The 72,089-nt window shown below is 38.6% G+C and overlaps 1 protein-coding gene, 1 non-coding gene and 1 pseudogene across 4 annotated transcripts; all 3 read right to left on the bottom strand.

The window, feature by feature from the left end:
• Positions 1 to 22,129: 22,129 nt before the first annotated feature.
• LOC149834524 (polygalacturonase QRT3 pseudogene) lies at positions 22,130 to 24,547 on the bottom strand (annotated as a pseudogene).
• A 16,992-nt stretch (positions 24,548 to 41,539) lies between these two features.
• On the bottom strand, positions 41,540 to 56,708 carry LOC149834523 (putative cyclin-B3-1). 3 transcript variants are annotated; one of them, XM_090010167.1, is made up of 15 exons: positions 56,666 to 56,708; positions 56,529 to 56,586; positions 56,364 to 56,421; positions 56,188 to 56,278; positions 55,939 to 55,980; positions 55,776 to 55,808; positions 55,622 to 55,673; positions 43,570 to 43,872; positions 43,374 to 43,463; positions 42,740 to 42,991; positions 42,584 to 42,643; positions 42,379 to 42,477; positions 42,116 to 42,294; positions 41,888 to 42,038; positions 41,540 to 41,813 (listed from the first exon to the last, which is right to left on the bottom strand). In XM_090010167.1, exons 1-14 carry the CDS (start codon positions 56,704 to 56,706, stop codon positions 41,900 to 41,902), a joined length of 1,497 nt encoding a protein of 498 aa, XP_089866293.1. In that variant the 5' UTR covers positions 56,707 to 56,708; the 3' UTR covers positions 41,540 to 41,813; positions 41,888 to 41,899. The 3 variants fall into 3 exon arrangements, with proteins under 3 accessions (XP_089866293.1, XP_089866295.1, XP_089866294.1); XM_090010169.1 differs by having other exon boundaries at positions 42,740 to 42,985; XM_090010168.1 differs by having other exon boundaries at positions 56,188 to 56,275.
• Positions 56,709 to 68,385: 11,677 nt separating this feature from the next.
• Positions 68,386 to 68,519, bottom strand: LOC149834522 (small nucleolar RNA ACA64). Its single transcript, XR_016432928.1, has one exon. It is a non-coding gene; the product is annotated as a small nucleolar RNA ACA64 (small nucleolar RNA).
• Positions 68,520 to 72,089: the final 3,570 nt, after the last annotated feature.

Genomic DNA, 72,089 nt, shown 5'->3' with positions numbered 1-72,089 from the left:
GATTCATGATGATTCTGTTTACTCCCATGTTAGCAGCTTGGTAGAAGTGTTGTACATCGAACATATTATGTTGTGAAGGCAAATCTGCTAAATACCCAAAATTGTTGACCTTCTGTATATCACTACCTTTGTTTCTGGGCCATTGCCAAGACTTAGCTTTAATTCTGGAATCAGTCAGAACCTTGCATTTTCAAACATGAGGTGAATGTTATTTGCCAAGGAATCTGATCATACTCTGCTAAACCAATTTGTTCACCTTCGGATCCAAGGTAAGATTTCTTGTCACCATGTTCTGATATCATTGGCTTTCGTTCTGTTTTCTTATATTAATATTGAACAGTTGTTATATATAACCTGAAACCTCATCCTACGAGGTCCTTATTTCTTCAAAACAAGGGATAGTCCTAAATGTCTTTCTTCCTCTTTTAAAGCTTCATTAATCTCTGCCAAATCTTTTTCTTTATCAATTTTTCAAGCTTCGTTGATTCTTTTGATTTTTTATCAAGCCTTTTATTAATTTTTTGCCAAAATTTTATTCTTTTCTCATTCATGATAAGGGATAATCCTGAAACCATTCATAGGAGCAACAAATGCTACCTGTGAGAATTCTGTTATAAAGATAATTCCCATAAAATTTTCTTGATTCTCCTCTTTAGTCAAATCTTCCATAAATTTCTATCTTTTCTCGCCAGTTCTTCGCAAATCTTATTTTTTCCCCAGTCAAGATAAGGGGGCAATACTAAAAACCGGACCATATACAACTAACTATGATGGTATATTTTAATCCACAAGTTGAATCCTTTCTTTTTAAATTGAGATCTTTAGGTTGAATTCCTATAGAATCAAAAGCCCATAGGTTGAACCTCTGTCAAACCAATATGGCTCACAGATTAAATCCCTCTTTAACCAAAATTCCTTCTCAAACCAGTCGATCTTTAGGTTGAACTCCTACTGATCAGCGAGCTTTAGGTTGAAGTCCTACTGATTCGCAGTCCTTAGGTTGAAATCCTTTAGGACCATTTCTTCCATCGATCTTTAGGCTGAACTCCTACTCATCAGCGAGCTTTAGGTTGAAGTCCTACTGATTCGCAATCCTTAGGTTGAAATCCTTTAAGACCATTTCTTCCATCGATCTTTAGGCTGAACTCCTACTCATCAGCGAGCTTTAGGTTGAAGTCCTACTGATTCGCAGTCCTTAGGTTGAAATCCTTTAAGACCATTCCTTCCATCGATCTTTAGGTTGAACTCCTACTGATCAGCGAGTTTTAGGTTGAAATCCTACTGATTCACAGTCCTTAGGTTGAAATTCTTTAGGACCTTTTCAGCTGATCTTTAGGCTGAACTCCTACTGATCAGCAAGCTTCAGGTTGAAGTCCTACTGATTCGCAGTCCTTAGGTTGAAATTCTTTAGGACCATTTCTTCCATCGATCTTTAGGTTGAACTCCTACTGATCAGCGAGCTTTAGGTTGAAATTCTACTGATTCGCAGTTCTTAGGTTGAAATCCTTTAGGACCATTTCTTCCATCGATCTTTAGGCTGAACTCCTACTAATCAGCGAGCTTTATGTTGAAGTCCTACTGATTCGCAGTCCTTAGGTTGAAATCTTTAGGACCTTTTCTGCCGATCTTTAGGCTGAACTCCTACTGATCAGCGAGCTTTAGGTTGAAGTCCTACTGATTCGCAGTCCTTAGGTTGAAATCCTTCAGGACCATTTCTTTCATCGATCTTTAGGTGAACTCCTACTGATCAGCGAGCTTTAGGTTGAAATCCTTCTGATTTGCAGTCCTTAGGTTGAAATCCTTTAGGACTATTCCTTCCATCGATCTTTAGGCTAAACTCCTACTGATCAGCGAGCTTTAGGTTGAAGTCTTACTGATTCGCAGTCCTTAGGTTGAAATCCTTTAGGATCATTCCTTCCATCGATCTTTAGGCTGAACTTCTACTGATCAGCGATCTTTAGGTTTAAATCCTACTGATTTGCAGTCCTTAGGTTGAAATTCTTTAGGACCTTTTCTGCCGATCTTTAGGATGAACTCCTACTGATCAGCGAGCTTTAGGTTGAAGTCATACTGATTCACAGTCCTTAGGTTGAAATCCTTTAGGACCATTTCTTCCATTGATCTTTAGGCTGAACTCCTACTAATCACGAGCTTTAGGTTGAAATCCTACTGATTCGCAGTCCTTATGTTGAAATCCTTTAGGACCATTCCTTCCATCGATATTTAGGCTGAACTCGTACTCATCAGCGAGCTTTAATCCCATTGATTCGCAGTCCTTAGGTTGAAATATTTTAGGACCATTTCTTCTATCGATCGTTAGGCTGAACTCCTACTGATCAGTGAGCTTTAGGTTGAAATCCTTCTGATTCGCAGTCCTTAGGTTGAAATCCTTTAGGACCATTACTTCCATTGATCTTTAGGCTAAACTCCTACTGATCAGCGAGCTTTTGGTTGAAGTCCTACTGATTCGCAGTCCTCAGGTTGAAATCCTTTAGGACCATTTTTTTCATCGATCTTTAGGCAGAACTCCAACTGATCAGCGAGCTTTATGTTGAAATCCTACTTATTCGCGGTCCTTAGGTTGAAATCCTGTAGGACCATTTCTTCCATCGATCTTTAGGCTGAACTCCTACTGATCAGCGAGCTTTAGGTTGAAGTCCTTCTGATTCGCAGTCCTTAGGTTGAAATCCTTTAGGACCATTCCTTTCATCGATCTTTAGGCTGAACTCCTACTGATCAGCGAGCTTTAGGTTGAAATCCTATTGATTCGCAGTCCTTAGGTTGAAATCCTTTAGGACCTTTTCTGCCAATCTTTGGGCTGAACTCCTACTGATCAGCGAGCTTTAGGTTGGAGTCCTACTGATTCGCAGTCCTTAGGTTGAAATCCTTTTGGACTATTTCTTCCATCGATCTTTAGGCTAAACTCCTACTGATCAACGAGCTTTAGGTTGAAATCCTACTGATTCACAATCCTTAGGTTGAAATCCTTTAGGACCATTCCTTCCATCGATCTTTAGGCTGAATTTCTACTGATCAGCGAGCTTTAATCCTACTGATTCGCAGTCCTTAGGTTGAAATCCTTTAGGACCATTTCTTCCATCGATCTTTAGGTTGAACTCCTACTGATCAGCGAGCTTTAGGTTGAAATCCTACTTATTCGCAGTCCTTTGGTTGAAATCTTTTAGGGTCATTCCTTCCATCGATCTTTAGGCTGAACTCCTACTGATCAGCGAGCTTTAATCCTACTGATTCGCAGCCCTTAGGTTGAAATCCTTTAGGACCTTTTCTTCTGATCTTTAGGCTGAACTCCTACTGATCAACGAACTTTAGGTTGAAATCCTACTGACTCGCAGTCCTTAGGTTGAAATCAATTAGGACCTTTTCTTCCAATCTTTAGATTGAACTCCTACTGATCAGCGAACTTTAGGTTAAAATCCTACTGATTCGATGTCCTTAAGTTGAAATCCTTTAGGACCTTTTCCATCGATTATTAGGCTGAACTCCTACCGATCAGCAAGCTTTAGGTCGAACCCCTACTGATCCGCGATCTTTGAGGTTGAATTCCTACTAATTCGCAGTTCTCATTTTGAATCCCCTTTAGACCATTCATAAGTCGATCTGTAGGTTGAATTCCTACTAATTTATATTTTTCTGCGGTTCTTAGGTTGAATTTCTATCGAACCAAATTCGCCTTTCAAAAAGTAAATCTGTAGGTTGAATTCCTACCGATCTATATTCTTTGGCGGTTCTTAGGTCGAATTCCTACTGAACCAAAATTCATTTTTTTCCAAAATTTCATTATGTAGGTTGAATTCCTACCGATCTATATTCTTTTGCGGTTCTTAGGTTGAACTCCTATTAAACCAAAATTCGTTTTTCCAAATTTTAATTTGTAGGTTGAAATCCTACTAATCCATATTCTTTTTATGATTCTTAGGTTGAATTCCTATCAAACCGCATTCATTTTTCAAAAAGTAAATCTATAGTTTGAATTCTTGTTGATCAGTTCTTAGGTTAAATTCCTATTTAACCAAATTCATTTTTCAAAATTTCGGTTTGTAGGTTGAATTCCTACCAAATCAAATATTCTTTTACAGTTCTTAAGTTAAATTCCTATTAAACCAAACTCATTCTTCAAAAATTCAGTCTAATGATAAATTCTTATTAGTCAAAAAAAAACTTTTGCAAATTCTTAGGTTGAATTCCTATTAAATTAACTTCATTTTTCAAAAATTCCATCTGTAGGATGAATCCCTACGGATCCAATATTCTTTATGGCTCTTAGGTTAAGTCCCTGTTGAGCCAACGTTGTGTGATAAACCCCAATATTTTCATGTTATTTCTTCCAAAAATTTCAGTTAAATGATGTATCAAAATCTATATTGAGTGATTATTTCACAAAGAATTCTCGAAAACTTTGCCAATTTGCTAAAATGGGTGTTGATTCCAATATTTTATTACACAAAAGAATCACCTCAGATTACCTCTAATATTTCTTTACAAAAGGGTGAAACTTTTTGCGAAAAGAGGTAAAATTCAAATCTTTTCCTGTTGGTTAACCAAAAGGATGTAAGAAAAGGCCTCGGTATGATCAGTAAAAGAAATCTTCAAATGATGTTGAAAGCCAAAAGCGAATTGATATTAATCATGGCTATGGCTCATGTTTAAAGACGGCTATCTGGCAATCAGGCAGGGGAAATATCTCGAGCTATAAAAAGAATTCACTCAATCCATGTCTTCTCATTCATTTAAAGTTGTAATCAAATATCCGCAAAAGGGATCTCTCAATTGTCGTCAAGATGAAGACGAATATGCGAGTTAGACCCCCGGGGCCAAAGAAGATTTGGATCATCTCCGAGAAGAAGGAGTTTGTGAAGGATCCTTCCAGGGAAAGTTCAGATCATCGTCGAGATGAAGGCGAGTGCGATGAACCTACCGACAAACCCTAAAAGATATTTGATTTCTGCTATCATCTAAAACCCCTTTTGAGCCAATACCTTCAATATAATACCTGAGACAAGAAGAAGGATCAGAACATCTCCAAGATGAAGGAGTTTGTGACGCATCCTTCCCTGAAGAAGAGAGAAAAGTCAGGACACATCCAAATGAAGGATGATGTTAAAAACCCGAGAAAGTTCAGTGACTCAAAAAGAGTGCAAAAGGATCATCATGGGAAAACACTCAGATATCAAACTGCCAAAGTTGCCAGAAGTCATCTTTTCTCATGTAAAATTCTTTTATCAAAATCTCTTCATTACTTGCTTTTATGAAATTAAGAATATTTCTTCTCTTCTCATATCAGGGAAATGGATAGCTTCCTTGAAGAAAATCATCAGCGCTAAAAATTTTGAATTTGACTCTTAGAACTAAGAAGTTAACCTCATTGGAGGAAATACTCTAGGTAAAAGAGAGAATATCTTTGCACATAAGTGCACATTTTCAAGTGTTTGAATCAGCTATAATTTTATCTTATTGGCAAAAAATTTCAGCTATTCCAAGAATGAAATAAACATTCAATATCCATTTTCATGCATCCTAGCGTTGTTTGTATCTTTCAGAATAGTTGTCTCATTTAGTTGAAGTGTCTCTTCCCGTCCCATCACGGTTTTCTTATTGAGAAATCCGTATGGTAGATTCTCACTCAGGTTAAGGGTCAAACCTGAATTTTCTGCGAGAGGTGATTGATTTCAAAAGCTATTTCAGTCTCAGCAATGTGACGCCCCATTTTGTCCCCTTTTTAAAGCTTTAGGGAACCCTATTTTCCTCCTTTCGCAAAACCCCTTTCGGATTTGTTCGTCCAAACTCCGAAGGTCCCATTATGGCTTCTCCATTTGAGAAATCCATATGGTAGATTTTCACCTTTCAGGTTAAGGGTTAAGCCTGAACCTCGCTTTGTGAGGTATCTTCCTTTTCAGGTTTTGGTTAAACCTGAGTCTCGTTCCAACGAGATCCCTTGTCGTGACGAGGTGTTTTCCTTTCAGTCCCATCATGGCTCTTCCCATCAAGGAACTCATGCTTCACATATCCATCCAAAAAGGGATCCTACTTAAGTTGCATTTTATGAGGCATTTTCCAAAAAATGTCCCATCGAGGTCCTCATGTATTTCTTTTTAATAAATTTTTGATATATCTTCGTCCCATCCAGGTTAAGGGCTAAACCTGAATCATTCCAAAAAGAGTATCTTGTCTCACCCATGAGACCTGATCAAAATTCTGATTTTTTACTATTTCAGGATTATCACCCAAAGTCCCATCACGATTTCCTTATTTTCTACTCAATCATATCATTTCCGAGGATTTCGTCTCCCCAAAACCATTCAGGATAAGGTTTTAAGTTTGAGAAGTCATATTTTCAAAATAATACTTCCACACCCAGTTCAGATCTGCTGACTGGGGCATTTTCAAAATTTGGAGTGTTGTCTTTGCCACTAAGCTCGGCTTTCAACCGGCTTAGTAGCAAAGAGGGGCATCTGTGAACACTCCAAATTTTTCAAAGGTTTATAAAATAACCTTTTTGCCCCTGACTCCATCTTCTGAGAAAACCAAAGCTAAATTTCAGCCATTCTTTAGGTTTTCTAGATTAAATTTCATATTGATACATTCAAAATCAATCATGGATCCGAACCCAGTGTTTTAAACCCAAATCTGAGCCTCATTGTCCGATTTTTAAATGAAAATTACAAAAATACCCAAAATGGTTTTGAATGACTCAGAGCAGTTCATCTGGCATCCTCTTGGATCCACGACCCTATATTTCTCAGTTCAAGGTTGTAAACCACAAATATTTCCAAAAAAATCCAGATATAAACCCATTTTTTGAAGAAATTTTCTCAAAATAGCTTTTAATTCTTAGAAAAAATTCCTTTTGTAAATATTTTTGCAAAAACACAAAAATTAGTTTTAATCTTTGTCTTCTCATAAAACTTTTAGAACTTTATTCTAAAAAAATGCAAAAAAATGGAAAAATAACACAAAAACCAAAAAAATTGGGAAAACTACGAGAAAAGCAAATGATTTTGAGCCTTTTTTAAATCAAATTTTTGCTAAAAACCTCGGGAGCCCTTTTGTTGTAAAAACTTGAAAATCGAAGGGGGGTCCTTTGCAAAACTCTCTTTTAGGGTTTGAAAACCCTTCGTAAGCAAGGAAAGGGCGAAAGAGAGCCGCCCCTTTCACTCTCGCCTCTCTCTCTCTCTCTCTCTCTCTCTCTCTCTCTCTCTCTCTCTCTCTCTCTCTCTCTCTCTCTCTCTCTCTCTCCTCCATTGCCAACCGAATACCTCTCGAACCTTCTCTTCCTCCTTAAAAGGGCACGCAGGAAGCCCCATTCGCTTATCTGTTATCACCCTTCCCCATCGCATCTCTGATCTGATCCTCATCCCTCTTTCTCTGATTCTCATCTACCTCAATCGAAGGAGTTCAGTCGGCTTCAGCCTTCCTAAGTTGAATCCCAGCGATAAAGGCATGATCTGGTCCCCATTGGCCTCCTCTCTCTTCAAGCTTTGAAGTTCCACAACAACAAGCAAGATCTATTGAGGAAAACCTACCCCATCAGAACTATGGTAAGTACCTTTCCCCTTTCTCTTTTCATTTTCTCTAATTTATTTTTTATTTTTCTGATTTCAGTCCCCATTAACGCACCCTTGAGGGAGTGGGATTGCTTATAGCAATAGTGATCCCTCTCCTGTGCAATAATAAACGGAATGATATCGTTCCCACACCTTATATTCTTTTTCTTTTTTTCTTTTTTTTACTTTTGAATTCCTTTCATCCTTTCAATTTTCGACTTGCATCAAAGTTCTGTTTATATGATTTATTATCCTCATGCTACAGCACCAAATGATATCTGCAACATTGCTTTTTTTTATTATTTCTCTGATTTATCCTTATGTTATTTTATCTGATTTGTTGGCTTCCTTCTGTTTGTTATAGCCTGAATCGGCTGGTAAAGATTTGTCATCAAAAGCATGTCTATCATTTGATTTGATATTTTTGTCAATTTCATCTCTGTTAACCCCTTTTACTAATCGACATGCAGTAGAGTTGCCATTTTTATTAGATGTGGTTGTTGATAAGAAGCATTCATAATCGAGTAGATTGTTGCCCTCTATGTTCTGGTCTCTGTGATTCCACTCAGAGAGTTTGTTTTTTTTTTATATACCTCTTATAGTACCAGCAATACCAGTTTTTAGAAGTCCGCTCTGGCAACGGTTGCCTCTCGGATGGTTCAATCCTCTTGGTGCCACCAATAGTTCAATAAAAATACGATAGAATGATTGGAAATTGTTTTTTTTTTTAGCTATTTCGAATTTGGAAGGTCGTTTACGGTGGTAGGAGGTTGTTAAAGTCATTCATGTATCAGGTCTTAAGATGACTTTTGTAAGCTAGCAGGATAGCCATTGCAGGATATGAATGGGTTTGGGTCGTCAATGGAACCTGAAGAAAGAAACCACTATCGCTTAAAAACCTGTCAAGGAGAAGCAGCTCGACTTGATGCGTCTCGCAAGATGGTTGTTCATTCTGGGGAAAATATCACTTATACACGAGCATAGATATTCATTTTTAGAGCAGAACTCCTAAAAAAAATCTAAAAAAGAAAGAAAAAAAAAAGAAAAACAAGGACAAATAGAGCATTGGATGTATGTTCATGCATTTCTTTCCCTTTTTTTATCTTTTCTCTCTTTTCATCCATTTTTGAAGATTTGTGGTCGTTTGCCAATTCTTCTCTGGATAAAATGCATGTAGCAGATGTTATTGTTAGTTTGCTTCGTGTGTCATGACCAATGTTTCCTAACATCTCTGGTTGTCCCCAAAGCTGGAATGTTCCCTGTGGAAAGCATACAGGATCCTCAACAAAAAAAAAAAGAGCATCATCGGTCGAGTACTGAATTGTTGGGTAATTTTGCAAAGGTTTGCTGAAAAATGCTTGTTTATGTTCAGTTATTAGAGATCTGTGTGAGCTGATATTATCAATTTTTTTTTTTTAGATTCATGATGATTCTGTTTACTCCCATGTTAGCAGCTTGGTAGAAGTGTTGTACATCGAACATATTATGTTGTGAAGGCAAATATGCTAAATACCCAAAATTGTTGACCTTTTGTATATCACTACCTTTGTTTCTGGGTCATTGCCAAGACTTAGCTTTAATTCTCGGATCAGTCAGAACCTTGCATTTTCAAACATGAGGTGAATGTTATTTTCCAAGGAATCTGATCATACTCTGCTAAACCAATTTGTTCACCTTCGGATCCAAGGTAAGATTTCTTGTCACCATATTCTGATATCATTGGCTTTCGTTCTGTTTTCTTATATTAATATTGAACAGTTGTTATATATAAGTTGTTGTATCTATTTCTGTGTGACTAAGCATTCATACCTTCAAAACCAAAAACCCTTGTTCCGCTGTTTTAAAGTCAGATTCACAGTCAATTGGCCATGAGCCATGATTGAATAGTATTATTTCTACTACAGCTATACTCCTAGCCTCACTGCATTTCAGAACTTACAGGAGTTTCTAGGGTGACTTCATCGTTATGTTCATGACATGGACAATGAACGTTTAACTTCAGGATTTCTTGGATCACACCACTATTATCATATCATTTCCAACCTATTTAACCTTCACTGTCTACCATATGTTCACTGCACTTGCATCCCGGATTAGCACTATCGTTGCACCTCACCATGTCACCCAACATCACAGCCCTGTCACCTGTAGCATCTCACAAGATTTTGTCGTCTTCATAGCCTACCCCTTTAGAATCTTCACCAATACCTTGCTGCACAACATCACATTTAAAACTTTCATAACATTTGTTGTCCAACACTTCGCTGCACAGCATCACATCTTAAAATTGTCATAACACTTGCTATTCAACACTTGCTCCATTGCACATGTTATTCATGTTTTACATTCTCCAGCCACCTATTGTTTATCATAATATTTGATATCATTCCCTGCAACCTGCCTTGTCCACCACAGCTTTTCATATTCTCATAACACCATCAGTCCACCCACTTGCCTAATGTTTAAATGCCTTTTCATAAATTGTGCATGCCATGGTAGTTGCATTTTGTAATATTGATACCTATACTGTCATTCGTTTGCTGTGTCTACCATCTGACATTTATAGTTATTACTTCACAGGTTTACAACATGTGTTTGTTATGGCTTGTCACCTGAGCATTCATAGCAGCAACAGACACTGCTATGGTCCTCGGTTACCTATAGCAGTGTCCAACATTGATGGTGACTGTTCTTTTGGGGTACCCCCAATAATGTTCAACATTGTTATGGTTCTCCACCATGATGTGGCTTCCATTTTGGCGTCTACACCAATGTTTTAACCCTGCTATGTTTTCACAGTGGTTCACAATGAACCACTGTGTCCCCTTTTCTTTTATGATAGTCCAACAATGAACTGCCATAATTGTTGTGTTTTCACAGTGGTTCACAATGAACCATTGTGTCCCCTTTTCTCTATGGTAGTTCATCAAGAACTACCATGGCCGCCATGTTTCACAGTGGTTCATATTAAACCACTGTGTCTCTTCCTTTCTATGGCGGTTCATCAAGAACTATCACCTTCATGATGGTTCACCTTGGACCATCCTAGCTTCTGCTTTCATCCCTTGCATATACCCTCTAAACATATAGGTTTTCGTCTGCCTATGGTATTATCTATATATATATATATATATATATATATATATATATATATATATATATATATATACATGTATACTTTCTCATAATATGCCATGTGCATCTTTCATTTAGCATGAGTACAACATCTTAACTTAGAATTAACCATCTACATTTTGCATTCATAGCCTATATTTCCAGCCTTCGATAGAATGAATGAGCATTGTAAATGCCATAAGTTGCTTGTTTTCATGCTTTTTACCTTTATTTTACAAAATCTCACAATGGTGAAACACTAATGTCACGTGCACCATTTCGTAAGAGGTAACTAATCCTAAGTTGATGATTTACATCAATGGCCATAGTTAGGATGTAAACAAAACTTAGTATTTTTATTTTTTACAAAATAACACTGGATCCACACTAGATCCTTTTCAAAATTCATCACATTTTCTTTAAATATTTTCCTCTTTTATCAGAGTTTAGTTTAAAATTAATTCAATACGTATATCAATGGCCATAGTTAAGGTATATTGAGAGTTAATTTCATTCTAAACTCTATAAAAGCACCAAAATATGTATGATTCTTCATTTGAATTTAGATATGATTATTATATAATACATTCAATGACCATAGTCAGGAGTGTATTATATCATTAATCTTATTTACATTCGTTTAAAGCATGAAATATGATTTTTCGAATCCAATTTCAAAATTGTTTGAATTCATCCATCATTTAGAATAGCCAAATATTTTTCTGAAAACCCTGATTTCAAGGCCATAGTGTTGCTATCAGGGGTATTTTGGTTATTTTGACCCCAATTTCGAATTTTCAAATCTCATCTTTATTATTTATTTAGTTTTATTTCATATTTCATTAAGTTTATATCAGGAAATCATGGAAAAAGGCTTATATCTAGCAAAATCCAACAATTTCTAGATATTACTGGATAAACCTAGAAAAGCCAACATATCTTCACTAACAAGTTTTCTAGTTTTGCAGGGACATTGAAGACTTTACTTTTATGCATTTAAATTCAATTAGTGATGTAAATTATAATTAATTTTGGAATAAGAATTTCAATTCTTGCATAGAATAGGATGCATTGCATATAGTTTTAAATTTTGATATATAACTGTCATGTGTGCCAATTCATGCACACTTTTTTATAAATCCACTATGGTCTACACGAATGGCATGTGCACTAGCTCTTATGGAGTTGACAAACTCGGTGGAATTTGTATTTATGGCCATAGTCAGAATACGAATGAGACCCAGATTTGTAATCTTCGTATTAGCCACATTCAGCCTACACTCTTAGGCTAACTTCAAAATGCACTGCATTTCTCAAAAATACAAAAGGATTTTCTCAATTCCTCAAAATCAAGTCTTTCAAATCCATATTCATTCATTTTATTCATTTGCAAATTTCAATTCTCATTCAGAGAAATCGATTTTCTCAAAATTTTCCAAGTCTTATTCAAAAATTGATTTTCTCAAAACATTGGGTTTTCAAAGGATATTTCAAGTGTTTTTTAAAGTTCAAAATTTGATTTTCCAAGTTATATATTCAATTTCAAAGTTTAAAAAAATCAAGTTTTCCAAAGTTACTTGAAATTCCTCAGAAATTCATTTTCACAAAACACTTGGATTCTTCATAAATCGATTTTCATTTTCCTCAGAAATATTCTTTCACCATGATTCGTGATTTTCCAAGTGACATCTTTTCCAAGAATTTTCCAATTATTTCAAACTTAGAAGCAAACATCATGTTTTCAAATCTGCATTTTTCAGATAATTCATAGCACATGCCTGATTCTTTGTGCATTTAGGAAATAGAACACGATTTAGACAAGTTGAACAAAGCTAAGCACACTTTTGATCATTGGTTCAATTACCCCTGGTAAAGGCGTCAGGAACGGTTGAACCTCGTACCGACAGGCGAGTCCCATTCTTCGAAATTATCTCGCATTTTAAAACGGAGGCGAGTTATTTTCAAAATCTTTTTCAAAGGTCAGTTTGACTTGCAAAAGTAAAAATTTTGCGATGATAACAAGTACGCATTTCCATATCCATTTTTTAAGATATTTTATAATCGATTTGCAGATATTAATTCCTACATTGTGGCAATCGGAAAAGCATTGGGTCTTATACGTGTTGGATGTACGAGAACAAAAATTATGGCTATACAACTCCTTCGACTATGACATTAATGTAGACCATGACATTGTGCATTTGGTAAGTTTCTATCTTTAAGATTATCGTATCTTGTACCATGACCCAGAATTTACTTGCTTTTACATAAACCACAGATTGGATTTTTCAAAGACATGTTGGGTGTCGACATTGACCCATGGAGGCTTCATGTTGCAGAGGATGCTCCTTTACAAAATAATGGCGTCGATTGTGGCATCTTTGTAATGAAGTATATTGAAGCAATATACTATGGACGAGCAACAGAATTCACCATTGTATGATGTACACTTAAACATTATTTATTAACCTATATTATTGATTAGTACATTTTTATATTATTCAGATTTTCAGTTTTTTTTTTCAGGATGATATACCTGGATTCCGCAAAGAACTATGCGAGGAATTGAAGGACTTTCTAGTTGAGGATGATACAAAAACCCATACTGCAAGATTACCTAGAAAGCTACAAAGGACGTGAGGCCCCTAGGAGTAAGAGGAAGTCATTTTAAACATCTACATGTTCTCAAGGATAATGTGAAGATGGTTACGTTCTACTGTTGAGAGAGAGAGAGCAATTTTTGGTTCAACTTTCAATTTTGAAATATTTTGTGTACAGACATTTGTAACAAATTTTGTAAGATTGTGTACAAAATTCACATTGATCTATAAACCAAAATCATGAACCTGGCACACGTGTGTTGAACACGCAAATCGCCACCTCAAGCGCCCAAATCGTAACAATATAAATTCCGCAACAATTTAAGATATTATATCGATTTTTGTGAGATATTGTTTTGTTTGTTAAGATCGATTTGTAATATATTATGCTGAATTGTCGTATATAGATTTGTAAGATATTATGTGTTTTCTAATATCGATTTGTGAGATATTGTTTGGTTGTTAATAATGATTTGTAATATATTATGCTCAATTGTTGTATATCGATGTGTAAAATATTATGTGTTTTCTAGTGTCGATTTTTATGATATTTGTAATATAATTTCTATTATAGAATTACAAAGAATTATAATATTACAACACAAAATTATCGTTTAGCGTTTTGTAGCTTGCAAATGCCACTGATTTATTTTTACGAGTTATGTTCCTATCGCAATTTACATAATGATTGATAAAAGTCAAATGATTTGCATAAACATTGATCGTGCAATTTTACCGCGATTTGTACTCATGCACAGTGTAATTTTTATTCAGATATGGCTAACATAGACATCATTATGTAAATCGTTATACTATTGTGATTTACACAATGATATTTGTCTTTTAGACAATGAGATTTGTCTAATTGAATGACACGTATCATCATGATTTACATAATGTCGTATGAAGGCTACGTGATATCGCGATTTGCTTTTACAGGCTATGTCTATGTCAACGATATTTCCTAATCGCTTTTACAGGCTATGTTTATGTCAACGAAGGACGAACATTACAAACCTTTGTTCGCCGCATACATCGCTAATCCCTTTTGCGATTTTCATTCATGTAGGGTGAGCATCACAATGATTTATGAACAATACACGTCTTTAATCGCTTATTAGATTTTCATTGATGAAGGGCGAATATTACAAGTCTTTATACATCGCATACATTGCTAAACCCTTTTGTGATTTGTAAGATATTATGTGTTTTTGAGTATCGATCTATGAGATATTGTTTTGCTTGTTAATATCGATTTGTAAGCTATTATGTTGAATTTCCGTATATCGATTTTTAGTATATTGTGCTCAATTACTGTATATTGATGTGTAAAATATTGTGTGTTTTCTAGTGTCGATTTTTATGATATTTGGAGTATTATTTCGATTGTAGAATTACAACACAGAATTATAACATTATAACACAAAATTATCTATCTAGAACAAAGAATTATAGAATTACAACAAAGAATTATCGATTTACAACAAAGAATTATAGAACTACAAAAAAGAATTATAAAATGCTAAACATTACAACAATTTGTAAGATATGAAAGTTAAATGCTACAACTATTTTGAAGTTGAAGAATCCACACGTGATTCCTGTGTTGCATTGCTCGCTTTTGAATTGAATAGAGCTTGTCATGAAATAGAACAATATCAGACACTACATTAAGTTCAACAAAAAATGCTAACATCCTCTCAAAATTGTTATATACCAAAAGACTTGTCATACTCATGCCATTGTTCCACTCAAACAGGTCGGGTGGATTGCAGGTTACAACATTGTAGTGCACGTCTGTATGGTATTGTTGCATGTTGGAAATTACACAAGTTAGATATTGATAGGTTGCACGTAATATAATTTATATGGAAAGCATTATACTGTATTACATACCTAATCATGCGAAGGGCTTGGTTGCTTGGGGGTTAGTTGTTTCTTAGACATTTTTTTGCCAACCAATTCCAGTGCAACCTTTGTCCTCTGACGACTGCGATGAGAGGCAAGTTTCCTTTTGATACCCTTCGCTAGGTGAATATTCCCATCATAATCTATAATGTTTACTCTTGACTTGTCGAAGATGATGCTTACGCTTCAGCCCAACTTCTCACAAGGGTCAGGTGAAGCGTAATTTTCACCTACGTTGTTCGATCTCGTTTTCTTAAATTGGTATTCATGAGCTACAAGAAACTCATGGTAAATTAACTGCACTTTTTCAAGTAATTCCCTTGACATGTTTCTCATACATACATAGGCTTCTTCGCTTTTCGATGTCAAATCTGCAACATGCATAAGTGACGTACATAGTTGTTGGTAATGGAAGGTTATCTGGCATTTTTCATCAACACTAGATGGACTGACATTATTTGTCTCTAGCAGTTCAAACTTTGCTTATCCTGTCCATCTTTGCATTATATATGACTCAGGTATTTCTTGTATCTTCTCTTGATTAAGTGTCTTTAATACATAACAACATAAAATACCTTTGAATTCAAATATTTTGCACGTACATTCAATTGTTCTATTATCAACATTGTACGTAACATGTGCTTCTTGCCTTTTTGAATACTTTTGTCATCCCATATAACATGGTATTTATGCACACTCTCATATTGCATACGTCCTTCTATATTGCAATTCATGACCTGTATAACATCCTTCTTAGAACATTCAAATACAGTTAGTGTATACAGATCTGCAGATCAAGTCAATATTTTTATGCCCAAAGTTACAGGGCAGGTGTTGAAGCATTTCACATCTTGTTCAAGCTCATTCTGTCTAAGACCGTCTATAAATAATTCATATTGTTCCATGAAAAGAAACATTTTTAAACATGAATACAATATTTTTTCAGTGTAGCATGCATAGATTCAGCTCTTTGTGTGCTTATCATACCTGCACAAAAGTATTATTTTTCATATGCCAATGTTCACTTCTCTTTGTCTGCATATAAATGTTGTAACCACACACAGTCTTCAAGGTCGTACATCTAAAGCATTTGCTCTCAATCAGACATAAGGGTGACCTCGTCTATGCTCTCAAGTAGGGGTGGCAAAACCTGACACGACCTGCCAACCTGACCCACCAACCCGCCTCTTAGGCGGGTTCGAGTTGGGCAAAAACGAACTCGTTTAATAAACGAGTCGACCCGCCTAACCTATTTATTAAATGGGTCGGGTTCGTGTTAGGGGTATGCCAACCCGCCAACCCGACTAACTCGTTTAATAAACGGGTTAGGCGGGCGGGTCAACCCCCTAACCCGACCCACCAACCCGCCCGCCAACCTGACCCGCTAACCCGCTAACCTACCAACCGGTCTACCTGACCCAACCAGTTTATTAAGCGGGTTGGTGGGTCGTGTCGGGTTACCCGTTTAATAAACGGGTCAGGTTCGTGTTTGCCACAGCTGACCATGGGTCAGGTTCGGGTTGAGGTATGCTGACCCGCCAACCCGACCCAATTGCCACCCCTACTCTCAAGTACACAACATATAAACTTTTTATCAAACCCTGTCTTCTGATTAAAAATGTGTCATATGTTCTTTGTTGTATTTTGAAAGATATGCCACAAACATAGGCGATGATGTGCATATGGCCATACATGAGACACTGCAGCTGCAATTGCATGAGCATCATCTGTAAGTACATCTCCAGGGTGTTTCCCATTCATTGCCTGTGTAAATACTTTGAACAATCACTCAAAGGTTTCCTTGGTATGGTCATACAAAAAAGCGTCACCTAATATGCAACTCTGTAAGTGATGGTTCACTCTGACAAACTGCGCAAATGGCCAGTATTTCCCATTAATCTTCATTGTCGTATAAAAGCAAGCACATCATTGAAGCATTCATAATCCACTTTTGACTTTGAATCTGCCCAAAACATATTCACAGCATACCCATCTTCATCCAGTTGCATTGCACTAAAGAAACTAGGGTCAATGTTTGATTTTTTTTGTAGGCAATCAACCAAAAAACATATTGCTCCATTCTTCATGTTTTCTGACCTCTTCCTTCTCCAGTGGTTTCTTAGATCCATAGGTGTGAATGGTATATTCTCGCGACCACCATCTACGTGCACGCAGAAATTATATGCCTTTCTTGGTGCAATGCCTGCAATTGCAGCATGCGCTTTAGTTACTTTACGATGTGACCTTAACATAGGAGTCATAAATGAAGTGGCTAATTCATAGTTATGATTATTGATTAAAGTACAAACTACATATTTCTCATTTGAAAGTCTTCTTAACACCATTCTCGTTGGATAGCCGCATCTTGAATCTGGCATGCTCCTTGTTGGATTTCCACTTGACTTCTTTCAACTTTGCTTTGAACAAACATATGTCTTTCTCACCACGACACCCTGTGCATTTTTTGCCCAAGAATACCTTCTAACAATGAAGCCAATTTTTAAGGCATAATCATTGTAAAATTTGTATGCAACTTCCTCATTATTAAACTACATTCTCTCTACGGGAACAGAGTCAAGTGTACTATCATGTAGACTTGAGGTGCCAGTACCTTTGTCAAGTGCAGTGTCATGATCGTCTACCTCATTATTGAATTGCAATTCGTCTGCTAGAATATTCAAGTCAAGATTGAATCCAATGTATGCACTCTTCTTATCATGTGCATCATTAGTGCACATATTCAATTCTTCAGGTGCGTCGACAGTACGGATGTCTGTTGCTCCATGACTTCCCAATGATTGTGATATGTCATCTTTACTACAACTAATTGATATGCTCAACACTGTCATGTGCAAAATATCAATTTGTGTTAGCCAGCGCATACGTTTACTACGATTTATTCAAGATGCATATAACAATGACTACCGATTAGTTAAGCATAATAGCCTATAAATCAATATTAACAAACAACACCATATCTAACAAATCAATACTCGAAAACACATAATATCTTACAAATTGATATACAACAATTCAGCATAATATATTACAAATCAATAGTAACAAACAAAACAATATCTCATAAATCGACAGTAGAAAGCATATAATATCTTACAAATCGATATACGACAATTCAGCATAATATATTACAAATCGATATTAATAAACAAAATAATATCTCACAAATCGATTATAGAAAATACATAATATCTTACAAATCGATATACAACAATTCAGCATAATATATTACAAATCAATATTAACAAACAAAATAATATCTCACAAATCGATAATAGAAAACACATTATATCTTATAAATCGATATATGGCAATTCAGCATAATATATTACAAATCGATATTAACAGACAAAACAATGTCTCACAAATTGTTACTAGAAAACACATAATAGCTTATAAATCGATGTACGGCAATTCAGTATAATATTACAAATCGATATCAACAAACAAAATAATATTTTATAAATCGACACTAGAAAACACATAATATCTTACAAATCGATATACGACAATTCAGCATAATATATTACAAACAAAACAATATCTCATAAATCGATATACATGTTACTACAACAGTAATTTGTGTTACATTGCATATACTAAGTGAATGGACGATACTGGATGGGGTAGAGGCCCTTGCTCGCATCTGTAACTAAGCATTCTTGTGAACAGGTCTTAGCATCTTACAAATGTCTTCAAGTTTCCAACCGTTGAAACGATAAAATTTACCTGGAATAACAAAACAATGCCTTAATGACACTTACGATGACATACGTTCTTTAACAATAGCACGATGACATGGAAAGGTACTCACGACGCTTTAATGACACTTGTTGGAATGTTTATGCTTCATTGCTTTTTTCCATATTGCCTAACGAAAATGAAGAAGAAGAGAAGACTGTAAAAAGAGATGGCCGACAAATCCCCCTTGACGCCCACCAATGATCGAACCAGCCGTTCGATTTATAGTTATCTCCACGAGGTAGGAACGAACCAGGAAAAGTTTTTTATCTAACAAGTGCATTTCTTTGCTTCTCCCTCTCCTCATCCTGCTCCTCCTCCTCCTTCTTTTGTCTTTGTTTTTAGCTTGTGCTGCAACAAAGGCAGAACATGCAAATGTATATACAGGGAGTGGGACATTTTCGTCCAATGCATATCTATCTTATGGGAGGACATTTCCATCAAAAGCATATCTACCTTTTTTATATGTTATTTTATTATAAAGTCATCATGGGTAACATTGGCATATGAATTATCGCGGGTCTCAAGATATTCCTCGGTACACACAGGAACACGCGAATTTGTGTTTCGGTGAGAACAAACACCACCCTCCCATATAACACCGACACGGGGAGATTCATGCATGAAAACTTATGGGGTTTTTTTTTCAAGTTCATTGATTGGGCACACATATACAAATATCCATATGGTTCACAGCCCAAGTACAGGACACGTTTGTCTGCATCGTTAGTTTGTTAAAGAGGAGAGCCATTAAAAGCTGGGTTTAAGCTTTATTTCTAGTTACAATAGTTAAAGAAGAGATGAACGAGAAAAGGAGGTGGAGGAGGAGGAAATGGAAGATGATGATGATGATGGTGATTAGAGCTGCACACAATCTGAGTTAGAACTGTTTGAACTTGGCCCGTTAAAAAAAAATCATAAGACCGACCCAACCCAGCCTGACCCAAGGCCCATTAGGGCCCAACTGGTGATTCAATCCCTCACTGGCCAGAAGCCCAACCTCCTCTTGCCGAGTTCAGGTCGGACCAGGTTTTATTGAGGCATGATCCAGTGTTCGGGACCAAACACTTTATAACCGGTATCCATCAAGTGCGGCACTTTAAACTAGAGTAAATGGGGAAGGGTGGGTTGGGCTTGATATTTATTAGGCTTTGTGGCAGCCCAAGCCCAGCCCAGCCCATCTCAGGTCACCATTTTCCAACACTAGCCTTCGTACTTGAACTGACTTATTACTAATTCGCTATTGGACTGAATAACTTGGATTCCTTGGGACATGGTGTTGTGGAAGCATGATCACGTTCTCACCTGTTTTCTAGGTCACATCGGTTCAATGCACCGCCACCATATGACTTTTTCAAGTGTGACTAGTTTATTATTTTTTCCAGTATTTAGCCTCTTACTTTTTTTAATAAACCAAGGAAAAACCCTCTCATCACCGACAGCACATTGACTGACCTCCTATTGGTAAAACCCTTAAAGGTTTCCCCCCGGGTACACTACACCCTACTTCAACCTTGTGGCAAGAGATGTCACCTGCGGGTTTTCAACTTGTGATGTCCTGTCAACTTGATAACATTCACAAGTCACCGCCTACCGGATGAATCTCTGCTCTACAGTTGTTATGCCAAACATAATAACTAAACCGGTCTTCTAATTGGATGATCCTAAACAAGTTTAGAGACCCACAAATAATGAGCCACTCTCAACCATTCACTGAAATAGGTAGCTATGGGTTGGTCAACCAAGTTCGGTTGAGTTTGGTGACAATAGGAAACAACCACTCTTAGTTAATTGCATGAGATTACTCCATTATCATGCACTTTTGTAGCCGTACAACTAAACCAGTGCTCTTCCATTTTTCTAAAGATAGTTAGTTAACCGCTACTTACCCACAAAGTAAAAGCCTATTAATTATGCATATTGTGTAGGCAATGGTAAAGAAAGTCTGATAAAGGGAATGAATAAAAAGAAGAGCCATTGAAGACCAACCAACCGATTCTTGTGTGTAATAAGTATTGGTCATTACGCATCTGATCACCTAAGCTTTTTTATTAGTTGAGCAGAGTGGGCACCACCATATAAAGCTCAAAAGTAGGGCTGGTCAACGAGCCTAACAAATTCAACAAAGGCTGTTCAAGCTCAGCTTGTTCTTATTTTGAGTCAAGCCAAGCTCAAGCTCAAGCTCATGGTAAACCTGAGGTAAGCAAGCTAAGTTTTAGCCAGCTTATTTAGAAAAAAATACATTTTTTTCTGAGCTGAAAATAATAGAATTCGGACTTCTAAACCTACTGATTTAAAAGTTCAAACTGACTTATGTACAAACAAATACATTTTTCAAGGCTGTAAGCAATGGGATTTTTTTTATTATTATCAAGCTGGGAGATTAAGGCTCCCCACCTTTACCTACAGTAGACAAAACCTACTGTGGTTAAACATCAAATTAGCATTCCCATTTGGGTGGTTTATCTTTCCACAATACATGGTCCCCTACTTTTGAAACTAGATCCATGACTGAACAAATCTTGGGTTCAGGTCCCCTGCATCGATAAACACTCTATGATACAAAATATAGCATGTCCATATGAGCTGACGAGCTGAACACTTGCCGTTAATTCGTATTTGGCTTGCAGGGCTTATTTCGGGAGTTCAAACAAGCTCTTTATTAGCCGAAAATGAGCCGAGCTGAGAGTTCTGCCCTACTCAAAATAATGGTTTAGTTAAAATACAAAAAGGAAAAAGAAAAGAAAAACTGTTAATATTCACATCAATTACATTGCAAATCGGTTGATTCGTAGAACCCTTGTTATTTAAAAATAAATAAATTACATGAGGATGACATTGGATGGTAATTAACACATATGACAACAAATATTCAAACACACAATGTGCCTTTTTAAACCCTTTCTTCCCCTGTCTGCCGGCATCAACTTTTTGCCTTAACCATCAACCTATGTCCTGGATCGACTTCGTATTGCAGTACATGGCATTGAATGGAAATTAACACATATGACATATAATAAATATTCAAACACAAATGGGCATTTTTAAACCCTTTCTTCCCCTGTCTGCTGGCATCGACTTTTTGCCTTCACCATCAACCTGTGTCCTTTCAAGGATTGACTTAGTAATGCAGTACATGAGTGGCCTTTTCATTTGAGCTCATGCTACTTCTTGATCGTGAAACTCTCACTGATTATAGATAGGCAATGTGTTTTGGTCAACTGACATATATACAGTGGCTGATACTAGGCTGTCAGATTCTACCACAACAGTATTTCTTGAAATGTTTCTAACAGCATGTTTTGGAAATGTGCCAACAGTGAAAAATGTGTACTGTACATGTCTTATGAGATTTGGAAACACAAGAACACTTGAGAAATCAATGGTCCATGTGCTAGTTCCATTCCCATCAACCATTCCCTTAGCAATTGTAGACCTCACATTCATGCCTTTAGCGTTGTTCCTATCTATCACCACTTGATTAATTGTAGTAAAAGCACTCTTGGACTGATCCAGTTGCACTATATCTTGTGTGCCTCCACCAGAAAACATGTTATCAACTATATTGAGCCCATTGATGATACCATTTACAGACTTCAACAGAACGAAAGCACCACCTAGAAAGAAAGAATTGGAGATGTGAAGTTGCACTGGATCTTCAGCGATGATTCCAGTGTAATCTAGATAGCAATTCACGATGCGTGTCTGCGTTAGACCGGGTGTCCGTAGGTAAATTCCAGTTCCACCCCAACCAGTTGCCTTGTTGTAGCAATGAACCCCTGTGAGAGTGTTAGCTTGGCCAGAGACTAAGATTCCAATTTCAGCTGAGAATATAACAACATCAGTAACAGCATTGTCATTGCCCATAAGATTGATCCCTACACCGGAAAAGTTCTTCTCGTTTGGGTCGCCGCCAGCCGTAATATGCTGGCCAATGAAGGAATTGTGTATGTAGGTCTCATGGCCGCCCTTAACTAGTATACCATCAGTCATGAAATGTGATACATAACAATTGTCTATGGTAGTCCTTAATGAGTCAATAACTGAGATCCCACCACCCCTATAGTTTGCGTCCAACATCAAGTCTTTGAATGTGATATATTCGTATTCATGTGATGGTGAAGATGGTTGTAACTCTATAAGATATCCATCAGTAGGAAAATCATCTGAAGCTCTTAATGATCCAGCATGAACCTAAGTATCAAAGACAAACAATGATGAATTAGTAAATCATTTCAAATTATAAAATAGTCATACGTACCAAAAACTTTGGAAAGAAAGGGGAAAGCTCCCAAGTTGGCTTTTTATTATGTACTTAAGTAAAAGGTTGAACTCAACCGAAAAGCATATGAAAAAAGTGATTAATTTTAAAGAACATCAAGGTGGGTGATCGTTTTATCTTACGGACTAGTAAAGGGAAAATCGTAGTTAATGTATAAGTGGCTTTCTATAAAAAAAAAATGTTAGTGAATTAGTTTTTTCTTTTTTTATTGCAATTTGAACGTGAGAACCCTCTGTTGTGATAGTGTGACTTTACCATCCAGCTATTTCATTCAATCCCCAATTGATTCATATTTTAATCAATCTAAGACCATGAAAGAATCTTAAAACAGAGATCTATCCAAACATAATTGAATGCTTGTTGTGAAAAAATTTCACACCACAAATGTAAAAAAGAAAGGAAAACCGTTATTTGGAAGAGCACCAAGGTGGTTAATTGTCACAAAGGCACAAATACAATATTCCAATAGAACACAAAATGGGTTATAATATCCTCAATAAAAAAAGGAACACAAAATGGGTTATGATATTCCATTAAAAAAATTTGTTTGAGAGTATTTCATTAAAAGTTGAGAAGAAAGATTGGAATAGGTGTGTGATTGGAATATAAATAATCCATTCATTTTCCTCTGTTGAGGGAAAAAAATGAAACAAGAAAATATGAAACTAATGATCGATCGATTCCAAGAAAATACATGGTGGTTCGCTCTTGTAAGCAAACATATAAACCAAGAAAAGACTAATTACCAGGACGTTTCCACCACCACTGGCAGGAAATCTAAGGGGCCGGCTTATCAGATAAGCACCACCATCAAGGTGAACCTCTGAGCCACCAAGATCAGCAATCCCATCCATCAGAACACTGCCATTTGTCGGCTGAAATGCATCGGAGATCGCTTTTGTTAATGCATCCGTGCTATCTGTCTTACCTGTTGGGTCCGCATCGTAGGCAGTTACGTGATAGATCCGCGGAGACGGTGTCTTCTGCAAATTAATTTGATAGATTCTTTTGTCAGACAATATTACAATATATTTTCTGTAAAGCATGTTTGGGTGAGAGTAGTAGACCTCCGCCAACAAAAGAAAGAAAGACAAGAAGGAAACAAAAATGTCTGCGAGCATCACCGGTGGTAACACAGGCGAAGGCGAGACTTCAACCAAGTTCCGGTGAAGAAGCCAAGGCTTGAGAAAGTGTGATTCCTTGAGGCGCGAACGATCGGACTCGCCGGAAAGCCCATCCACCCTCCATTCTTGCCCAGATTCCAGAAGCACAAGTGAGCTTGCCAAGGCCACCAAGGCAACAAACACATATCTTATGGCCATCTTGAGCCTATTTCACTGGGCCACAGCCAGGAGAAGGGAGGGGGAGTTTCTCTTATAAGACGTGAGACGTGCACATATATGTATCTTTTGCTCATACAAGAGGGTACAAAGATTGTGTACTTGTTAAATATTGACACGCTAAAGAAACTTCAAGGAGGGAAAACAGAAGAGAAACTAAACAAAAAAATTTGTTTAATATCAAAATTTCTCATTTTCCTTTTTCACTATGCAAGAACTTTGCATGTGATATTATGAAAGTGGTCATCGATATGAACACCACCGATTGATATTGTTTGTATGTTTGGTGAAAGGACACATGACACGCCATTTTTTGTAGTTTTTGTTAAGAATAGCACGCAAGGGGGCACGACACTGTTGTCATTCATTATGTCATTTTGGAGAAAATTTATGGGTAAGGGGGTATCATTGATTCATTCAAATGGGGGATGGTGTGTTTTGGGGAGAAGGTATAAGTGAAGGATTTAAGTCATTGGGGTTCGAGTAAAAGGAAGGAATTTATTGCCTTGGTGGCTCTCTTTACCTGCTCCTTTAAGAAAAGGACATCCAATTTGTGTTAGTTTTTCTTAATTTTTGACTAAAAATTCTTTGCTTTTCTGCCACCTCTTTTTTGAGACCCCTTTCTCTACCCTCATCAGCAGAACGTATTAGACATCTGATGTCAATTTTTGTTACTTTTACTCAAATGACAAATATGCCTTTTTCTTTTTCTTTTTCTTTTGCTTTTGATACATTAGTAGAGATCTCAATGGTTTCTGTGGCGATGTAAATGGTTCAGGTTCAGATATAGGATTGAATCCTAGTCCATTTAGTCAGTTTGGTAAGCTTAGTAACATCCAAATGCTAATGGGACTCGGGTCCATTTAGTCAGCTTTGGTAAGCTAAGTAACATCCAAATGCTAATCAGACTTTATTTATTTGTAGCATTTTTCGTGTTTTGTACCGTCATGTTTTTCACTTTTTGCATCTGTCTTGGGGGCGTGACACCCCATATCCATGTAAATATCTCAACCCGAGCTAAACTTTTTTTTAGAAGAAAGAAAAACATTTCATTCATGCATAAGCTTCAATAACAGTTGTATAAAGTGAAGCCCAAGGAGTTTGGTGCAGTGGAGGAGACCTTGACCACTGGGTGAGTGGTCAGGGTTCCATTCTCATGAGTGTCAGCCACTTGCAATAATGAGGGCAAGGGTAAGTCTTTGCTCAACCTAAGCTAGACAACTCCACGATGGCAAGGGGTGTGCAATGAGTTTACACAGATTTCGATTAGCAGGCTTAACCAGCGCGACCAGGTCTCTGATTTTTTATGGTGATTTTCTTGTCCTTCATGGAAAAAAACTATACAAAGCGAAGAGTGACAAGGAGTTAACCAGAAATGCAGCAATCGTATCAGATTTCCAGCTAAACAATGGCCATAGATATTTAAGGTCTTCAAAACACCAAACCTATACCTGTCATAAGAAGACCTGAAATTACAGATGATGGGGTGGTTCGCCTATGTTGCCAGCGGGGTGGTTGTGAGGTTGATAAGATGAAGGCACCGGATCAAACCCCATTGGCGCACGGGGGTGTCCATAGCTTTTAGAGGAGGTGGGCCGCATAAAGGAGGTTGATTGTGGTGTCCCCTCCCAGTGTTTTTTTCTTGGCTTCGGTGAGGGTTTTTCATCACCAAAAAAATTATCATCAGAGTTTCTCAAGTTCCAACTTAAAGTCCAGCAAGTTCCAACCTGATTATATATATATACACACTAATTGGATCCAGTTTGGTATAAGCTCTAAGCATTCGAATCCAAAACTGACTTTGAACCTGATTATATCCGACCCATTTAACAATAACAGTAGGTAAAGCTGGACCCCACAACAACTGTATTTGTGTCATCTAGGAAACCAGTTGGGGTCTTGACTGCAAAACAGCATCGTTGGTGTTAAGGTTGACCAACTTGATTTGGAATGAAGGGATGGAATCAAGTAAGTTGGTCGAAGTAGGGCTAGCATTGCCTGGGTCTGCAGGGACTACGTTTGGCATCCTTTCTATTCTTGAACAAAGCATTTATTTTTTACCTAGCTAGACCTCAACCTACATTCACCAAAGTTGAATGGGGGTTAGGTCCAACTCAACTAATTAAGGCAATCAAGTCCAATGTGAATCACAAATCCCACGTAATTCTAGACCTGGCTAGGCCAGTGAACAATATTGCCCTAAATTCTTCTAGAACATTTTGTAAAACTAGGGGGGGAACATCGATCGGTCCAGCTCGAATTAGCCCTTGTCAGGTTCGGGTTCTTTGGGAGACTTATCTGGATTCAGGTCATGTTGGGTCAGGCCCTTCAAAACCTGAATGTTATTAGGTCGGGCCAGGCTTCATCGAAGTGACTCTTTGTCCCTACCTAGAACCCGGCCTACTTATTAATTGGTCGGGTTAGGTATGACATCTTTGGAGCTTCGGGTTGATGTGGCAGCCCAAATTCGGCCCATCTCAGGTTGCGTTGCTGATTACCAATTGGGTACCCCAGCCCGGGATCCACTCCTATATCAATCGAGTAGGGTGCCCTAAGGGGGCGTTTCATTAGCAGCCAGTGGAGGTCAAGGACACCATGTTCTGTCCTGTATCAATATCTGTACGTGTCAGAGTTGTGTCATCATGTGATAACATATCCAACTCGGGCTACCCATGGCACTTCCTCTAAATGGTGTCACTGTGACATAAGAGTGTAATAAAGACCCTAGAGCAATTCTGGGCACATTGACTCGGCCCAGACATGCTCAGTGGAGCAAGCTGAGCACAGTAGGGGGTCTTTAAAGGTAAGTTCGCCGATCATATCCTGGGGTCAAGGGATAATCCCATGGAGTTTTATGGTAGGGCAGGCAGAACCAGCGCGGCTAGGTCTATAATGTTGTGGGTGGTTTCTCTGTGTAAATATCAACAACAAAAAAAGTCCACTGATCATATAAACCCAAAACCATGCCCTGATCTTGGGGTTGGTGCAACTCGCTGTCACAAACAGGTATGTGGCCAAGCCAACCTAAGCCTGAGCTAAGTCATAATGGAGCTCTGGTCTCCTATAATTTGGTTCACATGCTCAACAGAGCTCTAGCAGAAATTAAAGAGATTACATGTAGCTGGGTTTCATTGTCATATTTGGCAATAGCTAGGGATGTCAACGGGTCGGATTAGGATGAAAAATGATAAAACCTAATCGGATACAAAGAGTTAAAAGTGAATTCAGATCGGACTTGCTTAAAACCCAATATTCAAACTTAATTGGGTTTGGGTTTTAGTCAGATTCAGATTTAATCAGATTTGGATTGAGTTTCAATGAAAAACTCAATACGGTGCCAGAATCCAAATTCTAATTAATATTCACACTTGATTGGGTTTGGGTTATATCTGGATTTGGCTACCGAATCCGACTAATCGAATTCGAATTTGGATTCGGATAGGATGTCACATCAGACCCATTGACATCCCTAGCAATAACAGACGAGCTTTATCTTTGTCACTGACATGTGCAAGTGTAAACAAAGAGAGGCCATGGTTTCAAATCGCTTTGCAATGTACTTCATACCTTCAGGCCAAGAAAGGCAGCTAATTTACCAACAGGCAGAGGCGTAGCTAGGGGGGGGGGGCAGGACTGGGCTGTAGCCCAGTCCTGCGTCCCGAAACAGTTAATTTTTTTTTTTTTTAAAAGCCCAGTCCTAGCCCAGCCCTGATTCCATATGAAATAGATTTTTATCCATTTTTTAGCCCAGCCCTGACTGCAGCAAATAGTTTGATTTGTCCATATGAAATAGATTTTTATTAATAATTGTAGCCATTTTTTATTTTATCTTAAAAAAAATTTTCGGGGGCGCTGCCCCCGAACCCCCGACTATCACACAATTTTTTTTTTCTACACCCCTGTTTGCCCCCCCCCTCGCATGAATCCTAGCTACGCCCTAGCCAACAGGGCTCGGCTTGTGTGGTAGGAACAGCTGATGCACATCACCTTGTGTTGGGACATTACAAGTTCAAATCTCAATGGTATCTTTGTATGACTGGTAGAGTCAGACTAAACCCAGCTTGCCTTTCAAAAAAAAGTAGCTAATTTCGTATTTTTCACGTACATGTGTGCATTATTTTGGTAGGGTCCGATTTATGAAGATACATTGAAAGTGTTCATTTTTTTTTCAGAGGAAAATAACAGAGTACATGGTCACCAATGAAGAGGTCTCATTAGACACCTAATATCTAAAAAAACAGAGAAATCAATTGGGATAAATGGGCCAAGTCTAGACCCAAGAGGTTTGGCGTAGTGGGATAGGGCCTAGACCGTTTGACGAGAAGTCTAGCTTCACATCTCATGTGCGCCAAAAGCTAGGTGACTCCCTGGTGTTGAGGGGTAAGTCATCAGAGTTATACGCCGACATGAAGAGAGACCATTAGTATGGCAGTCGGACCCAACACAGCTAGATCTCTGTGCCTGGAGTGGTTTCTCCTAATTAAAATAAAATAAAATGGGCCAAGTCTGGGCCACCCGAACCATGAGATATGTGAGGATGGTCTTTCCAAGATTTTTGCAAAAACTGTTTCACTATCGTATTAGAGCTGAATATAAATTCCTGTATACAAAAAGCATCAAAACGATATAGATTTCTGTTGTTGTTTTTTCATAATTTGTCGGTGCATCTTTAAGAAGTCATGAAGCTCCACTTTCCAAAAAGGTTAAGCAAAGCATCCAGAGATTCAGAGTTCAGAAGAGAAGTTGGATCACAATCCAACTCTCCAGACCTGATCCGGGCATCGCTACCCAAGGCGATCCACACTCTTGCAGGACGTTTCTTGTCCTAATGGATCCTCCATTTAGTCGATGTGCGATGTGCTCCTTCTTTTATTGTTTCAATTCCATTGCGTCTTCGTGGAATCGTATTTTTGGATATTGTATCGGCAATATTTATTTCGTGTAATCTTTTTTTTTTAGGAGCAGGATTCTACGGATCCGGATAGTTTTGGTACCATGTAGAATTGTTTTGTAGTGCTAGAGGGTGTATGGGGAACATGGGTAGTTTTTATTTTTCGCATTTGCATTTTCTAATGTGTTTTGGGTGCAGGATCCAATTCGTTGCACGATCTGAATCCCGATCTTGATCCATCTCAATGGAGCCCTAGTTGGCGCCACTTTGTGGTGGACCAATTTGGGCCCCGTTCAAATTCAGCTTTGACTATTCCAAGTCAAAAATAATTGTTGGACATTTTTAATGCTCGTGACCAAAAATAAGCTAGTCAGATTCAAATTTTGAGGCAAGGCTTGGGAAGGCCACACCTCCTTTATGGTGGCTCTTTCCCAAGCTCCAAGGCTTTTATGAAGGGGAGGTCAACCAAGGTGGGAGGGGGCTTCTTCATTTTCGAAATTGGCTGGTGGCTGGTTCTAGAGAGAGGAAAAAACGTGTTTTGGTGGCTGAAAATTCGGTAAAGAGATTCATTGGAGTGTAGAAGAAATCATTATTCTTGGTTGTGAAGGTGGTCTCATCTAGACCGACCTTGTGGTTGAGCAACATCCTTGGTGGTGTTGGCTAATGGTTTGAGTTGTGGATCGAAGGCTTTTTTTCTGGTGTCAGCTGCTTCCCAGCGACATCTGTTGCTACATTCACCCGTTTATCATATTTTCTGGTTCTCTTGACTTTCTTGGCATATTTTCTATTCATATGTATCTTGTTCATCACTTGCATGATGTTGTAAGTCCAGTAAGATACTTGTCAGTCTTGAATACATGTTTAGTATATTTTTATGTTAAGAAGTGATTGTTGTCTCAAAGTATTTTCTCGGATTTTCTGTCAAAACTCAGATTCCTGAATCCCGAGTTATCAGAAATGTCTCCAAAGAAATGACCGTATTGGGCTCAATACTGGTGGGTTTCCAATGTTCTTTAGATTTTCGAAAATCTAAGACATTTTTCTATAACTTTGTAGTTGGGTCTATTTCGTGAATCGGCCGTTTGAGCCCCTGAAAAGTATTGTCAAAGTCTTAGACTAACAGGAAACCACTGTCACCAGTTTGGTTCATAGCACTCCTAGTGGTGTTCTGTACTTTTTCTTTATCTGGAGATTCCCTATATGAAAATTCGTTTTCTTTAATTCTGTGGAAAGCTAGAATCTAGATCCACAATTTTCATGTTTTGAGTTTTAACTAAATCTTTGTTTAAGTACCTCAAAAATATCAATATTTGTTGTTGACGAATAGTGGAAAATTTAGTTCTTTTATCAATAACCCATATCATTTTCCAGAATTCAAAAATTTGTAGAGCCTTGTAGAAAACTCAGAAAATTCTAAATTTTAGTTTGTTGCAAAGGTCCGGATTTGAACTTCGATTTCCCAATTAGGAGTTTTCGCAAACTCTACTGTTTGCATAGTCAAAAACCCTGTTGAATAGACTGTCTATAGAATCTGAAAGTCTGTCATAACCTTGTTCGTCAGTCTCAGATTTGAGTCCGTAGAACAAACACCGCTAATCCGAATCCAGTGATTTCAGGTTTGTTAGAAAGTTGTAAGAGTCACACATAACTTTTATTTGGGCCACATCTGTCGAAACAGAGTGAACAGCTCCCGAAAAACTTATTTTCTTGAGTCCTATTCGGTCTCATTTTCGTAAAAAGCTTTTGCGCGTGTTAAGATCCATTTGGATCTTAGATCGTGGATCAATGCGTACCGAGTCTACATCATGTTATTGCATTATTTTGGTATCAGAGCAAGAGTTGACAAATTTTTCAATCCGACACGATTCTCGGTGTTATGGGGAATCCAAATTTTTTTTTTAGGAACCATTCACCATGGCAGGTCAAATGGGCGATCGAGGTCAAAATAGCTTTAATAGAGGAAACAATGAACATGATCATCATTATGAGGTGCGAGATTTGCAAAGACAACTCACTGAGGCTAATCATCGAGTTAAAGATTTAACTCATCAAATGGACAAAAATGCTAGAGTTAATGAACGGCAAGTTGAGCGGAGTCTACATAGTTTTCGAGAAAAACATGAGACTCGTTCATATGATTCTGATGATGACCTTGAGTCACACTGACAAAGTCCAAAGAGAAGAGATAACTTATAGCCCAAGAGATCTCATTGGGATTCGGGATTGCGTTTTGATATCCCAGAATTCAAGGGAACTGAAACTCCTAAAGAATTCCTAGATTGGATCAGCGAAGTTCACGAATTTCTTGAATTTAAGGAAGTTGTTGAGGATCAACATATGGGATTAATCTCCCTCAAATTAAAGGGTCGCGTTGCAGCCTGGTGGTGACAGCTCAAGCAAATGCACAAACATCAAGGTCGTGCCCCTATTGAGCATTGAGAGCACATGGAGCAGAAACTTCGTGCTTAATTCCTTCTTTTAAACTATCACCGAGAACTTTATCAGAAATACCAAAGCCTTAAGCAAGGAACTTGTTTGGTGGACCAATACACCAAAAAATTTTATGATATCGTTGCACGGAACGACATCCGTGAAAGTGAAGAACAACTTGTATCGAAGTACATTGAAGGATTGAACTTCCAATTACAAGATATGTTCAACTTTGTGGAGTGATAGACTGTGTCTGAAACACATCAAAAGATACTTCAATGGAAAAGGTCTATCTAGAGGAAGACCTTAGCTAGGCCTGGTCCTGTGACTAGACCAACAGCGTGGGTCCCAGCGATCCTCACTGTAAAGGCTATCCCACCCTACCATCATCCTAATGTGTCAAACCCACCTAGGGTTACGAGCCAAAATGGTTCGATAGGAAATCATGTGAGGACGCCTAGTTCAAGTACCCTCATCAAGTGTTATACTTATGGAAAACATGGTCACAAGTCCATTGAATGCCGTGGCAAAGCCTTATTTGTTGAAGGAATTCATGAAGAAGATGATGCTCAATTCAATTCCGAGTTTGATCCCATTTATGATCCTGAGATTAAATCTTTTGAAGAAGAACTAGAAGAGGAATTCGTGTATGAGGATGTGTTGTTGCCTGATAGAGGCGAAGCACTCATCACTAGGCAGATTTGTTTAGCCTTGAGACAAGAAATGAATGATCGATGGCTAAGAACTCACATCTTTTAGTCCGCGTGTACCATCAATGGGAAAGTATGCTGGTTTATTATAGCTTCTGGTTGTTGTGAGAACGTGATTTTGGTCAAAGTCATGACCAAGTTAGGATTGAGTTGTAAGACTCATTTTCGTCCCTATTAGATGTCTTGGCTCCAAAAGAGCGTTGATGTCCATGTCGACTGGCAATGCTTAGCCAAATTCTCTATTGAAAACATTTATTTTGATCAAGTCTGGTGTGATGTGTTCCCCATGGATGCTAGTCATATCATTCTCGGAAGACCGTGGCGGTATGATCGCTCTTTTATTCATAATGGTCGATCTAACTCATACTCGTTCACCTTCGAATGACGAAAGATTAATTTAAAGTCGTCCAAGGATTTATCATATTTGTCTTCATCATCTTCATCTACTTTATCATCTTGTACTCCTTATACCACCCAAGTTTCCCACCCTACTTCATCCAAACCTGCTTCTTCGAAAGTCAAGCTTTTAAGTGCTTTTATTGCCAAACATGAGCTCCAAGAGGCTCTAAGTCAATCTAACATGTGTTATTTTCTGTTCTTAGTTGATTATGATTCATCGCATGGTGAGTCAAAGTCTGAAACCCTAGATTCTAGAGTCACACCCCTATTAGAGGAGTTTCGTGAAGTCTTTCCTAACAAATTACCAGATGGATTACCCTCTCTACGGGAAGTCCAACATCATATCGATTTACAACCTGGTGCGGTATTAACACATGCCCCACATTATCGCTTGAGTCCTACGGAGTATGAAGAACTTCGTAGACAGATTGAAGAATTCCTGACTAAGGGTCACATTCGTGAAAGTCCTAGTCCATGTGTGATTCTTGCTCTTCTTGTGCCAAAGAAGACTAGAACATGGCGGATGTGCATTGATAGTCGAGCTATCAATAAAATAGCCATCAAGTATAGGTTCTCCATTCCAAGATTGAACGATCTGTTGGATCAACTGACTGGTTCAAAAATATTTTCTAAGTTAGATCTGCGTAGCAAATATCATCAGATACGAGTTAGGTGTGGCGATGAATGGAAAACCGCATTCAAAACTTGTGATGGTCTTTATGAATAGATTGTAATGTCATTTGGTCTATCCAATGCTCCATCTACCTTAATGAGAATCATGAATCAAACTTTTTGACCTTACATCGGCAAATTTCTGGTCGTTTATTTTGATGACATTCTCATATATAGTTGAACTGCGCCTGAGCATCTTGAATACTTACATTTAGTGTTTGATATTCTAAAAAATGAACAATTTTATGCCTCTATAGATAAGTGTATCTTCTGGGCCACTGAAGTTTTGTTCCTCGGTTATATGGTCTCGACGACGAATATATTTGTTAATCCTTTAAAGGTTAATTTAATTCAAGATTGGCTTGTGCCAAACTCCATTACTGTTGTTTGTAGTTTTCATGGGTTAGCTTCCTTCTATAAGAAATTCATTTCGCATTTTAGTAGTATCGTTTCTCCATTGACTGATTGTATCAAAGGAAAGATATTTCAATGGAATCCTGAAGCTCAACAATTATTTGAGTGTTTGAAGTCCTATCTTTGTTCAACGTCCGTGTTAGTTTTACCTAATTTTGAACTTGCTTTCGAATTGTCATGTGACGTATCTGGAGTAGAAATCGGTGCTGTGTTGAGTTAGGAAGGTAAGTTTGTTGCTTACTTTAGTGAGAAGCTGAATGAAGCCAAACTAAAATATAGCACATACGATAATGAATTATATGCTATTGTTAGAGCATTAATGCACTCGAGGCATTATTTGGTGCATCGAGAATTTATTCTCCATACTGATCATGGGGCTCTCAAATACATCAACGGTCAGCATAAGTTAAATGCTCGTAGAGTCAAATGGGTAGAGTACCTGCAAGAATTCACATTTGTTCTGAAACATAAGGTAGGAAAGGATAATGTTGTTGTTGATGCTTTAAGCAGAAAAAACATTCTTCTGTCTTCTATGAAGTTATTTGTTTGGGGTTTTGAGGAACATCATTATATGAGTCGGATAATTATTTCTTGAAAGTTATTAATGAAGTGAACAGCCAACCTCATGACAATTTCTCTCTGGTTGATCAATTTTTATCTAAGGGCAAATTGTTTTGTATCCTTGACTGTTCCCTGAAACAACGTCTGATTTCTGAGATACATAATGAATGACACTTTGGTCTAGACAAGACTATTTATTTGGTGTCTTTAACATATTTTTGGCCTCACATGCGAAAGGATGTGAATAGATTTGTGGAGAAATGTCATGCATGTCATATCGCAAAGGGAAACATCACTAATGTTGGGTTATATTTGCCTTTGCCTATTCTTGAGAAACTGTGGCAAGATATAACTAGGATTTTATTTTAGGGTTGCCTAAGACCTCTCATGGTCTTGATTCTATCTTTGTGGTCTTCGATCGATACACAAAAATAACCCGATTTATTCCATGTAGAAAAATCATGTATGCCTCTCATATTGCGGATTTGTTTTTCAAGGAAATTTATAAATTGCATGGAATTCTGAAAACTATCACTTCAGATAGAAGTGCTAAATTTGTAGGACATTTTTTACGACAATTATGGAAGAAGTTATGAACCAATCTAAAATTTAGCATTGTGCATCATCCTCAGACCGACAATCAAACTGAAGTTGTTATTTGGTCTTTAGAAAACTTGTTGTGAGCTTTAATTAATGATAAACCAATGTCATGGTCTTAAATAATTGTACAAGCTGAATTTGCTTTTAATAAATCTGTGAATCGTTTTACTATTTTGTATGGATTTAATCATTGTTCTCCTATTGACTTAGCTCCTATTCTTGTTGTTGGTTCTGTTTTAAATTATATTCAAGATTGTGTTTCTTTGTTGCAAGATATTCATGAACAGGTACATCTGAATCTTTAAGACAACATCAGTAAGTATAAAGCAAGCTATGATAAGAAGCATCGACAGGTATTGTTTGAACTTGGAGATCTGGTATGGGTTACTCTTACTAAAGAACGTTTACCTCATGAATTACATGATAAGTTGGTGCCTAAGCGCATTGGTCTTTGTGCAGTTACTGACATCATTAATTATAATGCTTACAGGGTTCAGTTATCGCCTCAAATCACAACTTCAAACGTGTTCAACGTCAAACACTTGGAGTGGTACAGTAGTGATGCTGAGGGAGAGGAGTCGACTTCGAGGATGAAGCATTTTCAACCTGGGGGGGATGATGCAAAGCATTCAAAGATTCAGAGTTCAGAAGCGAAGTTGGATCCCAAACCAACTCTCTAGACCCAATCAGGGTATCGCTACCTAAGGCGATTCACACGCTTGCAGGACGTTCCTTGTCCTAGTGGATCTTCCATTTAGTCGATGCTCGACGTGCTCCTTCTTTTGTTGTTTTGATTCCATTGCATCTTCGTGGAATCGTATTTTTGGATATTGTATCGGTAATATTTATTTCATGTAATCTTTTTTTTTTAGGAGCCGGATTCTATGGATTCAGATAGTTCTGGTACCTTATAGGATTGTTTTGTGGTGCTATAGGGTGTATGGGGAATGTGGGTAGTTTTTATTTTTCGTATTTGCATTTTCTAATGTGTTTTTGGTGCAGGATCCAATTCGTTGCACGATCCGGATCTCGATCCATCTCATTGGAGCCCTAGTTGGTGCTACTTTGGGGTGGACTGATTTGGGCCTGGTTCAAATTCAACTTTGACTATTCCAAGTAAAAAATAGTTGTTGGACCTTTTTAATGCTCATGGCCAAAAATAGGCTAGTCAAATTCAATTTTTGAGGCAAGGTTTAAGAAAGACACAACTCCTTTATGGTGGCTTTTCCCCAAGCTCTAAGGTTTTTATGAAGGGGAGGTCGACCAAGGTGAAAGGGGGCTTCATTTTCGAAATTGGATGGTGGCTGGTTCTAGAGAGAGGAAAAAACATGTTTTGGTGGCTGAAAATTTGGTGGAGAGATTCATTGGAGTGTAGAAGAAATCATTCTTCTTGGTTGTGAAGGTGGTCTCGTCTAGACCGACCTTGTGGTTGAGCAACATCCTTGGTGGTGTTGGCTACTGGTTTGAGTTGTGGATCGAAGGCTTTCTTTCTGGTGTCGGCTGCTTTCAAGCGACATCCATTGCTACATTCACCCGTTCATCATATTTTCTGGTTCTCTTGACTTTCTTGGCGTATTTTCTATTCATATGTATCTTGTTCATCACTTGCATGTTGTTGTAAGTCCAGTAAGATACTTCTTAGTCTTGAATATATGTTTAGTATATTTTTATGTTAAGAAGTGATTGTTGTCTCAAAGTATTTTCTCGAATTTTCTGTCAAAACTCGGATTCCTGAATCCTGAGTTGTCAGAAATGTCTCCAAAGAAACAATCGTATTGTGCTTGATACTGACATTTTCCTACAACTTTGTAGTTGAGGTCATTCGTGAATCAGCCATTTGAGCCCGTGAAAAGTGTTATCAAAGTCTCGGACTAACAAGAATCCACTGTCATCAGTTCGGTTCAGAACACTCCTAGTGGTGTTCGGTATTTTTTCATTATCTTGAGATTCTCTACATGAAAATTCATTTTATTTAATTCTGTGGAAAGCTAGAACTTAGATCTATAATTTTTATGTTTTGAGTTTTAACTGAATTTTTGTTTAAGTACCTTAAAAATATCAATCTTTGTTGTTGTCGAATAGTGAAAAATTTAGTTCTTTTATCAATAACTTATACCATTTTTCAGAATTTAAAAATTCGTAGAGCCTTCTAGAAAACTCAGAAAAATTCAAATTTTAGTTTTTTGAAAAGGCCTGAATCTGACATTCGATTTTTCAGTTGGGAGTTTTTACAAACTTCATTGTTTGCAGGGTTAAAAACTCCATCAAATAGACTGTCCATAGAAATTGTAAGTTTGTCGTAACCTTGTTCGTCAGTCCCAGATTTGAGTCCGTAGAGCGGACATCGCTGATCTGAATTCAGTGATTTTAGGTTTTTTGGAAAGTTTTGTGAGTCGCACACAACTTTTATTTGAGCTGCATCTGTCGAAACAGAGTGCACAGGTTTCAAAAAACCTATTTTTCCAAGTCCTATTCGGTCTCATTTTCGTGAAAAGCTTCCGCGCGTGTTAAGATCTATTTGGATTTTGGATCGTGGATCGGTGTGTACTGAGTCTACATCGTGTTATTGCATCACAAGCCTTGTAATATGAAAATATAGTGAAAATGCCATTAGGTGTGAGAGCTCATTTGAGTTGTGAGTTTGATTCCTCTTGCTTTGTGAATTGTTTGCCTAATCCCTTCTTTCATGATTATTTACACTTCCATGATTGTGAAGGTTCACTCAGCTTATATTTTGTCCTTAAAAATGACACCCATGGAGCATCTTTGATGCCAAACACCACCACCACCCACACAATAAAGCAGCATTTAGGGCCGTCTTTTAAGTGTTCTTTCATTGGTTGTTAGCACCAAGGGGACGTTCAGTTCGTTTCTACAGAATCGCTTTCTGAGGGCTTGGAAATCTCATGTTCAACCAAACATGAGATTTCAAGCAGCCTGTGATTTCGAACCAAAATCACGGCAAGCCGTGAGATTTCCTGGGGAATGGAATCAGCAAATCATTCTGATTCTAAATCACATGCGAGTTGCACCACCCGAACGTACCCAAGTGTGAACAACGATTGAATGAGGCTTTGGGGTTATTTTTTATTTGAACTTGTATATGATCAACATACTTGATTTTATAGAAATCTACTTTTAAAATGTTTAATTCCAACACCTATAGGTTTATAAAATCAATCGTCTAAAATTTTATAAAATCTAAAGCTTGGTCTGAGTGTTAATTCTTACCAAATAGACCGTACTGACCACATGCAAGGTTAGATTAGGAAAAAAAACATAAAAAGTGCCCGTTCTTTCATTGTTAGCACATAATATGATTAAGCCATATGAGATATAATGGAAATTAATATTACAAAGAAATATGTGCAAAATATAACACATTGTAGCTAAGTAAATTCACTACAATTAATCATGTTTCTTTTTTATTTTCCAATTAAATGCTCTGGACAAGCATGGCTAGATGTGCACCTTTAGACAGGGATATCCGTATGAATAGGAATAGCCGAATAGGACTGACAAAACCCCCAAAAAACTTTTATTTCTCGATAAAAATAAATATGACCTACAATGGTTCAAATGTATATACAAAGAATTTTTTTTTTTACTTATTATTACTTGATAGTGATCATAAATCCCATGACAAGTGCTCAAAGATTAATATTGAACTTTGATGAGAACTTCCCTATTTATTGAGGCAATGACTACTATATAAATTGATTCCTTTCTTCCGATAAGCCCCAAGTGCATCCTAAGAACTACAAAAATAGGGCTCTTTACCTTTCCTACACTTATAGATGTTATGATTAGTTCTTTCATTTTGGTAGTTTAATGTGTACTTTGACAATATGAAGCACAATTAGTAAGATAATTTGGTGGCACTGATTTGAACCATTAATATTCAGGTGTCCAACGTGAAGATAATGAAATTTTAGAGCGTTATTAAATTTTGGTAGGCCAAATATGTGTTTGATGTAGCCCTATGTCATAGGGACATGCCATTTTGCCGGGTGTGTCCCTGGTGACATGAGTGGACACGCTTGGACATGATGACACTGACATGTATGACTATTATTTTAATCTTTTTAAATAATATTTTAATACTTTTTGAAGTTTTCCCATATAAAGTGTATTTTTTAGTATTAAAAATATCAAAAGGTAGATTTTTATTGACCAAAATTTTAAAATATTTTGTGTTCTGTTTTCGGAAAAAAAAAATCAAACTTTTAAGTTGAACCCGCATCATGCATATTCGTGTCCACGAATCTCTGTGACAGATCTAGACCTTCAATTTTGAAAGTGAATGCTGACTGAAGGTAATCAACCTATTTCCACGACTGTGTGAATCATATCGATTGCAGGCATTGGGACATTTTTTTTGGGATGACAAACAAAAAATTTCCTCCATTGGCTTTAAGCCCCAATTGCTCTTGTATACACCTGCATCATACCCATGGCTAAAGCCCACCTACCCATTAGTTTCAAACTTGTGACGTCTCATCAACTTGGTGACAATTCATAAGTCGAGCCCTCACATAGGTCCAGTAAATTCTTTATCATAATTTTTTTTATTTTGATTTTTCTTGCATTAGATTATTTTTATTTTTAAGATGCCGTTTGATTGTCTGAAGAAAATTATAAAAAAAAAAAGATAAGAATATTTTTAAAATGAATTGGTTGCTTTTTTTTTAAACATGGAGAAACTTGTGTTTGGAAACTTTTATTAATTTTACCAATGGGGGCTCAGCTTGTCTGGCAGGAGCAGCTAGTGCACGTCACCTTATGTTGGGACGTTGCAAGCTCGAACCCCAATTGGTATGGTTGTAAAACTGGTCGGGGTCTGCCTAACCCGTTGAAAAAAAATATATTAATTTCAGACTTTGACAGCAATTCGTGAGATTTGTTTATTTAAAATCTCTCTTTATGTAGAGAATTCTTTGGTATCCCTGAGGGTAAGGGATGTACCACAGGTTTACACCTTAGGGAAAGTGACTATAAGTATGGCATGCTTAGCCAGCGACTAGGTCTCTGATCTGAAGGTAAAGTTGAGACCGACCCTTTACTCACCATCTTCTCCCTTTTTTTTATAGTTGAAAAGATCTGGTGCAATATGATGGAACAAACATTTTTTAATTCAATTTAGTATTAATTTATTAAAATAATATTTGGATGACGGATTGCTATCATCATCATGAATGTGAGGTCAACACCATCAACACTATTCCAACCAGAGTCATCAGCTTCTTTATAATTACAACCATCATCAATGTTCTCATTAGCATTTGTGTAGCCATGAATTTTATCATATAATGGGATTGATTTTCAAGATGATTTTAAATCCAAATACTATGAAACGGTATAAAAGGTTCTCTACCACTATATGTGAAAATGACAAATAAAACTTCTTTCCCATTTAAAATTGAAAAAAAACACTGCTGATGGGGATAACATCTTGCAATGAAGAGTTCAATTCTTCCTGGGATCAAACCTGTGATGCAATTGGTATTTGGCCAATTAGGGTTTCCGGTTGGTTCCTCATCATCGCGAAAAAAAAGGGAAAAGAAGTAAATAAAAAGCTCCTGGTGATGCAAATATGTCCGAACCACATTACACTCACTTCCATATGGCATATTGATTCTTCTCTTCAAAACTGAATAATAACCCATGCTACTTACTAAACAAGTATGTTTGGTGTGAGGTTTATTATTGTAGATTAAAAAACAAGGCTTCAAACCACATCAAATAAGCTGTGTATGTATTGGCACAACAATATGTTTTCCTGATTCTAGAACCGAAAGGACCAATTGCCCATCAGTCGAGTTATCAGAGTCCCACTTAGGGATTAGTCGATTCAATACTCCTAGTTGGAAAAAAAATGGCAACTCCTAAGGCATGCATGGTCCAACCTTCAACACTTGCATATCATTCCATCTTTCGCTGTCGTCATCATGATGAACAAAACCCAAAAAATGCACCTCCCATGGATGAAGCGCACATGGCTTTGTAATGTTGTTCCCATCCACATAAATGGCATGGTAGGATTCTGTCTCAATAGCCATAATTGCAACCAAGGGGCTTAGATGCTACTTGCTATGACCAATGTTTCTCAAACCTAAACCATCCACACAGATGGGTTCATGTTTTCTATTATGGAGATCAATACTCCTCATAGCAACAATATTCTATCAAACTGCTATTGTTTGCATGACATGATGTTGCCAACATAGTCATCAAAATGGCAATCCTTTTGATGAGGGACAACAAACTGATCAAATTTGTGAAAATAGAATCCCTTGCTTGCATGAGTGAAGCATAACTAAATTGACGAAAAAATGGCAGTCACTAAACAAGCAATTACAATACAACCTTAATTGACCAGTAAAACTTCACAAAAATTTCATAAGATGTAGAATGAATCCTGCTGTCATATGAAAATAACCCACTTTCACAAATCTAGCGTAGATTGCCACATTATAATTATAGTAACAAACCCATCTCCAGCCCACTACTTGCTATAATCCACCCAATCCAACTATTTCAATATTTGAATCTGTAGCTAAGGCTAGCAAACCTGGCATTCAAAAAAGAGCCATAAGCCTGTGGATGTAACTACATATACAATATTGAAAAGTGAACTCCACGCACTCCATCTCTGAATCATATACTGGGAAGATTATCAATGGGTCTTATGCTTGCTGCAGAACTGTATTCAGGGGCCAAGTACTTCTCATAGCTCACAGTAAGTTCTCCCACACTTGCAGCTCTTTGGAATCCTAAGATCATCTGTGCACAAGGCCTAAAAAACACATAAACTGTCAGCACGGTCGAAGACTAAACAAAAATAAGTAATAAGCTAATAACACTCCTTAGTACCTCAAATCTGCTTCTTCATAGTGTGCATGCTGCTGCAATAATATTGTCCAAGTTGGAGACCTATGCAGTGTACATCTTGCTATATAGATTGCAGCAGCACATAGTAATGATGCTTTGAATTTCACCGCTTCATATTTAATTTGACATAACTCGATCAAATAGAAGGATAGATGCTCAAGCTGGCACAGCAATTTGGCAAACTCCGATATAAGCAAAACCCATCAAGCAGCATTTATCATATATCAATCAAAATGTTCTTATACCTTAGCATCCGCTTGAGCAGCCTTAAGAAACCTTCTCATAAAAACATATGGAGTAGGTGCATTTAATCGAAATCTCAATTTGTTGAGAATGAGCCTCTCCTGGAATAAGAACCATGCTATTTCTTGAGGATTTGATTGTTAGCAAAGGAGCATTGCACTATGAGAAAAAACAGAGAAAAAAAAAGATGCATAGTTTTTATAATACCATTGAAAGCATTTGATCTCTTGTATATGAATCTGCTGATATGCTAATCAAGTCACCAACCTGTTTAATATCCAACCAAAAAAGAAACATCAGAACAAAAGAAAAAAAAATGTGGGCTTTAGAAAATTTTGGTTTGTAGTTTGTACTGTGTATAACCTTAGGGTGCCAAAAGTCTTCATATTTGGAAGCTATCAGTAGTGCAGTAAGCCCAACCAACTGCATGTCTTTTTTCTTAATGACATTCACAGACAAAAATCTGTCAAGCAGCTCCACCATGAGAAAGAGACTCTCGGGCATCAACTCAAATTTCATGTGGACCTCAATCAACCAATTGATCAGTATTGCTCGCATTCTAGGAGTGATATCTGTCTGAATATTCAAGTAATTTGCGCAAGATGAAGTCTGTGCCTGCCACAGAAATTCCAGCAGTGAAAAAATACCAGATCATTTAAACAACATACTAAAACATAAAAGTGTAGCAAAAAGAAAAAAAAAAACTATGAAAAAAGAATTAAAAAAATCTTGAGACAGTATCTGATGGATGCATCTATAGGAAAACTTCTTACCAGTACATCACACTAGAATAGGATGCTTGACATTGTGGTAAGTTAAACAATAGGCTTGCGCACAGATGCACTTGCAGATATGTGTACATGTGTATGTGCATGTGTGTGTGTGAGAGAGAGAGAGAGTCCCCATCATGAAACATAGACAAATACCCAAATCTTTCAAGAAGAGAGAGTAAGAAGCCATTTCTGCATAGATGATTCATAGCAGAGCTAAGCATTACCTCCATAGTCCAATAGAACTGATAGATGTCATCCACATATTCAGCTACTTCAAGTTCATTGCCATTATCATCTATATTTGGAACCTCACCCTGTTGGTAATATAGGCAATCAATTTGAGAAAAACCCAGTCAAAATATTGTCTATAGACATTTAAGAATGTGAATGAGTAACCAAGACAATGAAGCCAAAAAACACCTCAGATTTAGCCATCAACATAGAAGTGAAAGATTTTCGCCTTTTCCCCTTTGGTCTGGCAACAACTGTTGTAATGGCTTTCACTGAACTGGTACTGCCTTCAGGCTGAGACTTTTCCAAGCTACTCTTACGCGAAGTATCCAAATCACCTTTCCCAATGAGAGGTCTCGATATGTTTTTGCCCTCCTTATTTAACGATGACCTTATGCCAGCAGATATTGGTAGCTTCCCCTGAGTTATTGGAAGTTTTGATTTGCTTGTTGCAGAAGCCTTTAACTTGGTTTGTGTCAATGTCCTAATTGTCTGTACGAACAATGGCCATGTAGTTTGGCAAGCAAGCCTCAAAAAGAATAAAACAAACTTGCACATCATACAAGCTGAAGAGTAACTTTTGGTTGAAAATGCAACGTATGGATTAGCATGAAAGGCCGATATGTACATAATTCCTGAATTCCATTGTTTTACCCAAAAAAAAGCTAAAATACTGTACCAAAAGTTTTCAATATTTAAAGTGTCAGTCCAATCTTGTGAGGACATTTCCCTCATTTATCAATTAGTCCTGCTGTTAAAATTAATTGGTTTAAGAGGTTAATCTTTCAGTTTATAATTCATCAAGAACCACATCAAATTTACTGGCAGTCAAGTTCAAATTAGCACTAACAACCTCAAAATAGCTTATCAAATGCTATGATTAACAAGGAGAAAAAAATCACAAGGCTCTGATAATAACATTCTTAGTAACTACAATTTTATAATGGCTATGACAATAATAATGTAGATCATCTTGCTGATATAAATAAAATTGAACATTGTTTGCACCAGAGGTTCTTATAAGATGACTAGAAAATATCAAAGCTAAAAAAACTAGCATGTAAAAAATGTGATCGGACGTTTACACAACTAAACAATATTTCATGCATATTTCCATGTTCATGAAGACAATGATTAAACTAATAAAATATTGACATGTTTTTGAGACCTTTTCTAGAATGATTAAAACAGTAAAATATCATTCACACATATTCTTTAGGATGTATATCCCTCATGACAAAACATGAACACAAACATAGCACGGGAGTCCACAATTTTCATAAACCAGCCAAAATGCATTCTCTTCTAGTTGATGCAAATCTTTAAGGAAAAAAAACTGTTCAAGATTCTTGAGAGTGTTTTGAGGGTCCCTAACTCCTTGGTTCAATTTGAGGATACTTGTACCCATGAAGACAATAGTAGGAAAATTTTATTGTTTAAGCAATGAGAAGACAATTTAGACATTATGAAACACCTATCCTTCTACCACTTAATGTTTGCCTTTGTTAGATAAAAAGTCATTTCAATATTTGAAAATGAAATGTTGGCAGTTCTCTTTCTGCTTCTCCTTGTAGGATGCTTTAATAGAATCCTCACATTCTTGATGTGGAGTCTAGTATCAGTCAAGTGAATCGCTATGTATTATTGTTAAATTTAGTGGATGAAACTTTATGAAGATTAAGCAGAAAATTGTTCCACTATTCAGCAATCTCAATGGCAGGAAAATTCATGATACCCTAATATATTGCCATGGCTAATCGTGGGTAGTTGGAAGATAATGGCCAAGTGTCAGAAAAGAGGCAAACCATACTTCTATTGGTTGAACATGGCTGCACATGGTAAGACAATGGACGCTTGTAGTTTCAAAACTTAAAGATGAAAATGACAGGCTTTCATAGAAAATAGGGTAAGGCATTCCTGTCATTATAAAAATAATTCAGGATAGGTCCCTGACTTTTAGCATGGTGAACCAACAGAATATAAAATTATTCTCGGTTAAATCTTCTTAGGACCATAGCCTTCACCCCTTGTGTCTTTTAGCCACTAAGCTGACCTAGGAACACTTTGTGCTACACAAACTCAAGTAGGATTAAATTAAATAGTGATAAAAAATCTGGCACTTGATAGAAAAGGCGTTTCAACCATAGTAACAGATATCAGCGATATTTTGAAAATATCGCGATATTATCGCTGTAAATTCAGCAAACAATAGTATAGGTAAAATATCACGATATTTTGAAAATATCACCAATTTGATAATATTGTGTGATATTATCACGAGAATATCATGATATCCTTGTTATATTATCACAATATTATCAATTAGTTTTACTGTTTTATTTATTTTTTACATTTTAAAAATGTTTTTCTTCTTTCTTTATTCATTTCCTTTATTATTTATGTATTTTTTTTTCTAAACATGATATTTTCTTACTTATTTTTGTTATTTTTTATATTTTTTAAGCCCCAACATTTTCCCGAGATATATCACCAAATCTATAATATCGCAAGAAATAGCCTCACGAGATATAGCCGATACCAATATTTGTGACTATGGTTTCAACAATTCATATAATGAAAGCATATTCATAGGTGGAGATTTAGATAAATATGTAGGAAAGCTAAAAAGTAAATTTGAAAGAGTCCATGGAGAATAAGGATTTTGAGATAGGAATAAAATAGGAGAAATGATTCTGCAGATTGCAATTTCATTTGATCCTTCTATAATAAAAGCATATTTTGGGGAAAAAAAAAGGATGAACACCTTATGTCATGCAAGAGTTGATCTCTTGTGGCACATATAGATACATTTTTGCGGTTATCTAGGATTTTGGTGCTTTTAGATTTTTCAAGTCCCTAGGTTTTAAACCTTTTTCTACTCTCGATTCACCAAGTCTTTGCATCCTCTTAAACTTGTTAATTTGGGTTGCCAAGTTCTTGTTTTCTTACACCAAATTTTCCAAGTTATTTCTTTTGTGATTTGGATTCTCCAAGTTCTTACATTGTCATTTTGGTTTTAAGTTATTGTCTCATTTTCCTTAGTCTTATTGTATTTGTTTTAAATCTTCTAGGTTCTTATGCTTTCCTTGTTAATATTCTATTTTTGTGCACTATTTTGTGTTTCCTCTTTCTTTAAGCAACAATGGTGTGTCTCACACCATCAAAGTTCTCTTTTCAGATTTCAACAGTTCAATGGGAGACCAAAATCAAATTACAGTCGAAAGTCTTCCCAAAATTACCCCTTGTTAATGGGGAAGGAACATCCCAAGTTCTCAGCTTGTATTTGCAGGATCCCGTCAACTTTTCAAATCAGAGGTGAGCCTTTCAACAACATTTTTCAAAAAGTGGAGCAGACCAAGCAAACGATTTTTACTATATTCTAATTTTTATTTCTTTTTCAATTTTTGGTGAAATTTTGTACATATCTATAGACAAGTATCAACATGTTTTAAAGGATTTCCAGCCAACTTCATCTAGACAGCAAACTTATAGACTACATCACATTTGCCTTTAGCCCTAGAAAACTTTCTGCTACTTGCTTAGAAAAGAACATCCTTCACATTGATGGCCTTAAGGTCTAAGAAAATGAGTCTTCTTGGCAATAGGTTGGCTCAATCACAAAGTTGATATCTTCCAAGGATTGTTGCAATAACTACTACACATATTCAAGTCATCCAAATTATGGCATTCTCCTCTTCAACAATTTTGCTCCACAAATATGAACCATATTGGGATGCATTAGTTCATTAATTCATTAGATACATTAAGAAGATGGATATAAATAAGAATTCTTATTTTGGTATGAATTGAAACTCTTTAAAATTAAAAGAATACATGAAAATTTGGCCACTTCTTTTAATTCTATCCACATCATTTTCAAAATATGTTGAATGACAGTTCAAATTAAGTTGCATTCTTCTATTACACATGTTTTACGTATTATATGCTTTTGTTTTGCATTCACTGTAAAATTTTATGGTGATTAGAAGAACCTCTTAGACTTTTGAATGATTATCCTACTCAATACTATATCTTAAAAAAGCATTTTTGGACTATGAATCTTAAGAAACGAACTAACCAATGCAACAATGGTGTTTCTGCACCCTTGAAACACCAGTAACAACAGGATGTGACGCAACTGGGTGCAGGTCAACAAACGTCTTGAGGTAAACCCACACCTGACCATTTTCATCCAATTTTGAACTTGGTCAACTTTGACCAAGTCCAAATTTTAGTGAAAAACTTAAAACTAAAAAAAACTTATAATTCAATAATTGCAGACGCATTATATATATATATATATGAGTTTATATTTGGTACTAACGAAGGTAAGAAGCTATTGAGCTAGAAATCATAGATGCAAGATGTATTGATCCAATCAAACAACATAAATGCATTCATCATGGTTTGTTTACTAAGGATCTGGCCTTGGATCATGTTTTTTCAGTGTAAAAAATATGATTTTTTGAATTGTGAAATTTTGGTACATTGTGGGCCATTGATTTTTGAAACCCTTCAAAAGCTTTCTTACATGTCATAATCACATGATTCAAAATTCGTTTCCGACTAAACAAACATTCTAGATTGCATCCATAAGGTATGATCTACAAAAAATAAAATTTTAAAATATGAAATAAAGGAGATTTTTCTACTCAATAGTTCCATACCTTCATTAATACCAAATATTTACCCAATACCCATATATATATATATATATATATATATATATATATATATATATATATATATATATATATATATATATATATATATATATATATATATATACGAGTGGGGTGAATATATATGTCTGTATGTATATTTATATATATATGTGTGTGTGTGCAATACCCAATAGGGGTATTTCTGTCATTTTATATTAGCTAAATAGTTGTTTTTAGAAAATAAACTATTTATTTGTTTTTAGAATTAGTTTATATTTTTTATTTTTTGTTTTTATTTCATGCAAGTGGGGGGCCCCACATAGATTCGTTAGGGCCTCCAACGGTCACAAATGTGACCGTTGGGGGCTCCCAACGTCTCTATGGGGAGCCCCTTTTGGCCTCTCATTTTCTTCTCTTCTTTGTGCATAAATAGGGGCTTTCCCCTTTGTATTTACTACTTCTTTAAAAGGAGCTTTTGCTCCATTGTAATGGGTGTTACACCCTTCTTCTCTTCAATAATATTAACTTATGCCTTATAGGCATTTTAGCCCCTTTCGTGGGTTTATGTGTTAGCACATTATGTGCTTGTGTTTTCCCCTTTAGTGGGTATATCCGCACTTCATGTGCATGTGTATTGGTTCATTATTGAACCTAATGTATTCAAAGTTGTTTCCTTACATGGTATCAAAGCAAGGTTGGAATCGAGTTGCTCTTTTGTTGCATCGGGAAGCGTGCTATTCAAGAAATTTTAAAGAAAAATGGTGAAGTCCTCATTTCTCTCTTTTGTTTCTTAAAATTATTCGGTATGCATTATATTTCTTTAAGTATTGTGCATTATGAAGAATTAGATATGTTTTGTATATGTGTTCTCTTTGTCATTATGAGTTTGCGTTCTTAACATTTCATTGAACTTTTTTTGTATATTATTCTTTTTCGTATGTCTTTTCTTGAAAGTTTTTTATTGATAAATTCTAGAACTAGTGAACTTGTTTTTCGAATAATTAAATATGTGATCGCTCAAAACATGGTCTAATGGGTCGATAAAAAATTGTGACCATTAGAATTTTTGAATTTATACCTAATTTTGGTTGTAAGAATACCGTTTATATGAAAAATAAGTCTTTTAAGAAAGTTATGTTAAAAGTAAAATGTTTGTGAGATATGTAGCATTGCTCACATACTCTCATCATAATTGTTGGTTCATATTAAAGGTATGTGTTTATCCACTAAAATGTCTTATATGAGGCTTTTCATAATATCGTGTGATTGACATATATTAACTATGAAAAATTCCTTATTAATTTTTTATTTTCCTACCTAATGAGTTTTTTTCATATGAGCAATATTTGATTAAGAAGGCATTTTATAATACCGCTTGAATTAAGTTTTAAAAATGATCTCATGAAATATGGTTATTTTCTTTACATTCTTCAATTCAATTTCAAGAATGTGTTTTATTATAAAATTTATGGTCTTCATTAATGTTTGTTGCATACTTATTGTTAAAATGTATACTCAAAAACATTATTGTAAGTATAAATATATATACTTATATACATAGAGATATGTATACATATATTATATGTATACGTATCTCTATATATAAGTATATATATTTATATATATTTTCCCTTTTTCTCTTTTACCCAAAAAGGGTATTCTTGTCTTTTTACATTTTACGCATATTCCATTTGGAATATGTTGTATTTCTTCTTTTATGTTTTTGTAATTCTTTATTTTTTTATTTTTTTCCTTTTTGCTTTACAAAAAGGTGCATTGGGGGTCCCCCCAATAGAGTCGTTGGGGGGCCCCCAACGGTCACAATTGTGACCGTTGGGGGCTCCCCAACGACTCCTTTGGGGAGCCCCCTTTTGCACCCCTTTGCTCTTGTATAAATAAGGGTGTTCCCCCTTGTAAAATAAGCTTGAGAGTCTCAAGCATTTGCTCCTTTTATAAAATACATGCATTGTTGCATGTTTATTATTTTTACGCTTTTTGCGTATTTTGTTCAAGTTAAGAGACAGCATTCCTTAAGGATGACGGTAAATCATGATTTACTAATATGAAATATGTCTATTAAGAGACATTTAAAACAAAATCCAAACGAAGGATATCTAAATGGAAGATCATACTAGGATAATTAATCTACTTAATCATTTCCTATGTGAAAAGGTCTTCAAGAAAAACAATGTATAATGTCTTCAAAGAGACAATGCATATGAAGTGCACCAACTTCCACAAATCGTTTTGCACAAAGGCCCAATAAGTACTTAAAGGAATTTATCAATACTTGAAAGGAAGAAGTGTGGGCACAAAAGAACACGGATACAAATGTCTAAAGGCATGACGAATATGAACTTCAATAAGAGGGTCTTTATAAAAGCATATTTAACACGCATAGATCAACAATAGAGTTTTTCACATCTTTAGAGAGAGGATCTATGTCAAACAAATGTCATATATAAGAAACATGATTTGACTAAGTATATTAAAACATCCACCCAAGATTCAAGAATGAATGTTATTTGAGTAGAGAACCTTACATATTTAGGAACATCTCACTCAAATGATTGCAATTCCAAAAACTCATTTTGCATATCAAATCCAAAGGTGGTCAAAACCATAAGCACTTAGTATGTAGATTAAGTGCCAAAAAATCAATTTGCTTTTAAAATATGCATATTAATGATATTATTCACTTGTATCTTTAAAAGACAAAATATGAATGGAATTTCACAAATTTCAATAATAGTTCATCCACTACAAGCAACTACCTCATTAGTCCTCCAAAACCCACAAATCAAGTATATAAGCTACTAGAACAAGAACATAATCATAATGTCATTAAAGGTCAAATGACACACACAAAGGTATGTATAAACATCTCTTGTCTACATGTAATAATACTTGAAATGAGCGTATCAACGACAAGAACAAGAGAATACACGTCAATATGGACCAAAAGCATCTCTTGTCTACGTAAAAATACACTCAAGATCAAGTATGTTCAGCTACTAGAACAACAGTATCAAGCCAACCATGGGCTAAAACACAATACATCTCTTGTCTACATAAAATGGCACTTGAAATGAGTGAAAGAAGTCAACCATGGGCATACATCTCAGCGACTAGAACAAGGACACAAATCTCAACATGGACTAAAATCACACACTATGGTGTGAATCAACGTGCCTTGTCTACATATAATAACACTCAAGACAAGTGTGTTCAGCTACTAGACCAAGAGAACAAAGCCAACAAAGGGCTACCAACACACAATGGTGTAATAAAATTTTTGTCTACATATGATGACACTTAGATAAGAGTTATAAAAGGAGAAGATTTTTTAGGCAATAAGACTTGTAATGACAAACATATACCAAATAAAACATTGATTTTAATATACCTTAAAACATTTAAGGTTCCAACCATCATATATCCATCACAGGTTCACATAATTAAGAGCATCCATAGGAACAATGGCCAAAAATAAATGAGTGACACACTCATAATTAGAGATCACACAACAATTCATTTTAGGGTCAAACTATAAGTTGACAACCCAAAATGACATAACACAAGGTGCACATAACTCACCTTAACAAACATCTCTAATATAACAATAATAAGGCCAAACAAATGATGCATTAAATAACATGTGATGGACAAAAATAAATGCCACAAAAAGGCAAAGAATACATAAGGAAATCATTTTCCAAATACGTGATTTTACAAAGCGGGCCGATTTTAAAAAATCAAATCAAAGGTCTAATATAATCAATCACAACAATAATTTTGCATAAACACGAATTATGCTTAATCATGATCAAATCTTTTGAAAAAAAGTCATTTATATCAAAAGACTTATTTATGCCACAAACACAACATAGAATATTAAACAACGACATGTGCAAGAACCGATTTGGAATAATCCAAGAATCAAGTCAAGCATTTAACTATAATCGATATAAAGTGCAATTATATGCACATCAAATGATAATAGATGCATTTTTACGCAATACAAGATGTCGAATGACAATAAGCAAATAACAAATTTAGGACAACATAACAAGACATTGCGGAAGCACTTACAACGATAAAAAAAACAATCTCAAAAGCCCACTAAAGGACAAAACAAACACAAGCCCTAAAGAAGACAATATAAACAACCCTTATTGAAAAAAGAAAGAGAACTCTCAAGCATTCATAAAGATGGTAATATTTAAAAAATCTCATAAAAACCAATATTGTCATTTAAAAAGAAGCTTATAACAATCATGAAATCTTCTTAAAGCGTATATACTCATAAGAAGATTCACAAGGATCAAAAGGCCTCTCAAAGAGAGATCCAACACAAAAACAAATCCTCAAAAGAGGGTACATACGAAAGGAAGAGGAAAAAACTTCATTAAAGTGGAGAAAATCCCAACAAAAAAGAATAATAGGATTGTGTTATGGCACAAATCTAAAATAACAAAAAAAATCATAATATTATTAAAACATATGACTTAATAGATTATAACCAACTCCTAATGTAATAAGTATGCAACAAACATTAATAAAGACCATAAATTTTATAATAAAACACATTCTTGAAATTGAATTGAAGAATTGTAAAGAAAATAACCATATTTTATGAGATCATTTTTAAAACTTAATTCAACCGGTATTCTAAAATGCCTTCTTAATCAAATATTGCTCATATGAAAAGAACTCATTAGGTAGGAAAATAAAAAATTAATAAGGAATTTTTCATAGTTAATATATGTCAATCACACGATATTATGAAAAGCCTCATATAGGACATTTTAGTGGATAAACACATACCTTTAATATGAACCAACAATTATGATGAGAGTATGTGAGCAATGCTACATATCTCACAAACATTTTACTTTTAACATAACTTTCTTAAAAGACTTATTTTTCATATAAACGGTGCTCTTACAACCAAAATTAGGTATAAATTCAAAAATTCCAACGGTCACAATTTTTTATCGACCCATTAGACCATGTTTTGAGCAATCACATATTTAATTATTCGAAAAACAAGTTCACTAGTTCTAGAATTTATCAATAAAAAACTTTCAAGAAAAGACATACGAAAAAGAATAATATACAAAAAAAGTTCAATGAAATGTTAAGAACGCAAACTCATAATGACAAAGAGAACACATATACAAAACATATCTAATTCTTCATAATGCACAATACTTAAAGAAATATAATGCATACTGAATAATTTTAAGAAACAAAAGAGAGAAATGAGGACTTCACCATTTTTCTTTAAAATTTCTTGAATAGCACGCTTCCCGATGCAACAAAAGAGCAACTCGATTCCAACCTTGCTCTGATACCAAGTAAGGAAACAACTTTGAATACATTAGGTTCAATAATGAACCAATACACATGCACATGAAGTGCGGATATACCCACTAAAGGGGAAAACACAAGCACATAATGTGCTAACACATAAACCCACGAAAGGGGCTAAAATGCCTATAAGGCATAAGTTAATATTATTGAAGAGAAGAAGGGTGTAACACCCATTACAATGGAGCAAAAGCTCCTTTTAAAGAAGTAGTAAATACAAAGGGGAAAGCCCCTATTTATGCACAGAGAAGAGAGGAAAATGAGAGGCCAAAAGGGGCTCCCCATAGAGACGTTGGGAGCCCCCAACGGTCACATTTGTGACCGTTGGAGGCCCTAACGAATCTATGTGGGGCCCCCACTTGCATGAAATAAAAACAAAAAATAAAAAATATAAACTAATTCTAAAAAATAAATAGTTGTTTTCTAAAAACAACTATATAGCAAATGCAAAAAGATAGAAATACCCCTATCGGGTATTGCACACATATATGTATATACATATATACATATATGTGTATGAGTACACATATTTTAACAATACATACATACATACATACATACATACATACATATATATATACACTTTTAGAATGTATTTTTAGGATTAATTTGTATTTGTATTTTTCCTTTTGTTTTTATCTTTATTTAGTATTTAATGCCCACTAGGGGCACTTTTGGGTTTTTTGTCCTAGTCATTGGGCTAATCTAACGGCTAGCTCAACTAGCCATTGGACTAGCCTAACAGCTAGTTGAGCCCCCTTTCCTTCCTCTTTTTGTGTATATATATGGGGCATTCTCCCCACTTTCATGTATGATTCTCTTAAGCATTTCATTAATAAAATTTATTTTATATGTGTGCTCTACTGAAGTCTATTTTTAGTGGCTTAATGTAATTGGCTTTTTTGCTCCGTGCTTAGCCTTAGTGCCTATTATATTTTTTTTTGTATTCTTCCCCATTGTCTCATTACAGTTTAATTGTGGAATAGTATATGCATTTTAAACTTTGTCTTATGAACACAATCTCAACATAAGGAAAAAGAACTTAAGGATATGAGTTAAGAAACAATCCCTTCTCTTTTTCTCCGTTTTTGAGGGAGGATGTAGATGTCATAAATCACAATAAGAATTTTCAATTCCACAAAACTTGCTTTCAATAACAGACCAGTAAGGCATTCAAAACCTCCAGAATAATGATATCTAAGGCCATCTTCCCATGCTTCCATTAAATTCCAAAATCAAATAATAAAAGGTGTGATATTTGAACTGATATAATATTATATCGCACTTATTCACATTGTGACAATAATATTATTTATTATTGGTTGCTTCTTATTGTGTGCAAGTATATAATTTTTTCTTTGTGTTGCTTCACCTCAAACTCGCTGCAACTTACACTTTTTCAGCATTTTTTGTCATACTTCTCATGCTCAATCCCCAACAAAATTCTCATAACGAGTATAAAAATGCACATACGAAAATGCCTAATGCTTAATAAACTAAGTTTTCGTGCATAAAATATCTGGCAATGTAGTTATGGACAGAATCAGTTTGATTTCAAATGGATACAGCAATCTTAGAGTTGTGCACAAAATGATTTGGATGTGGATTAACTAAATCTAGATCTGATCAGCTTTTTTCCATAATAGATTTTTATTCCACATGTAAATGGATTTTGACCTTACTCAAATCTGTGCATGAAGATCTAAATTAGATCTGACCCTTTAGCAAAGAAGATCTGGGAAGGCGTTTACCGAGCCTCGTAAGTGGAGATCTGGAAGGGGCTTACTGAGCCTGGAAAAGGTTGTTGATCAAATACCCCACCCAAAACTAATCTTTAAACGACCATGCAGCAACTCTGCTAGTATTTGATTCCACATAGATTACATTCACATTCAGATGGGCAATAAGCTAGTCAAATGCTTCATATTCTGATTACTTCTTTCGCACACTAACCCAATAAAAGCAGGTATTTTTTATCAAAAACATGGTGACAACATAAATTATTGTAATTTGATTGATCATATTACTGGAATAGACTGTTTTCTCATCTACTTTGACCCTCCGTGAAGTTGATTTCTTTAAGCCCGCATTAAGCTCATGCATGCTTTGAGCTGTTCAAGTGGATGATATAGGTGTCATCGATGTAAGGTCTAAGCCAAATGAAGAAAATTATAAACATAAAAGGATTGAATATCTTTACACACCATGCTTGGTCTCTTTGTCAACCTGGTCCCAGTGGCATTCTTAGTGGATGAACTGTTACCAATAAGAAAAGAAATGTCATAATACTAAATATGCATTTTTCATTGTTCCAAAGAAAATTCCCAACTAGCAGAAGATTGTCAAATAAGGCACTACCTTCTCAGGGAAAGCCTACTTCCTTTGTCAACTCTGAACATAAAACAAGGGGTCAATTAGTAAGAAGAAAAAAGGATAAAAAAATGGTAAATCTGAAAGGTAAGTGATGTCTGTCTGTTTAGAACAAAGTAATATTTGTTATACTGAATAGTCTTGAGAATACCTTCTTGCTGTTAGAGCACACCCTTTTCCTGTTTGAGCGATCCTACAGTAAATGTAAAACACAATCCCAAGTTAAATTAATGAGGGATATCCATACAACGAAGAAGCATGCTTCATCAATTTATCAAACAAACACAACAAAGGGAAAAAGGAAAAATCAAAGAATAAAGAATTCAAAGAGAAAAAAAAAAGGACAGGGGAGCCATAAATAACAGTTTCTTGAAATGACGGCGTCTGCATTATAGCTTACTTAGGCGCAGAACCTTTGCTCTCCCTGCCCTTATGCTGAGAACCCTCGAGATTGCTAACATCAGATAACGCTCTTCTTCCAACCCTACCTACTACAAGTTCAGAACCCATCCATTGTTAAGGTTTTCGTAATTAAAACTACAGAATATGCAGAATGGGTTATGTAATTCACCTAACCTTTCTCAAAAGAAGCATCACTTTTTCCTGCAGTTCTGTCCGCATAACAGATTTGTTTCTTTTAAAGGCAAAAAAGAAAAATAAGAGGTAAATCCCTCAATCTTCATCTGAAATTTCCAAAAATTAAATATAAGCATAGAAACAAAAGAAATTCATAAAGCTCACCTTTGCCGTGCTCGGTTTATTAGAATTAGAGGCCTTTGCAACTCTGTTCTCTTGATCACTGAATTCAATGAAACCCCAAATTACAAACTAAATCTACATTAACCAATGGAAAGCAACCAGTTCGTAATTGAGTGTACCCAAAACTAGATAAGCCCTTCCGAATAGGTTGAAGCGCCATCGATTTACTATAATACAAAGAACACCCAACACATCATCAAATCCCAAAACCACAAAAAATCCGGCTCCAAACAATGTGGCTAAAACGGAGTACATAATTTAGTTTACCGCGTCGGGATTGGTGGCTTATTTGCAGGTTTCCTGAAAACGTGATTAGCAAAAGAATCTCAGATAAACACTAATTGAAACTCCAATCAAACTCGAAAAAGGAAAAACAAATATATATAAATAAAACATGAAGTATTACAAAAATTTACCCCAGATCAACGCCCAGAGAACTCCGAAACCCCCTCTTCTTCTCATCGTCTTCCTCATGATAAATCTTCAGAGCAGCAGCATTCCCTTCTGTTTCGAAGAAATTTCAACCCTAATCAGAAACTTTAAGACAAGAAAACCGAACCAAAAAAAAAGGAATACGAAACCCTAGATCGACAAACGGAAAGAGCGTACTGCTCCTCGTCGTCCTCCTCGCTTGAGGGTCGACGATTCTGGTTTTGACCTAAAGCAGAAGAAATTCAAGCTCCATCAGTATCTTGATTACAAACCCAAGAAGAAGAAAACCCTAGAAAGGTGTTTCCCTTACCTTCACAACGTTCATCTCTCTCTCTCTCTCTCGGCGGAATGTGAAGGAACGGCTATTTAACTGCCAGATTTGAATTTTTCGAATTGGAAAACAATTGCCCCTACCTGTTGATATAATCACGAAGATGTCCAACATTGCATTTTGGTGCGAGCTTGGATCAGTCAACAGGCCTGATGGAGGGTGTAAACGGATCGGACTTGGCTCAAATCTGGCCATTACCGAGTCCAACCTAATCGATTTTGATCTAATCAGATTTGGAGTTGGACGGAATCAGATAAAACTGAATCAGAATCCGACTAGCTTAAAACCCGATGTGTACTGGGATTGGGGTTTTAGTCAAATTGTGGTTCAGATTTCAAAGTAAAACTCAATACCAAACCCAAATCTAATTATTAATTGGATCCAAATTTGGCTACCGAATTCAACTAAATATGATTTTGGTCCCGGTCTCATTTATGTCATGATGAGAAAGGAGCAAGCTTATACGTTAACGAGTTCGGGTGCAATCACATGGCACAAGATTTGTGCATTAAGCACCTGATGACCCTCCATCAGGCCTTGGGCCCCACAACTGACAGACGCTGTCCTCAAGATGGAGGGTGATCAGATGCGTAAGGCACAAACATTTCTGCAATCATATTGTACCTGATCTTTTCGCTATGTTAACTATGTGATTTAAGGAAGCGGTCCATAATTTGTATTAATGAAGGCATGAAATTAGTGAGCTGCAAATCAGGAAGGTAAGTTAATATTTAGAGCATAGTTACAAAATATGAGACATGAAGAGAGAAGTATGAAAGCGAGTGTTAGAAAGCAGTATGAAGCGTGAAGCGGAAGTGACTGTAGAAGCATGTGAGAAGCGAAAAAGAAAACGAGAAAGGCACGACAATGAGAGTGAATAAAATAAATAACAACATGAAAAGCAAAAAAAAAAAATAAGAGAAAGGGGGAAAAGAAGGAGAATCTAAGGGGAGACGAGGGAGAAGCGAGAGGAAAATGATGGGTAAGCATGGAGGAAACAAGTGGGAATCGAAATGGATGCAAGAGAGTAGGAAGCGCTTCCCACAAATAGAAAACAAGTTTCCCCCACGGTCATGTCACTTCTCCCATTAGGGAGGCGCTTCCAATCACTATGATTTAGAGCGTACATTTTTGCTTAAAAATACATACAAAACTATTAGGCCAAGCCAGGTCAGGTTGGATGTCTAACAAAATCATAGATCAAACCCAGTCTACATATTACTTCAATTGGGTTCGAGTAGACCCAAATAACAATCAGAATGTCTATTTTATGCTCATATACATTATCTCTTGTTGTACCCAACCTGTTGACAACCTTACCAGCGGGCCTGGTTTTGGTCTAGTTTATTCTAGCTCGTGTGGACCTTACACTTTGATTGTTTGCATAGGGATTGGATTATTGAACATAATCAGGCTCAACAGTTGGATCTACTTGGTTCGATCATGATTAAGAAAATAAGTCAGACGAACTACAAGCAAGGTTTTTAAAGGTGTGAGGTAGGGGAGTGAATGGGTTAGATTTGACCTAAACCTGACCCGTACCAAACCCTATAGGGTCAGGGTTTGATGATAAAGAAGGAGATCTGATCAGAACCCGACCAGAGCCCTATCCGAGTTTCGATTAAGACTCATGATTTTTTAATATAAAAAATATCAAATATTATTTTATCGGGTCTCGTTAATATAATTCTTACAAAACTCGGATATGATTTTTCTTATGGCAGACCTGATCGAACCCAATTCTGAACATGGTAACGGTCACAAGTTCAAACTTCACCCTTGAAATTTGCCTTACGCTGGCACAAGGGTCGCTGCGACCTCGTTCAACCTTTCAGCAACGGAAGACTTTCTTTGATACAAGCAGAATGTAAAGAACCCAACACTTGTATTATCCACACATATAATACAACTCTCTCAAGTATGGCTTGCATGCCTTGCAATGCCCAGATGTCACATCTTTATAATTTACAAGAGACATGCCTCCAAGCATCCCGTCATTTGGGTCGCACCCCTTAACGAACGCAGAGGCCTCCTCACCCAATGCCATCAACCATCACTTGGGTTGCACCCCTTGGCGAACGTGGGTGCCTCCTCGCCACACACCGTCAACTGTCCTAATGTCGCGCCTCATTTTGTGCATGCCTCCGCACATACTGCCGTGCATGCCTCCACACATGTTGTCGCGCATGCCTTCGCACATGCTACCGTGCACGCTCCTGCGCATGCCTCCACACATGTTGTGCATTGCGCATGCCACCGCACACGATGCGCGCTGCGCATGCCGCCGCACATACTGTCGTGCACGCTATCATGCATGCCTCTGCATATGCCGCGCATTGTGCATGTCACGCATGGTTTATTGAGGGTCTGACAAGCCTTCCCCACTAGATGAATCTGACGTCCTCGTCGGGTTGATCTTTTTTAAGTAGGCTTGGATCAAATCCTCAAACTACATAAAGCAGTGTACTTCTTCCACGTTGCTTCCTCTATCGGGAATCATTTCCATTTGTCTAGGAAGTAAGTACTCTGGTTCTTCTTGCTTTGGCCCTCCACCCTTCGGTCCATGATGAACTCAACTTACTTTTGAAACTGTGTTTGTATATTTGGTGGAGAACGTCGTGGCACCATCCGTGAGGGTTCCTCTGAGTCTTCATGTAATACCTAGGGAAAAAAAATTTAAGTTATCCGGACCCGGGTCGGATCCGAGTCCCGTGAAGGGACGGCTAACGGTAGGCCGTAAGGGCCTACCGAGCGGCGCCCGTCTCCCTCACCCCTGCTTATAAATGAAGCAGGCAGGAGGGGGGGAGCATTGAACGCTCTCCTCTCCCCGTCTCCTCTCCCTGTCGCCTCTCCTCTTCCCCCACCACCTCTTTCAAGTCATCGCCGACCCAGCCACCTGCCGGCGCCGACGCTTGCCATCGCCTTCACCCGCCGTCACCGACACCCCCTACCAACCTCCGTCCGTCACCATCTGCCTCCGCCGGCGACCTCCAGGTGAGTCCCCCTCTCCCTCGTCTTCCTGTTTCCCCCATGAGAGGGGAGCCCCTGCCTTGCATTGTCTGACAAGGGAGCAAGGCCCCTGCCTTGCTGCCTCTGTCCTTCCTAATGCAGGGAGCTGAGCTCCCTGCCTCCCCTAGCTTTGGGGTCCGGTACCGTTGCGGGTCTTACCGGACCCGTTCCTCGTAGTATTATGACATATTCATCCTTTTGGCCTTGCAGGTTGCACCACGGAGCATTCTCGTGTTTCGCGGCCCGAGACAGTGATCACTTACGCTCGCAAGCGGATAAACCCCCGCACCCCTTCTAGGTAGGGGTTTGCGTAAAAAGGAACAGGAACAATGAACTGCTAAAAATAAAGGACTTAACCAATAAATTAAAACATCTACATATAATATATATGTACGTTCTTTCCTGCACTTTATTTTTCCTGCACTTTACTTGTCCTGCACTTTACTTTTCCTGCACTCACTTTTTCGTTGTCGTCGCACTATATGTGCCAAGGCTTTCCTTTTTATGTACCTTTCCTTATTGTCTTTTACTTCCAGGACGCGGTTTCGCGATCCTGGTCCCATTTTCTTTCTGTACTTTACTTTTTCTCTTTCATCGCGCTATATGTGCCAAGGCTCTTCTTTTTGCACTTTCCTTTCTTGTTTTTGCTTCCAGGATGCGGTTTCGCGATCCTGGTCCCTGTTGATTTCATTCGTCGTTGCTTCCGCTATTTCATACATATATATGTCGCTCTTCCTTTTTTATTGTCATAGACTCAACCCTGTCGTGGATTGGTAGGGTTCGACAGCAGAGCTTAGCCTTGCGTAAGAGTTACGAAATGAGATACTGATTTATAATACACCAAAAAAAAGGTCTCAAGCGCCTTCACAGGCAAGATGCTCATTTGGGTCTAATGGACCAGAGCATGAAGAATGAGGTGGCGGTTGAGAAACCCCCGTCGCACTCAATTCGACTCAGTTTCGCCAAGAGAGAGGACGAAGGGTACCAACTCCGATGGACATGCCATTAATGGCTATTTACGGGCAAAGGACTCTGCTTCCCCGGTCATCGAAGGTTAGGGGAAAGAGGCTACACTAGATAGCCTAACACTTCTGCAGAAGTTGGATGCATCCCTACTGGGCCTTTGGGGGCTTGCTCTCTCGACCACCGGTCGCCTCCTTAGGATAGGATTCAGTCAGTCAACCGAGGTAATTTAAGATATATGGCATAATAAACCCTCGGATTGGTCTCGATTGTTTCGGCTCGTGTGCCATGTATGTACCCACATGGCTGGTTAACAAGTGATAATCAAATTAAGCATGCTCACCCTTCAGTTGTTGTTTTTGTACACTTGCGGTATTACGTGCTGGCATATTGGTGAGTTTTCCGGTACATTATATTATTGCTGTCGTGGTATGTCTAACTGCTTTACCTGTTAGTGGTTCTTGTTCTTTTTACACTCCTACTAGTTTTTCGCGAGACTGACCCATTTTATGGGCAGGTGATGTGTAGCGGCGACAGGCAGTCAACGGTGCATGCGACGTGGCTTGAGACTATACTTTTCCTTCCAAACTTCTGGCTATCGTCGCAGGGTTTTGAATTTTGGGTTTTTGTTTTAATCTGGGGGCTGGGCCCCCTGTTGATTCTCCTTGTATAATGACTTCTTATTAAGAATGTAGTACTCTTTTTAGTCGTCTGCTATTTATCGCCATGGTCATGTTTGAAGTGCCGAGCTAACGTGCCTGGGATTTGCAAAAAACTTGATTTTTAAACTAGAAAGATTTTTTTTTTCGAAGACTTTTCAGAACAACAGAGTTCGCGCTTTCAGGGAACTCCTTTATAAAAACTTTACTTATTAAGTTAAGAAATTTTGGGGCGTTACTGATTGGTATCAAAGCCAGAGGTTGTGAAAAGTAAAGTCTCGACTACCAAGCATCCTGTTGCACTGTGAGTACCTGTCCCCTTTTCCTTATTGTTATAATTTTGGCCTAATTGGGGTAAAATTTTGTGTCAGCGGTAAGATGGACGCATCTGGTAACCCCACTATTAGTCCTGGCGGGTCCTCGCGTACAACACATACTCGCATTTCTTCGGAGGGTGGCCCTTCTTCGAGTCTGGGTCACCCCGAGGGTTCTGTGACCGAGTTTGGGTCCTGTCGCTCTCTGTTGCCCGTTTTCACGGATGAGTGGTGCACCCCGCTACCTTTGGCCTTCCAGGTTTCATTAGCGACAGCTTGGGCAAAGGTTTTTTCATGGGTAGGCGGGAGGGTGCCTTCCTTCGTCCAGGTTCATCAGCGGGTTGTTGTGGTGGATTCTGGGGAGCCTAACTCTCAGGAGGCGGAGTATAGCTGCGATCGTTGCGGCATGCTTCGGCACTTCGCAGATCAGTGCTTTCGCCAGATAGAGCCTTTGGTCACACAGGGTTCAGTCGATCCCGTTCCTCCAGCTCCTGCCGCTGTAGCCTTCTCCACCCTAGCTAATAGGGGGGCATCTCCTCCTCCACCGCCGCGAGTCGAGCCAGCAATGATAGGCAAGACCCCAGCTCCGTCAGAGCTTCATACGCCAGCCTCTGTATTACCGATTGTTGTGCCTGAGTCTCCGACTATTTATGTTTCGGACTCGGATGTGTTGTATTCTCCAGAGTACACGCCTGCTACTCCTCTTTACGGGGAATATCCTTCGGAGGACGATAATGATCTCCCATTTACCCCCAAGCGCAGGTTTAGACGCACAGGGAATAAGAGGGAATATCTTCGTCAGTTCTCCGGTCCCGCCTGAAGGGAGTCTTGGATGTTGAGGATTGGTCTGGATCTATATGATTCTTGTACCAGACTACTTTCATTTTGATGTTTTTGTATCGGCATTGCCGAATATTCTGGATACGTTGTACAAAAAGGAATGATGAAATATAAGATGTTACTTGTTGTTTTAGTCGTAAGCTTAACTTAGTTCGTTGTATTATTTTCAAGGATGAGGAGAAGTTTGAACGAAGATTCCGCCGACGAATGGTCTGAGCAAAGGGGATTCGTGATGGATACCCTCAGCACTTTGGCCGAGGCGATCAAAAATCAGGTTGCCACACAAGAAGAGCGTGTTCCTACAGCTTCGGGGGTTACTTTCGAGAAATTTTTAAAGCTAGACCCTCCAGCTTTCTTCGGCAAGGTGGATCCTGATGCCGCGGAGCAGTGGATCAAAGAAATCGAAAGGGTGTTTTTGGTCCTCTCAGTTTCCGATGAAAAGAAGACTTTATTTGGGTCCTTCCGATTAAAGGACAATGCTAGAGTTTGGTGGGACGCAACTCAAAAAAGGCATTTCCCAAATGCAGAGGTCATCCCATGGGACGCCTTTAGGCGTGTGTTTTACGAAAATTACTTTCCTCCTCATGCAAGGGAAAAGAAAAAGGTGGAATTCTTAGAGCTGTGTCAGGGCAGCTTATCGTTGGGTGATTACATCGCCACGTTTCAGCAACTGGAACAGTACTGCCCTACCCTTTTTTATAGTGAACGCGAGCGAGCAGGCAAATTTGTTCGTGGCCTAAAAGAAGGACTCAGATACAGGGTCCTTTCAAGCATGCCTGTGACCTTCTCAACAGCTGTTGAAGCAGCGACCCTCTTGAATGAGGATTGGGAGCGTTCTAGAGCGGCACAAGTTAAAAAGCCACCTACCTCTGGAGGGGACCAGAAGAAAGCACAGTCTCATGATCAGGTGCGGCGACCACCCTTTTTCGTTAAACCTGAAGGAGGGAAGCAGCAAGGACCACTTGCAAAGAGGCAACGCCAGCAGAACCGCCCACCACCTCGACGACCAGTAGAGAATGGATGCACTAGGTGCAAGGGGTCTCACGTCGGACAGTCATGCCCCTTGGATACAGGGGGTTGTTTGTATTGCAGTAAGATGGGGCACTACGCCCGAGATTGTCGCAAAAAGGCGGCCGATGAATCCAGGCAGTCGGGTGGAGTACCTCAGCCTCCTCATCAGCAGCAGACACCGCCGACATACTAGCAGCAACCGCAGAGCAGCGGAGTAAAGAAAGTTCCAGGGCGAGTCTACGCCACTACCGTCGAGCAGTTGACCAAGGGGGAGCTCGTACAAGGTACTCTCTTAGTTGTCGGTCATGCTACTTTCGTTCTGTTTGATTGTGGTGCTACGCACACCTTTATTTCAGCAAAATTTGCGGCCTAGTTGCAATCGCCCGTTCTGCGCTTGCATACAACTTTAGAAGTATATAATCCGTTGGGGGAGAACGCTAGTTGTGCGACATTTATCCCTAATCTTGATGTGGTGATATTGGATCGTCTTTTGCCTGCGTGCGCCATCTTGCTGAATATGTCAGAATTTGACCTTGTCTTGGGCATGGATTGGTTGTCTCAGCATCATGCCAAGATCGATTGTCGCCAGGGCAAGATCACCTTCTCCCCTCCGGATTCTCCGAAGGTGGAATTTTGAATTCCTCGACCCATGCGAGCAAGCCAGATGATTTCAGCCCTAAAGGCTCGTAGCTTCATTCGCAAGGGCTGTCCAGCTTTCCTCATCAGCGTCGTTGAGTCAGATCCTACGCCTACAACTATTGATACCCTAGACGTAGTTAGAGAGTTTCCGGATATCTTTTCCCAGAGGTTGTTTGGCCTTCCTCCGCCTCGAGAGGTGGAGTTCAGCATCGAATTGTTGCCTGGAACTGCCGCAATATCTAAGGCCCCATATCGGATGGCACCCGCCGAGCTTGAAGAACTAAAAAGCCAGTTACAGAAACTTTTAGACCAGGGATTCATTCGTCCTAGCGTATCACCCTGGGAGCTCCTGTACTCTTCGTAAAGAAGAAGGATGGAACCTTGAGGTTGTGCATAGATTATAGAATGCTTAACCAGGTGACGATTAAAAATAAGTACCCTTTGCCGCGTATTGAAGACCTTTTTGATCAGTTGCAGAAGGCCAAAATCTTCTCCAAGATCGATTTGAGATCTGGGTACCATCAGCTTAGGATCAAGGACAACGATATATCCAAAACAGCTTTTCGCACCCGGTATGGGCATTATGAGTTTACAGTTATGCCCTTCGGTCTTACGAATGCTCCTGCTGCATTTATGGACCTTATGTATCGAGTGTTCAGACCATTCTTGGACATTTTCGTGATAGTGTTCATTGATGATATTCTCGTCTACTCAGAAAGTCAGGAGCAGCATCGTGGGCACTTGCGCATCGTTTTAGAGACCTTAAGGAAGGAGCGGCTCTTTGCGAAGTTCTCCAAGTGCGAGTTTTGGCTCGAGGAAGTTATGTTCTTGGGACACCTCATTTCTAGCAAGGACGTTTCTGTAGACCCTTCAAAGGTTGAAGCTGTGCTAGACTGGCCGCAGCCGCGGAATGTCCGTGACATTCGAGGTTTTCTTGGGTTAGCAGGATATTATAGGCGTTTTATCCAGGATTTCTCAAAAATCGCATTACCTATGACTCAGTTGCTGAAAAAGGAAGCAAGGTTTGTATGGGATGATCGTTGTGAGGCCAGTTTTCAGCTATTAAAGGAGCGTCTTACGACTGCTCCTATCTTGGCTTTGCCGACCGGTAAGGGCGGCTTCGTAATTTATACCGACGCTTGCGGATCGAGCCTGGGGGGCGTCCTTATGCAGAATGGGAGAGTAATCGCGTATGCATCTCGTCAGCTTAAGCTTCACGAGAAGAACTACCCGACGCATGATCTCGAGTTAGCTGCCGTCGTTTTTGCCCTAAAGATTTGGCGTCATTATCTATATGGAGAACAATTCGAAGCATTTACCGACCACAAGAGCCTTAAGTACCTCTTCTCCCAAAAGGAATTGAATATGCGACAACGTCGCTGGCTTGAATTTTTGAAAGACTATGATTTTTCCCTTTCTTACCACCCAGGCAAGGCAAACGTGGTTGCTGACGCCCTCAGTCGCAAGTCATCAGGGGTTCTCGCCAGTATGTTATCAACAGGTTGGAAGTTGCTCGAAGACCTTGCATCCTGGAACCCGTTTTCTGTAGCACCCGGTCCGGTGAGGTTGTCAAATTTGGTAATTCGACCTGACCTGTTTCCCAGGATCGTTGCCAGCCAAAAGGGTGACTCTCGCTTTGAAGAGTTGAGATCGCAAGCTTTGTGTGATGGTTCTTCTTTCCGCATGGGGAAAGGAGACAGTGTTTGGCTTGGACAGCGCCTTTGGGTCCCAAATGACCCCACCCTCAGGAGTGAAATTTTAACTGATGCCCACAAGTTGAGATATACCGTCCACCCGGGGAGCACAAAGATGCTGAAGGCCCTGTAGAGAAATTTTTGGTGGAATGGCATGAAGAAGGATGTGGCCGAGTTCGTCTCGAGATGCCTCATCTGTCAGCAAGTAAAGATCGAGCATCAATGGCCAGGAGGAACGTTGCAACCCTTAGATATCCCAGAATGGAAGTGGGAGGGGATCGCCATGGACTTTGTAGTTGGCCTTCCTAAGACTCGACGCAAGCACGATGCGATTTGGGTGATCGTCGATAGACTCACCAAATCAGCGCATTTCCTACCTATCCGCCTTGACCAGTCCCTTGACAGCCTGGCCGATCTTTATATCCGCGAAATTGTAAGGCTCCACGGTGTTCCGGTTTCTATTATTTCTGACCGTGATCCAAGATTCACGTCAAGATTCTGGGGGCAGCTCCAGCAGGCTCTAGGCACCAAGCTGAGTTTTAGCTCGGCTTTCCACCCTCAGACTGATGGTCAGTCTGAGCGAACTATACAGACCCTGGAAGATATGTTGTGGGCCTGCATGTTGGAGTGGAAAGGTGAATGGGATTCCCATCTCAGTTTAGCGGAGTTCGCGTATAATAATAGTTTCCACGCTAGTATCGGCATGGCTCCCTATGAGGCCTTATACAGAAGACTGTGTCGATCGCCCGTATATTGGGATGAAGTGGGAGAAAGAGGACAGGAGGATCCTCTTGTGCTTCAGCATTATTCGGAACAGGTACGAATGATTCGGGATCGTCTCTGTTCAGCTCAGAGCCGACAGAAAAGTTACGCCGACCGTCGTCGTCGAGAGCTCATTTTTCTTGTAGGAGACATGGTGTTCGTCAAGCTTTCTCCAACCAAGGGGGTTTTTCGTTTTGGAAAGAAAGGGAAGCTAAGTCCCCGGTTTGTTGGCCCTTTTGAGATTTTGGATCGCATCGGCGAAGCGGCTTATCGCGTAGCATTGCCTCCCCAATATACACAAATTCATAACGTCTTCCATGTGTCTATGTTAAGAAAGTACGTTCACGATCCTTCCCATATCATCAAGTTTGACGACATTCAGATTGATGAGGATATGAATTTCGAGGAAAGACCGATAGAAATCATCGACCATCGCGACCGGGTGTTGAGATCAAGGACAATACCTTTTGTAAAGATCCGATGGCAACATCATGGAATTGACGAATGTACTTGGGAACCCGAAGCGGATATCAGGGAAAAATACCTAGAATTGTACAATGGCGTATGATATTAATAAAAATTTTGCGGACGAAATTTGTTTAAGGGGGTTAGGATGTAATACCTAGGAAAAAAATTTTAAGTTATCCGGACCCAAGTCAGATCCGGATCCGACCCAGATCCGAGTCCCGTGAAGGGACGGCTAACGGTAGGCCGTAAGGGCCTACCGAAAGGCGCCCGTCTCCCTCACCCCTGCTTATAAATGAAGCAGGCAGGAGGGGGGGGGGAGCATCGAACGCTCTCCTCTCCCCGTCGCCTCTCCTCTTCCCCCACCACCTCTTTCAAGTCATCGCCGACCCAGCCACCTGCCGGCACCGACGCTTGCCATCGCCGTCACCGGCACCCGCTACCTACCTCCGTCTGTCACCATCTGTCTCCGCCGGCAACCTCCAGGTGAGTCCCCCTCTCCCTCGTCTTCCTGTTTCCCCCATGAGAGGGGAAGGCTAACCCCTCCCCCTGCAGCCTCGTCAGGAGGAGGGGGGGGGTGGCTCCCGGCAGGGGGGTTTCGCCCCCCCTGCCTTTCGATTTTCCGGTAGGGGGCAAGCCCTCTGCCTTTTGGTGGCTTCCGGCAGGGGAGTTTCACTCCCCTGCCTTGTGCTTTCCGGCAGGGGGCGAGCCCCGGCCTTATGTTGTTTGGCAGGGGGTTTCACCCCCCTGCCCTATGCTTTCCGGCAGAGGGCGAGCCCCCTGCCTTATGTTGTTTGGCAGGGGGTTTCGCCCCCTGCCCTATGCTTTCCGGCAGGGGGCGAGTCCCCTGCCTTATGTTGTTTGGCAAGGGGTTTTGCCCCCCTGCCTTATGCTTTTCGGCAGGGGGCGAGCCCCCTGCCCTATGTGGTTTGGCATGGGGTTTCGCCCCCCTGCCTTATGCTTTCCGGCAAGGGGCGAGCCCCCTGCCTTATGTAGTTTGGTAGGGGGTTTCGCCCCCCTGCCTTATGCTTTCCGGTAGGGGGCGAGCCCCCTGCCTTATGTTGTTTGGCAGAGGGTTTCGCCCCCCTGCCTTATGCTTTCCGGCAGGAGAAGAGCCCCCTGCTTTATGTTGTTTGGCAGGGGGTTTCTCCCCCCTGCCTTATGCTTTCCGGCAGGGGGCGAGCCCCCTGCCTTATGTTGTTTGGCAGGGGGTTTCTCTCCCCTGCCTTATGCTTTCCGGCAGGGGGCGAGCCCCTTGCCTTGTGTTGTTTGGCAGGGGGTTTCGTTCCCCTGCCTTATGCTTTTCGGCAAGGGGCGAGCTTCCTACCTTGTGTTGTTTGGCAGGGGGTTTCGCCCCCCTGTCTTATGCTTTCTGGCAGGGGGGCGAGCCTCCCCTGCCTTGTACTTCCCGTCAGGTAGGGGGGCGAGCCCCTGCCTTGCATTGTCTGACAAGGGAGCAAGGCCCCTGCCTTGCTGCCTCTGTCCTTCCTAATGCAGGGAGCTGAGCTCCCTGCCTGCCCTAGCTTTGGGGTCCGGTACCGCTGCGGGTCTTACCGGACTCGTTCCTCGTAGTATTATGGCATATTCATCCTTTTGGCCTTGCAGGTTGCACCACGGAGCCTTCTCGTGTTTCGCGACCCGAGACAGTGATCACTTACGCTCGCAAGCGGATAAACCCCCGCACCCCTTTTAGGTAGGGGTTTGCGTAAAAAGGAACAGGAACAATGAACTGCTAAAAATAAAGGACTTAACCAATAAATTAAAACATTTACATATAATATATATGTACGTTCTTTCCTGCACTTTATTTTTCCTGCACTTTACTTTTCTTGCACTCACTTTTTCGTTGCCGTCGCGCTATATGTGCCAAGGCTTTCCTTTTTATGTACCTTTCCTTATTGTCTTTTACTTCCAGGACGTGGTTTCGCGATCCTGGTCCCGTTTTCTTTCTGTACTTTACTTTTTCAATGCCATCACGCTATATGTGCCAAGGCTCTTCTTTTTGCACTTTCCTTTCTTGTTTTTGCTTCCAGGACGCCGTTTCGCGATCCTGGTTCCTGTTGATTTCATTCGTCGTTGCTTCCGCTATTTCATACATATATATGTCGCTCTTCCTTTTTTATTGTCATAGACTCAACCCTGTCGTGGATTGGTAGGGTTCGACAGCAGAGCTTAGCCTTGCGTAAGAGTTACGAAATGAGATACTGATTTATAATACACCAAAAAAAAAGTCTCAGGTGCCTTCACAGGCAAGATGCACATTTGGGTCTAATGGACCAGGGCATGAAGAATGAGGCGGCGGTTGAGAAACCCCCGTAGCGCTCAATTCCACTCAGTTTCGCCAAGAGAGTGGACGAAGGGTACCAACTCCGATGGACATGCCATTAATGGCTATTTACGGGCAAAGGACTCGGCTTCCCCGGTCATCGGAGGTTAGGGGAAAGAGGCTCCTCTAGATAGCCTAACACTTCTGCAGAAGTTGGATGCATCCATACTGGGCCTTTGGGGGCTTGCTCTCTCGACCACCGGTCGCCTCTTTAGGATAGGATTCAGTCAATCAACCGATGTAATTTAAGATACATGGCATAATAAACCCTCGGATTGGTCTCGATTGTTTCGGCTCGTGTGCCATGTACGTACCCACATGGCCGGTTAACAAGTGATAATCAAATTAAGCATGCTCACCCTTCAGTTGTTGTTTTTGTACACTTGCGGTATTACGTGCTCGCATATTGGTGAGTTTTCCGGTATATTATATTATTGTTGTCGTGGTATGTCTAACTGCTTTACCTATTAGTGGTTCTTGTTCTTTTTACACTCCTACTAGTTTTTCGCGAGACTGACCCATTTTATGGGCAGGTGATGTGTAGCGGCGACAGGCAGTCAACGGTGCATGCGACGTGGCTCAAGACTATACTTTTCCTTCCAGACTTCTGGCTATCGTCGCAGGGTTTTGAATTTTGGGTTTTTGTTTTAATCTGGGGGCTGGGCCCCCTGTTGATTTTCCTTATATAATGACTTCTTATTAAGAATGTAGTACTCTTTTTAGTCGTCTGCTATTTATCACCATGGTCATGTTTGAAGTGTCGAGCTAACGTGCCTGGGATTTGCAAAAAACTTGATTTTTAAACTAGAAAGATTTTTTTTTTGAAGACTTTTCAGAACAACGAAGTTCGCGCTTTCAGGGAACTCCTTCATAAAAACTTTACTTGTCAAGTTAAGAAATTTTGGGGCATTACACTTCATGGTACTCTTTGATAAAACTAACATTGAACACTATATGTACCTTAATACTTTCTGAAAGTTCTAGCTTGTAAGCCGAGCAGCCAATCTGCTTGGTTACCTTGAAAGGCCCATCATACCGAGGAATGAGTCATTTATGTGTTGTCTTCCTTAGGATCTTTTTCCAAATCTGAGGAGTGAGTTTCAACCATACTCTTTCCCCAACTTAGAACTCAAGTGGTCGACGCCTTTCATCTGCCCACTTTTTTATCTGCCTCTTGGCTCTTTCCAAGCAATCATGTGCCTCTTCTATCCTCTCATGTCGCGTTCTTGTAAACCGGTATGCCGCAGGACAGCGACCCTGGTCCTTCTGCTTCACTACCTCATGAGGAGTGAAGGGTTGTTGCCCTATTGCCAACTCGAAGGAACTCTGACCCGTCATCGCGGTCTGTTGTAGATTGTAGCAGAATTGATCAATATCCAGCAAATTCACCCAATTTTGTTGGTTGACCAACATGGAATGCCTGAGATATTCTTCCAACAGAGCATTAATATGTTCTGTTTGACCATTTGTTTGTGGATAATTGCTTGTCGAGAAGTTGAATGTAGAGCCCATCATCTCAAACAAGGTAGTCCAAAACTTTTCTGTGAATCGTACGTCACGATTACTCATAATGTTCAGCGGCAATCCAGAATACTTCACAATATGTTTCAGAAACAATTGTGCAGTAATCTCCGTTGTGCATTCCTTTGGAGCAGGAATGAATGTTGCATACTTTGAAAACCTGTCCACCACGACCATAATCGATGTAAACCCTTCCACCTTGGGCAATCCAGAGATGAAATTCATAGATATGCTCTCCCATAGTTTGGTCGGCGTTGGTAGGGGCTCCAACAACCCAGCAACCTTTTTTTCTCTCTGTCTTGTCTTGTTGGCATACAAGACAAGTCCTAACGTATAAGTCAATGTCTTCTTCCATCCTCGGCCAGTAATAATTGGATGATAGGAGAGCCATCATGCGCTCCTACCTGGGATGCCCCGCCCATGGGGTGTCATGTGCCTCCTTTAGTAACAACTTACGCAAGCTGCCAACGTTAGGCACATAGGGTTGCCTTCCTTTAGCATAGAGAACACCATCCTCTATCCAAAACCGCCTTGTCACACCCTCCTCCACTTGGTTCAACAAGCAGATAGTGACTAG

Source organism: Nuphar pumila, chromosome 6 (genome assembly GCF_984573655.1).
Source record: "Nuphar pumila chromosome 6, dmNupPumi1.hap1.1, whole genome shotgun sequence".
NCBI classification, from domain to species: Eukaryota; Viridiplantae; Streptophyta; class Magnoliopsida; order Nymphaeales; family Nymphaeaceae; genus Nuphar; species Nuphar pumila.
The sequence above is the reverse complement of the archived record's forward strand: the minus strand, read 5'-3'. Positions and strand labels throughout refer to the sequence as shown.

Coding starts and splice junctions, on each gene's coding strand:
- LOC149834523 (XM_090010167.1), bottom strand. CDS start 56,706: ATGGCGCTTCAACCTATTCGGAAGGGCTTATCTAGTTTTGG. Junction 55,809..55,938: donor TGTGCTCTAACAGCAAGAAG/GTATTCTCAAGA, acceptor TTTTATGTTCAG/AGTTGACAAAGGAAGTAGGC. Junction 55,674..55,775: donor AGTAGGCTTTCCCTGAGAAG/GTAGTGCCTTAT, acceptor TATTGGTAACAG/TTCATCCACTAAGAATGCCA.